Raw genomic sequence first — 70,664 nt, forward strand, 5'->3', positions numbered from 1 at the left:
TAAGTACATCAAGGTGGGGCAGGAGGGTTGTCATCTCCCATTTTCTTGATGGGGAAACGGTCTTAGAACAGAGGCACAACAGGAGAAATTTAGTAAGTGCAACTTTGCTCATCACTGTATCCCCTTCAGGGGGAAAACTGCCTCTGTCCCAAAAGCAGCTGTTAAAAAAAGCACAGGTTGGGGAAAGAGAGAGAGAAAGGGAGCAGTAACAGTTCTACACAGAGAGGAGAGTAAAGGCTGGAAGACCCGAGGCAGGTAGCCCAACTTTGGAGAAGAACAGCTCTGTCTCTTCCTGACCCCGGTAGATTCCACTAGTTAAACCCATTCCCTTCTCTTTCCACATTGATCTGCAATTTTCTAAAGGTCCTCAGAGAAAACACATTCACGTACATATTTTTGAAAGCATTTCCTCACAGAATAAGGCATGGGCAGAATTATTTTCTCTTAAAATGATTACTTTTAAATTTTTTATGCGTTTTGGTGGGATTTGGTATTTTCTTGAGGTGGCAGCCGGATTGCAAAAATCAGAAGTAATGACGCCCCTTTCCAAGGCATCAACTCAGGAGGTGCAGAGCTGGCCAGTTGCCATTGGAACTGACAAACAGCAAATGACTCTAGTGTCTGCGCCCTAAATCACATCCATTTCTGCTTCTAGTCTCTCTTGAGTTAGACCCTTGGCACCAAGGCTATCCTAATGTGTGAGGGAATAGGACTCTGAATACCAGTTGCTGAGAATCACAAGAGTGCAGTTGTGATCAGGTCCTGCTCTGGTTATCTCCCACTTGGGCTACTGCAATGCGCTCTACGCGGGGCTACCTTTGAAGGTGACCCAGAAACTACAATTAATCCAGAATGTGGCCGCTAGACTGGTGACTGGGAGTGACGGTCAAGACCTACATTGGCTCCCTCAATTTGACGTGTTGGTGCTGACCTTTAAAGCCCTAAATGGCCTCAGCCCAGTATACCTGAAGGAGCATCTCCATGCCCATCGTTCAGCCCAAACACTGAGCAGGGCTGTCTTACCCATAGGTGCTAGGGGTGCAGGGCATCTGGGCTCTGGGCTCTCAGGGGCGCCAGGCTGAGAGTATGGGGCCCGAGAGTTGTCTGGTCTTTATTACACATTTGTTCTGAATGTTCATGGAACTGTTATATGACAATGAACATTCACCCTGGGTTGCTTGTCAGTAGTTATACACCTTCCTGGGGGGGGAAATCATTTGTTCATCCCATATTTTTCTGTGTATTTTCCTAACCATGAAGAGTCTGTTGCTTTTAATTCAAAAAATAGATTCATTGCACTTAATGCTTTAATTCACTTTAACTGTGCAAACCTAAGTTTCATGTGCTAGAATTCCTCCTGTGAAAGTACTGAGGGGACCAGAGATTCCAAACCCATATTGATGAATGATAAGGGAATGATCTTTTGGATCCTTAATATCTCTACAAAATATCTTAGAGCTAGAATTTGTGACATCTTCGGGCTGGGAGAGATTTTCACCAGGGAGAAAGAAGCTGTGTTTTATAAAATGGCCCCCTTTATACCACTGTTAAGCTAGAGGAGAAGCCCGCCTTGCGCTATGTACTTTGAAGGAAACTCTACTCCCCCCCGGAAGGATCTACCTCACCCTCCCAGCTTCACGTTCTTCCACTGTGTAATCTAAACACAGTTTGTGAAACAGCATTTCGTCATCCTTGGTTATGTTTCCACCTCACACCAAGAAAGAGCTTAAGCTAACCTTCTTGAGGCTTGTGGACATCTTCGGCTTTCACAAGGCAGAAAAGGGACCCACCTTTACCAAAACAGCTTAGCTGGGGGGTTAATTTGATGGGTAAAAAGAAAGAAAACCAAACCACAGGAAGATGTGGAAATGTGGAGCAATTCACTTGGAAGAAGGAAAAATGGGAAAAAAACTGAAATCAACCGATTCACTAGACTCTAATGCAGAGCCACATTCTCCCCCTCCCCTTCCGCTCTCCTCCCAATAAAAAAAAATCTTTTAGCAGATGTTAGGAATTCCCCCCCCCCTTTTCTTTTCGTTGCCATTTTTACAAGGGAACTGGGCATGGTGTCAAGTGTGACATCGTTTGGGTGGCTGGAATCTCAGTTGGCATTATGTTATTATGTTTTGCAACACCCCCAGTGGCTCTGCTGGAAAAGAAAGTTAAGAAACAGTTCAAAAGCAGGCAGAGATCCTCATGGCATGGCAGCAAGTCTTCTGACATGCCGTCGTGCCCATGGGTGTCACATTAGGGACCGTTGCCCTAGATCAGGGATGTCCAACCAGTCCACTGCGATCAACAGGCCGATCCCCGGGTGATAGCGGGGTAGAAAGAGCACCTGGCCCTGCCCCCTCGCTCTGTCCTTCAATTGTGCACGGTTGCAAAAATGGAAGAGGGAGACATCGCTGCCGGGTTTAGTACCTGGGCAGCGTTTATGGCGTGTGTGTCCCCAAAAGCCCAACAACTTTGCCTTGCCCCCCCCTAAAAATAGCTCAACAACTTTGGGTCCCCCCAATGGGTAGATCACTGCTATTCCCCCCCCCCCGGAGTAGATCGTAGGTCTCTTGGGAGTTGGACGTCCCTGCCCTAGATCATCAACTTGAAGAAGGCAGCATCTCTTGAAGCCAAGTGTAGAACTAACCTTTTTAAAAACTGAATTCTGGAGAATGGATCATAGGCACACAGGAAGTGGTCTCATACAGAGTCAGACCATATCTAGCTCAGTATTGGCAATGGCTCTCTAGGGTTATGTGTAGCATTCACTACCAACCCAGATGGCTGTATAATCCTATGCCCTTCTAAAATGTGTGGTTTTTTGGGAGGGGACTGGGGCTATTGGGTTGTTGTTCTTGTTATTTATTTTGTGGTTTTATATCTTGATTTTATTCTGTGAATAAATTTATAAATTCAATAAATAAACGTAAAAATAAAAACCATCCTAGAAGGGCTGTGACTGTAAGGAGGATGACTGAGGGGGCATGGCTGTGAGGTGACATGGCTGCAAGTATCATGAAGGGACCCTAAACTTTATTAATTTAGCACTACACTCCTGTGCAAACACCCTTTTGACTGAGCCAGGCTTCCACCAGCCACATAGTTGGTGTCTTATAGGGCAAGTGGATGTATCTTGGATAAAATGGCCTGACAGGCGATATTGGGAGGCGTGGTGAGTCTAATTAGTGCTAGGGACTGGAGGCTGCCCACCCCTTCTCTAGAGACATTTGATTGTCTTCTGTGGGAAATGGATGGATATTAATCTGATCCAGCCAAGGAAAAGGGACCTTGGAGCTCCTCTGGTCCAACCCCTTGCTCAGCTCCTTATGTTCTTCTCAGTCTCTCTCTCTCTTTTTCCAGGTAGGGGAAGAAAGAAAACACGACTGCCGAGTCTCAGTTGGAGGGAATGGAGTACACAACTCTACCGCCAGTTTTCACTGTTCCCGACAATGCTTCTAATGCCTCGATTGTCCCCTCTCTGGGGAAGAAGGCCGATGGAGGGACCTATGACTTGTACAAGTGGATCAATATTATCACTATGATCATCTACAGCCTCGCCTTCCTGCTGGGAGTCATCGGTAACGGGCTGGTCATTTTCATCACCGGCTTCCGTATGAAGAAGACGGTCAACACAATTTGGTTCCTCAACTTGGCCATTACTGACTTCACCTTCACCTTCCCCCAGCCCTTGACTGTTGTCTATATTGCCCTGGATGCTCATTGGCCATTTGGCCTGGTGATGTGCAAGCTGATCAGCACTCTTGCTTTCTTCAACCTCTTTGCCAGTGTTTACCTCCTCATGGTCGTCAGTATCGACCGATGCATTTCTGTGTGGTGCCCTGTATGGTCTCGGAACCACCGGACCCCCCGGATGGCTTCCTTTGTGTCACTGGGTGTTTGGATCCTGGCTCTGGTGCTGTGTTCACCCTATTTACATTTCAGGGACACCGCCCCATCCCCCCAAAATCAGAATGTGATCAACTGCTTTAACAACTATGGCAAGACTATGGAGGAAGTGAATCTCAACCGACAAGCTCTCATCATCAGCCGGTTCATCTTTGCCTTTGCCATTCCCTTCAGCGCCATCCTTGTTTGCTACGGGGCCATTGTCCTGAAGCTGAGGAGGGACAGTTTGGCTCAATCGAGCAAGCCCTTCAAAGTCATCACAGCTGTGATTGTGGCCTTTTTCATCTGTTGGTTCCCTTATCACGTCTTCTCTTTCCTCGAGACAAAACTTCTCTTGCAGCCTGAGCTGTTGGGGGTTTTGCGTATTGGCTACCCCTTTGCCTCCAGCTTGACGTTCATCAACAGCTGCCTCAACCCAATCCTGTATGTCTTCATGGGACACGATTTCAAGGAGAAGCTGAAACACTCTCTCTTCTCTGCCTTTGAGAACGCCTTTTCTGAGGACAGCAGCCAGAGTACTTCCAGAACCAAGGACAAGTCCTCGATTGAGTTAGATGCCCAGCCATGAATACTGTTTTTTTCAATTGTTTTTATTAAAGATTTTCTTGAATTAAAAAAATACATACAGTGTCTGTGTTTTTCTAACTAAAGCATCCATGACAGATGGCTACCCAACCTTTGCTTAAAAACCTCTATCATGGGAATTGGGGTTGCTTGTGTGTAACCTCCACCTGCTCCAAACTGCGTGAGGCGGTTGCGTTTTCCCCGGCTGAGCAGCCCCCCTTGGGCATGACTGCTTCAGTCGCTGGCAGAATCCGTCAGTGGGCGTTTCCTAAACTTTTTCCAACATAAAAATTCCTTAACGGACAGCCTCCTTCTCGCCTCTCTGCACGGCAGCCTTCTGCGCAGAGTGGGCGTGCCTATCGATGGTCCTCCACTCTCCTCACTGACCTCACTTGAAGAGTCTCGGAGCCTCCCCTCCGAGGTGCTCTCCAACCCTCCTTTCTTCCTGGTGCCACCTGATTTTCCTTCCCCCGCGGGAGCCCTCTTTCCTCCTGTACTGGTTCCTTCTCCGGCATCATTGGAGAGCCTCACCTCTCTATCTTGCTCCGATGTCAGTTCCCTGACAACCTCCAATGGAGGAGAGTCCACAACCCTTGAAGAGAGACCCTTCCACTGTTGAGCAGCTCTTACTGACAGAAAGTTCTGGTGTTTAGTCAGACTCTCCTTTCTAGTCACTTGAAGCCATTGGTAACTGTGCTGTGCTAAAGGTGCTGAGATGTGTAAGGAGACCCCTATCTTCCTGCCGGAGCTTCAATTCCCAGAGCTCCCTGTGAAGAGGAATTGATTGTTAAATCAATCTGGCAACTGTAGCTTTGTGAAGGGAAGAGGTGTCTCCTATGAACTCTTATCACCCTTAAGAAACTACCACCCCCAGGATTTGTGTAAAAGATATACCTGCTGCGTATCTCTCTGTCATTCTTCTGTTAAAGAAATGTTAGGTGTCAATGTAGCCTCCCCTTCTAAGCTAGGTGTGCTTACCTTATAACCAAAATAAGGAATCCTTCTGCCTCTGTTTCCCTCCTGTAGGGTGGCATCTTGCAGGATTTTGCTAGAATATATGTCTCGCCAGAGTGGTGCATGCTCCGGTTATCTCCCACTTGGACTACTGCAATGTGCTCTACGTGGGGCAACCTTTGAAGGTGACCTGGAAACTGCAACTAATCCAGAATGTGGCAGCTAGACTGGTGACTGGGAGTGGCCACCGAGACCATATAACACTGGTCTTGAAAGACCTACATTGGCTCCCAGTACATTTCCGAGCACAATTCACAGTGTTGGTGCTGATTTTTAAAGCCCTAAATGGTCTCAGCCCAGTATACCTGAAGGAATGTCTCCACCCCCATCATTCAGCCCAGACACTGAGGTCCAGCTCTGAGGGCCTTCTGGTGGTTCTCTCCCTGCAAGAAGTAAGGTTACAGGGAATCAGGCAGAGGGCCTTCTCAGGTAGTGGCACCCACCCTGTGGAATGCCCTCCCATCAGATGTCAAGGAAATGAACAACTATCTGACTTTTAGAAGACATCTGAAGGCAACCCTATTTAGTAAAGGTAAATGTACCCCTGCCTGTACGGGCCAGTCGTGTCCGACTCTAGGGTTGTGCGCCCATCTCCCTTAAGAGGCCGGGGGCCAGCACTGTCCGGAGACACTTCCGGGTCACGTGGCCAGCGTGACGAAGCTGCTCTGGCGAGCCAGCACCAGCGCAGCGCACGGAAACGCCGTTTACCTTCCCGGTATAAAGCGGTACCTATTTATCTACTTGCACTTAGGGGTGCTTTCGAACTGCTAGGTGGGCAGGAGCTGGGACCAAAAGACGGGAGCTCACCCCGCCGCAGGGATTCGAACCGCCGACCATGTGATCGGCAAGTCCTAGGCACTGTGGTTTTACCCACAGCGCCACCCGCATCCGCCCTCCCATCAGATGTCAAGGAAATGAACAACTATCTGACTTTTAGAAGACATCTGAAGGCAATCCTATTTAGGGAAGTTTTTAATGTTTTATCATGTTTTTAATATTGTGTTGTGAGCTGCCCAGAGTGGCTGGGGAAACCCAGGCAGATGGGCAGGGTATAAATAATAAATTATTTTTATTTTTATATAATCTGAAAGGCATTTATATAAGCATAACTTTACAGGAAACAATGTGTGTAAGCTCATAAGAATTCTTAGAGGTATCAGTAAATACACTAAGGATTCTTAGAGCAAAAATAGATAAGTGGGATTGACGGAGAATCAGTTATCAAGAAGAATGACTACAACATACTAGTCATTCAGTTTCAGCTAAAGTACCTGGTGCCTTTGCAATCTTTGAATGTGTCAGAGAGTTCGAAAAGCCCCAACAATTTTGAGATGAGTGAGGTTGCTAGTGAGTAAGGGTGGACCACACAGATTGGGCACCAGAGGCAGCTAAGGTGTGCTTGGACACCTGGTCTCCTAGATCAGCGTTCTTCAACTTTGGGTCCCCAGATATTGTTGATGTCTATCCAGGCATCCCTGGCCAGCCTAGGTCAAGGATGGTGGGAGTTCTAGTCCAACAACATATGGGGACCTGCTTGTAGTGATTCTCTTCTCAACTATGGAAGATGTGGTCTTCAGATGGGTAATGGTGGAAGTTGAAGCATCGCTGATCCAGGTCAGGGTGGGGACCTGCGTCCCTTCAGGTGCTGCTCGACTACAATGTCCCTCTTCCCTGACAGGTGGCTAGGCTGACTTGTGTCAATGGGAGTTGGTGACTTTGGTAATCTTTGCACAGCTGCAGGCGCTCCACCTCTGATCTAGCGGGACTACTTGATAGAATGCTGGATAGGCAGAAGAAAGACCAAAGCCTGGTGCTAGAGCATCTTCATTGCAGGTGGGTAGTCCCATTGTGTGCCCCTGATTATCGCCTGGTGATAGAAAGTGGAAAGCAAGGGAGATGAGTGCATCTACAACAAGAGGGAATTCCACAATTGGGGGTGGGGAATGACCAAGAAGACCCTGCTACAGCTGTTACGGGGCTCTATCATCTATCTTTCATCTATATCTATCTATCTATCTATCTATCTATCTATCTATCATCTATCATCTATCATCATCTATCTATCATCTATCTATCTATCTATCTATCTATCTATCATCTATCTATCTATCTATCTATCTATCTATCTATCTATCTATCTATCTCTATCTATCTATCATCCATCTATCTATATCTATCTATCATCTATCTATCTATCTATATCTATCTATCTATCTATCTATCATCTATCTATCTATCATCTATCTATCTATCATCATCTATCTATCTATCATCTATCTATCTATCTATCTATCTATCTATCTATCTATCTATCTATCTATCTATCTATCTATCTATCTATCTAGCTATCTATCTATCTATCTATCTATATCATCTATCTATCTATCTATCTATCTATCTATCTATCTATCTATCTATCTATCTATCTATCTATCATCTATCTATCTCTATCATCTATCTATATCTATATCTATATCTATATCATCTAATCTATATCTATATCTATATCATCTATATCTATATCATCTATATCTATATCTATATCTATATATCTATCATCTATATATCTATCATCTAGCTATCTAGCTATCGTCCCAAGAAAATTTTGAGATATGGGCTAGCAATACTGGAAGAGGCATTTCTACATGAGCCATTGTGAACCAGGGTTGCCAGTGTTTCCTCCCAGGGTGGTGAAGTTTCAGCATGCTGGCCACAGATGCATACTCTCTAACATTTCTCCAATGAAAATAGGAATTGCTATTTAACAGCAGCAGCAGCAGCAGCAGCAGCAATAATAATAATAATATTTATACCACACCCATCTGACTGGGTTGCCCCAGGCACTCAAGTAGTAGTAGAAGAAGAAGAGTTTGGATTTGATATCCCGCTTTATCACTACCCGAAGGAGTCTCAAAGCGGCTAACATTCTCCTTTCCCTTCCTCCCCCACCACAAACACTCTGTGAGGTGAGTGGGGCTGAGAGACTTCAGAGAAGTGTGACTGGCCCAAGGTCACCCAGCAGCTGCATGTGGAGGAGCGGAGACGCGAACCCGGTTCACCAGATTACGAGTCCACCGCTCTTAACCACTACACCACACTGGCTCACATTCGAAGTCTGCTTCCAATGTATATAAAATCATAATAAAACATCAAACATTAAAAACCTTCCCTATATAGGGAATGTATAATTACTTACCGGTATTTCCTTGGTTTGGGTGGTTGTATAATTCCATACCAACTGATGAAAATAGGGACTGGACTTAACAGTCGGGGGTTCCTTTACCTTTACGTTTTTAAGGGAAAGCGGGACATTCTGGGATCAAATCAGAAACCTGAACGGCTTCTGTAAATCCGGGTTTGTCCCTGGAAAATAGGGACAGGGTCTGCAGATACCAAACCCTAACATTGGCCCTACTTCAATATCCTTAGATTAAATATGCTTCTGTCTCCTTCTCCTTTTCTTGTGCTTTTCGTAGTTGCACGTACAGCCAGAAATTCAGCAGGTGAGGCTTTTACCTATTACTGTCCACCACCTCTGTCCGAATGCCAAAGTCAGGATTCCATTGACCAAGAGACAGCATTAATCCATTTACTGTCACAAATATACAGCTCATCTGTAAGAGGGAGCTGGTGTCAGGGTGGCATTACTGCATAGGACCATCTTGTCACTGATTAACACTTTGCACTGCCCTCTAGTGAGTCGTAGTGGCACTGTGGGCCTATATTTATATCCCAGAGATGGTGCCATCACTCACCCGGGCTTTTTGTTCCATTCCAGATGGCCCTGGGCTCAGTAGCAGTCAAAGAAATGCACTGCACTGGCTTCCACTGCATCTGCCCCCCACATTCCAGTCCTCCGCCCCAGCTTCAGTGGCAAGTGGATGGAGAGACCTGCTATGGGAATAGCCCAAGAGGGACCCTTAAGGTGGCTTGTTGAGTCCAGGCAAATGATGGCATCAATTTCCTGTGCCAGAAACAGAATAGAATAGAATAGAATAGAATAGATTCTTTATTGTCATTACACAAGTGCAACATTGCACAAGTGCAACGAAATTGGATGCCATCCCTTAAAAACAACAAAAGCAAAACAACAACAACAACCAAACAAACCACATTCCAGCCACACCCACACCAACACCCATCAAACTCCCAGGTCACACTATCGAGTTACAGCATTCAAAAAGGCCACAGCTCTTGGATAGAAATTGTTTTTCAGTCTATTTGTCCTTGACTTGATGTTTCTATATCTCCTGCCAGAAGGCAGTAGTGCAAACAGACTGTGTCCCGGGTGAGATGAATCCTGCAGGATGTTGTTTGCTTTCCTAAGACAACGGGAACCGTACAGTTCTTCCAAAGATGGGAGAGGATGACCAATAATCCTTTGGGCTGTGGTTATGACCTTCTGGAGCACCTTCCTCTCCCTAGCTGTACAACTGGAGAACCAAGCACAAATACAGTATGTAAGAATGCTCTCTATGGAGCCTCGGTAGAAGGACACCAGCAGTCTCTCACTCAGATTGTTCTTCTTCAAAAGTCTGAGGAAATAAATTCTCTGCTGGGCCTTCTTCACCAGAGCAGTGGTATTTGCGCTCCAAGTCATGCCCTGATCGATAGTTACTCCCAAAAACCTGAATTCCGCCACCCTCTCCACCCGTTCCCCGTTGATATACAAGGGCTGAATGTCCGCCTTTTTTTTCCTGTAATCCACCACCAATTCCTTGGTCTTAGCCGTATTAAGAGCCAGATTGTTCTCTCCACACCAAACACAGAGCTTGGAATGGGATCACAATACCACCTGCTTTGGGACGGATCCTCTTGGGGCCTACAGAGTAAAAGTTCTTGCACAGCAAACCTACTTTTCCAAAAGATTGGGCTTCTAACATTAAAGCAGGCATGGCCAAACTTGGTCCTCCAGCTGTTCAATAGTTGAACAAGTTATCTTGGAGGGCGGCCGACTTTGAAGGTTTTTATACAGAGGTTGGATGGCTATCAGTCAGCAGGGCTGGCTCCAAAGGCACCTCAGCTGTTTTGGGACTACAACCCCCATCATCCCTAGCTAACAGGACCAGTGGTCAGGGATGATGGGTATTGTAGTCCCAAAACAGCTGGAGGGCCACGTTTGGCCATGCTTGCATTAAGGAAAAGGAGAGGGATATGCACTGGATAGGTTGGATGACAATGGTTTTGATGCAATGTCATCTATGGTTTCAGGATAGCTATAGAGTCACTCACAGGCGAGCACAGAGGTGCTGGCATACAGTTTAAAGTTCCTACTCAACCAAATTGCAATAGTCAAAACAAAAAAAAATTCCTTCCAGTAGCACCTTAAAGACCAACTAAGTTAGTTCTTGGTATGAGCTTTCGTGTGCATGCACACTTCTTCAGATACCAAGAACTAACTTAGTTGGTCTTTAAGGTGCTACTGGAAGGATTTTTTTTTGTTTTGACTATGGCAGACCAACACGGCTACCCATCTGCAAATTGCAATAGGTAAGTCCCCCAGAGCTGAACCTGAATCATTGCCTGCAGCATTTGGAAACCTCAAAGAGGCAAATATAGGTTGCTGCTCCAGACTGAAGGGAACCCAGGAATCGTTGCATTATTAACAATAAAAACAACAACAAAAACCATTTTATTATTTATTCCCTGCCCATCTGGCTGGGTTGCCCCAGCCACCTTGAGTGGCTTCCAGCACATATAAAAACATAAAAAAGCATCAAACATTATTTATTTATTTATTAGATTTATATACTGCCCTTCATCATAAGATGTCAGGGTGGTTCACAGAATAAAACACAGGATAAAAACAAATAAATAAGTAAGACAATACCAGCAAAACAATAACAATAGCATCAAAAGCTTCAATATACAGGGCTGCCTACAGATGTCTTCTAAAAGTTGTATAGTTATTTATCTCCTAGGTTTGGGGGTCAGTTCATTTACTATCTTGCCTGATGAAGAGTTCTGAAGAACTCTAAACCTTGCACACTATTTCATTTATTTTTTATTTTTTACATTTCAGTGGGCCTAATAAAGGTCCCACAATCCCTCTTGTGGGATTGGGGATTTTGTTAATGGGCCAACATGGCTAACTTTGTTTTTCCCGTATACATAGCTATCTCTTCCTGGATCAATAACTGGGGCTAATATCAAGGTAGAAGCAATTAATTCAGAATATGGGGGAAATGCAGAAGAGCAGATTTGGAGTGAATGTGCTGAACACAACAATACAGTGGTACCTCGGGTTAAGAACTTAATTCGTTCTGGAGGTCTGTTCTTAACCTGAAACTGTTCTTAACCTGAGGTACCACTTTAGCAAACGGCGCCTCCCGCTGCTGCTGCGCCATCGTTGTACAATTTCTGTTCTCATCCTGAAGCAAATTTCTTAACTCGAGGTACTATTTCTGGGATGGCAGGGTCTGTAACCTGAAGCGTCTGTAACCTGAAGCGTCTGTAACCCGAGGTACCACTGTATTTACTTACTGGAGCTTCAGTGAAGCTGATGATTTGATATTGGAGCTTCCTGTGTTCTGGGCACTGTCCTCAGCAAAGGCATTTTCAAATGAGGAGAAGAGTGAGTACCTCAGCTTCTACCTGAAATCATAACCCATGAAGGCAAACAAGATGGGGTTGAGGCAGCTGTTGATGAAAGCCAAGCAGTATGCCAAACGTTCACCAATAATAAAAAGCTCTGACTGCGATTCCAGGCTTCCTGGTTCTTTCTTGTAGAAAGAGAGGATATGAGAGGGTAGCCAGCAGACAAAAAAGGCCGCAGTCACTGCTGTGATGACCTTGATGGGTTTGTTTGATTGGCTCAACTGGTTCCTCCTCATTTTCAGAACAACTGCCCCATAGCAAACGACAATGACACTGAAGGGGATGACGAAGGCAAAGATGAATTGACTGGTGGTCATTGCTTTGTGAGTGAACTTCTTTTGTTCCTGAGTGTTGCCATAATCAGGGACACACCCCTTCTTGCCATTTGGAACCTCTCCACTGAAATAGAAGTGTGGTGAACATAGCACCAAAGCCAAGATCCAAACTCCGAAGGCTACAGTGGAAGCTCGCTGAGGGGTGCGGTGATTATGAGCCCACACCGGCCACAGTGTGGAAAGACATCGATCAAGGCAGATGACCATGAGGAGGTAAATGCTGGCATAAAGGTTGAGGTAGCTAAGGGTGCTTCCGATCTTGCACATCAGGTGGCCAAATGGCCACTCTTCCAGGACTAAATTGGTAATTATCAGGGGCAGGGAGAAGGTGAATGTGAAATCAGCAATGGCCAAGTTGAGGAACCAGACAGTGTTGACTGTCCTCTTCATACGGAAGCCGGTGATGAAAATGACCAGCCCATTCCCAGTGACCCCCAACAGGAAGATAAGGCTGTAGGCTACTATAGTGAAAATATTCATCCTGCTCTCAAGGTCATCATTTGAATTGCTATGAGCTGTTCGTTCAGTTACACTCATCATTCCGTTCTGTGTGAGAGTCTACTCTTCTCCTTCTTTTCCTTGCTGAAACAAAATAATAAGAAAATAAGAACTAATGTGCTGGTCCATCTTGCTCATCCTCCTGTTTATCACAGTAGCCCAGCCAGATGCATGTGGCAGCTCACAAGCAGGGCAGATAAGGAACGCGCCACGTTATTTGTCCCCAAGAATATGGAATGGAGAAATATCCTGCCTCTAAATATGAGGTCCCCATTTAGCTATTGCTAAAGATGAGCAAAGGGACACGGGTGGCGCTGTGGGTTAAAGCCTCAGCGCCTAGGACTTGCCAATCGAAAGGTCGGTGGTTCGAATCCCCGCAGCAGGGTGCGCTCCTGTCGTTCGGTCCCAGCGCCTGCCAACCTAGCAGTTCGAAAGCACCTTCGGGTGCAAGTAGATAAATAGGGACCGCTTACCAGCGGGAAGGTAAACGGCGTTCCGTGTGCTGCGCTGGCTCGCCAGATGCAGCTTGTCACGCTGGCCACGTGACCCGGAAGTGTCTGCGGACAGCGCTGGCCCCCGGCCTATAGAGTGAGATGAGCGCACAACCCTAGAGTCTGGCAAGACTGGCCCGTACGGGCAGGGGTACCTTTACCTTTACTTTTACCTTTAAAGATGAGCAAATCTCTCCATTTGGATTTTTTCAGTTTCTCATTTTTTCCCTAATCTTAAATTCAGTTCCCCACATTTCCAGATCAATTTGCAATTAAAAAAAAAACCCCTCATGAAAATACATCAACATTTCTGTACAAATGTATTATAATATATACACCTTTCTGCAAAGCAATTTCATTTTGTATGTTTCTCCCTACACGTTTTAATGTATACTGTGTTTCAGCATATGCATTTTTCAAAAGTATTTGGCTGAAGGAAATGGCAAAGGATAGCTGTGTTCCAGTTCTCTTGTTTCAGAATATTCAAATTATGAAATGAATTCAAATTATGAATGTTCAAATGAGAAATGAATACAATTTCTCCCCATTCTTAGCTGTTGTGCTTAATAACAACTCTCAGCCCCCTTAGCAAAGTGCAGTTCCCAATTCCCAGGACTCCTTGGGGGAAGCAGATTCAGCCACAAAGGCCTGTGCCTTTAACACATGCATTCCAGAGAGAAATCTAGCCCTTGTAGCTTTCCCAATTTAGAGATGCAATGTTTGTGAAGGATACACCTGATAGATATATCCTGGTCATTTACATGCTAAAGAAGTGAATCCAGTGTTAGGGAAAACTGGACACCCTCCTCTCAAGCTATGTGTGCTTACCTTTTAAGCCAGACGAGTTGTCCTTCAGTCTCTTTGATTTCTTCCTGCAGACTGTTGGAGGAGTTTTCTGGAAGATATTTATATAGGCTTTACTTTCAGAGAGTAACGCATGCAAGACATTTCAGCGTGTCTGCAAGAAGGAAATTGGATTGGCAGAGAATCCATTATCAGGAAAAAAAGAGTATTGTGTAAGAGTCATTTAGTTCCAACTAAAGTACTCTGTGCCCTTCTGGTCTTTCTCCACATCAGTTCGGTATGTTGAAGTTCAAATCAGAATGTTAAAAAACGAAACCTCTCCGCGACTGAACAATTTTTTGAGACAAAAGAAGTCACCTACTGAGTAGGGGTGGGCTACTCAGGCTGGGCAGCAGGGGTGGCTAGGGTGTGAAATCAATCTTTGAATGAGCCAGACCGTTCACAAAAAACCCCAACAATTTTAGACAAGTGGATTGAAGTTGCCTTGTGATTAGGGGTGAATCACACAAGTTGGGCACCAGTGGCAGCTAATATGTGTTTGAAGACCAGGTCTCCTAGATCAGCGTTCTTCAACTTTGGGTCCCCAGGTATTGAACTGTCACTCCCAGGGTCCTACACACACAGCCAATGATCAGGGATGGTGGGAGTTGTAGACTAACAATACCAGGGGGCACAAGATTGAAGCTACTCCCTTCACAACTATGGAAAGTGCAACCTTGAGATGGACAATGTTGGGAGGTGAAACAGCACTGAACTCAACCAGGGCAGGGGTTTGCCGGGCTACAGCTTCCATCATCTGGTACAGCTGGCTATGCTGGCTGAGGCTGATGGAAGTCGATTATTCCACAGGAATAAAGCATAGAAAAGGCTCAAATGGCCACCCATCTTTGCACATGTGTGGTGGATGGATTGAAAATGTTTTCAGCAGGTGCCAAAGAGATGTCAGTAAGGGGGATGAGTGCATACTCTCCAATGTTTCTCTGATGAAAATAGGGATGTCCTGTTCTGCAACAATATAAATAGTAATAATTTTACTATTTATACCCCCGCCCATCTGACTGGGTTGCCCTAGCCACTCCGAGCAGCTTCCAACATATATGAAAAATCATAAAACATTAAACCTTAAAAAACTTCCCATACATGGCTGCTTTCAGATGGCTCGGGGGTCAGATAACTCCATACCCTCCATCATTTCTCTGATGGAGAAGGAAAGGCAGGACATTTTGGGATCAAATCAGAAACCAGGATGGCTTCTGTAAATCTGGGAGTGTCCCTGGAAAATAGGGACACTTGGAGGGTCTTCGAGTGTATCTCCCATGGGAGGGAATTCCACAACCAGAGAAATGTGATGGTGGGCAGGACTATCAATAGAGCATCCTGAGCAGATTTTGAGGCATGGGCTGGCAATAAGGGGAGAGGCACTTCTCCCTGGTGAGTCAAGATTGCCAGAGTTCCCTCCAAGGATGCTGAGTTTTCAGCATGCTGGCTACAGATGTTAAACCCTGACATTAGCCCTGCCTGAGGAAACGTAGAATAGATTTGCGGACTTCTTTAATTGTAGGACTCTTGTACCTTTTACAGTTGCATGCGCAGGCAGGAATTAAGCAAGTGAGGCTCTTATCGATCACTGCCCAGCACTTTTGTCAGTTTGAGGGAGTCCACCATCCTGTTCTCTCAGTGCCCAGACAGATGTTTTTGGGAATCCTGCAACCAGGACCTGAGCACAGTAGCAGTGATCCCCACTTGTGATCCCTAAGAACTGGTACTCAGAGGCATACTGCCTCCAACATTGGAGTTAGAAAAGAGCCATCATGGCTAGCTAGCCACAGATTTCAAAATGATTTCACTTGCATAATTGTGCAAGTCATATTGAGTTAAACAGAACGTGCACAGGCAGATTATTCAGTGAAATAAGTCAGGGGGGGAATATGATATGGATTTCATAAACCCATTTCTTTTCTAATTAATTCAGTAGCATTCTCTCTTCCCAAAGGAAGAGAACACAATTGTTCAGTGTGTTCAAATTTGCCTCTTCTGCATTTTTATCATATTCTGACTGAATTTCCTCTACTTTGATTTCAAGTCTGGTTCTTGGTCCAGGAAGAGGGAGGTGTGTACATGAAAATCAAAGTTAGCCACGTTGGCCCATTATGAAAACCCTCCCAAATCCACATTAGAGTAAGAGGCCAACCCAAATGTCAGAAAATGATGTGCAAGATTTCTCCAGAACTCTTCATCAGGCTACACAGAGGTGGTGAGAGCAGGGGAAGAAGATGACCGATGTTGAAGCCATAGAAGTGGAATCATTGGGTCTTCAGATGCCATTCAAACCTACCTAACCTTAGCTCCTGCCATCTTGGAAAATGGTCAGGGTGGATGAAGAGAGCTGAAGTCCAGCAGCTTTTGGAGGTTCAGAAACTCAACATCCCTGCCACAGTCTCAATTTAATTGTGATCAAATTAAGTTCTCCTAGGCACAGTGCATATTTCAGTTTGCTCCCAGTGTTGGTTGTAGGGCTGTTGGGATAAAGAAGCATACAATAGTTGACCCCCCTAGATGGGCCTTTGCTCTGGTACAGTACAAAGTAGTATTCTCCATTAGCTTATGCTAGCTATCAATCAATGTTGTTGTGTAATCCCAAATCACAGCATCATCACAGGAAGGAAAAATATTCCTATGTTTCTGTTCTCTCCACAGCATCCAGCATGTTCTCCAACCCATCAAGTCATCATTCCAGAATGCAGGTTTGGTTTGGTTTGGTTCTACTTTGATTACAATGAGACAACTGTGTTCCCACACTAGGGCAGAACTACCTGTGGCTCTGGCAGACCCATTTCCCCCCAATATAGGTGCTTGTTGGCAAATCTTTAAAGGAGCTGGGAGGGACCTTTCTAGCAGAAAACTGATGGGAGAGCAATCCTGAACCTTTCTTCCTTTCCCCACCACCATTTCACCTTCAATCCGGAAGAATTTCCTTAAACATTAGGGAGAACTTTCTCTTGGTAAGAGCTGTTCAACAGTGGAATGGTCTCCCTCAGGTTATGGACTGTCCTCCATTGGAGGTTTTCAAGGAGAGGTTGGGTGGGCATCTGCTTTGTATGATTTTGTTGAGATTCCTGCATTGCAGGCGGTTGAACTAGATGACCCTCAGGGTCACTTTCAACACTATAGCTCTGTGATTCTGTGATTCTAGGTTTCCCTTTCAAAGAGGCAATGGAGGAATCCAGTGCCCCCTCCTCACTGCTTCTTTTCTGATGGAACTCACTGATGGAACTCACTGAGCCCACTTTCTAAGCATTTGGTTTACTCTTGTAGATTGGTATCTTAGAGGATTTCCTAGAAGATATGTTGACAAGATCAGCATAACACACAGGAAGTGAGACTGCAAAACACTTGGCAATCAAGACAAGAGCTCAGATGGCCTCAGTGGGTTTTGGAGAGATGCAATCGGGGTTGGGGAGCCTTTGGCCCTTCAGTTGTTGCTGAACTACAACTCCCATCAGCCCCATCAAGCGTAGGCAATGGCCAGAGATTATAGAGTTGTAGTTCAGCAACATCTGCAGGGCCAAAGGTTCCCCACACGTAATGGAACCAAAGTCTTGCTCGTATCATGTTTCATGTTATATGTAACATTCTGCAGAGTTTGCTACTCCAGCTGCATTTCAGACCCTCCAAGTGCCCCTATTGAAGTTGCCTAGTGATTAGGGGTGGATCATGCAGGTTGGACACCAGAGGCAGCTAATAATAATAATAATAATAATAATAATAATAATAATAATAATAATTTATTATTTATACCCCGCCCATCTGGCTGGGCCTCCCCAGCCACTCTGGGCGGCTTCCATAGAAACCAAAAATACACTAAAATATCACATGTTAAAAACTTCCCTGAACAGGGCTGCCTTAAGATGTCTTCTGAATGTCAGGTAGTTGTTTATCGCTTTGACATCTCGTGGGAGGGCGTTCCACAGGGCGGGCGCCACTACCGAGAAGGCCCTCTGCCTGGTTCCCTGTAGCTTTGCTTCTCGCAATGAGGGAACTGCCAGAAGGCCCTCGGCGCTGGACCTCAGCGTCCGGGCAGAATGATGGGGGTGGAGACGCTCCTTCAGGTATACTGGACCTGAGGTGTGTTCGCAGACCAGGTCTCCTAGATCAGTGTTCTTCAACTTTGGGTCCCCAGACATTGAACTGTCATTCCCAGGGTCCCCACCCAGCCAATGATCAGGGATGATTGGATTGCTTTTAGCATTAAGGAAAGGGACAGGGATATGCACTGGAAAGGTTGGATGACAATGGTTTTGATGCAATGTCATCTATGCTTTCAGGATAGCTATAGAGTCAATCACAAAGCAAGCATAGAGATGCTGGCACTTCTGCTGCAATCTGCCTCTGATCATTTAACTATAATGGCTAGGAACAATGGATAGATTTGCCCTCTAATTTGTCTTGACAGTTCTGAAGGCATCTCCCAGTTCTCCTTCATATTCTCCTACATCTACCATCATTCTTTCTTGCCACCAAGAAAGCAGTGCAAATGTGCACAATTAATCTGCCACACCAGATCTGGACTTTAGAAACTTATCTTCTGATTCATGGCTTCCTTGATGTATTTTCTCATTTCCTCTAGAGAGAGGGAAATGGCAGTGCAAAAATGGAACTTTCAAAGCTGCCTTATACCAAGATTTATTATTATTATTTCTAAAATATCTGTAATTTTCATTTATATACATAATCCCATCAATGTCTTAATCTGTTTACAGTTTGGTTTTAAATATTCAATAAACCACTTCCATTCCTTTCTAAAAAGTTTGTTGTCTTGATTTCTTCTTCTTCCGGTAAGTTGCCTTATACCAAGATTGGTCTGTCTTGCTCAGAATTGTCTACAAAGTCAATACTGAGACTAAGGAGGAGGAAGGTCAGAGCTACCCTCTGGACTTAGTTGTAGGGCAGAAGGCAGATAGGTGGGAAATGGATGAGGACGGGGTAGAAGCACATCAAACCCCCTAATACTTTGGTTCTCAAACTTTTTCCTCTGGGCTCCACTTCCAGAATAAAAACCTGTTCTCACCACGCCGAAATTTTTATTGATAAGAAATACATTGGAAAACAAAAAGGAACAACTGCTCGCAGTGCTTAATTTGTAACACAGAACACAACTACTTTATTACACGATCATGGGACATCTGGAAAGAATAAAACAATGCAGCCACATGTGGACGTGAATCATTCCCATAATATAATGATAAACAAGCCTCTTACACATGTACCTTAAGCAGGTCTATTTTTCTAGAAAAAGAAAGATGGCACTGCGTGCTTGACAAAATGGAGAATTGGGCATTGCCAGAGAGCCCTCCTATGGTTGTGGGTTTTCAGAATTCTGGCCACAGATGCTAAGTCCCAACATTACCCGAGGACACGTGGGATAATGTTGTAAAGTGCAATATACAAATGTGACACTAGATGGCAAAATTGAGCCATGACAAATTCAATTATTTTTCAAAACGTTTTTTTAAAAAAGCATTTTCACAGCGTTTTTTATATGTGTGTAGATTCTACCCTAGATTACATTTGCTGGCCTCTTCTTTTTGTTGGGTGCTTTGGACTTTAATATTTGCATTTACAGGCAGAAATTCAGCAGGAGAGGACTGTACCTATTACTGCCCACCACCTCTGTCAAATTGCAAGAGCTGGGATTCTGTTGACCAATGGGCAGCATGAATTGGTTTATTAGCACAAAAATACAGTTCTTCTTTAAGAGGGAGCTGGTATCACAGCAGCGTCGCTCTATGAGACAATCTTGCCACTGTTTAACTGCAGTTACTTTGCAGCATCCTCTACTGATTCATTGTGAAACTGCTGCCTGATATTTTATCCCCAGAGCTGGTTTATCACTCGCCCTGGCTTTTTATTCCTTCCTGGGTGGTTCCAGGCTCAGCAGCAACCAGAGAAATTCTGTGTGCTGGCGTAAGGAGAATGGCCTCCTCTGCTCCTGCTCCCTGTGCTCCAGGCCTGCAGCAAGTGGATGGAGAGACCCTCTTTGAAAACAGCACCTGAGAACCCCTCAGGTCCAGGAAAATGGTGCGACCAGCTTCCTGTGCTGGAAACAGAGCCTGGATCAATGGCCAGAACATCACCTGCCTTGGGATGAAAGATTTTGCAGCCTCAAAAAGTAAAGTTCCTACTCAACCAATTGCCAGAAGTAAGTCCCCCAGACCTGACCTTGAATTCCTATGCATTGTTGCCTGTAGCAGCTGAAAATCTCAGAGGCAAATGTAGGTTGCTACTCCTGACCAAGGATAGCCTGCTAGTCCGACTCTAGAGTCACGATACACTTATTGTTGTTGTTTAGTCGTTTAGTCGTTTAGTCGTGTCCGACTCTTCATGAGCCCATGGACCAGAGCACACCAGGCACTCCTGTCTTCCACTGCCTCCCGCAGTTTGGTCAGACTCATGTTGGTAGCTTCGAGAACACTGTCCAACCATCTCGTCCTCTGTTCATAGCTGTCAACTTTTCCCTTTTCTTGCGAGGAATCCTATTCGGAATAAGGGAATTTCCCTTAAAAAAAGGAAAACGTTGACAGCTATGCCTCTGTCATCCCCTTCTCCTTGTGCCCTCCATCTTTCCCAACATCAGGGTCTTTTTCAGGGAGTCTTCTCTTCTCGTGAGGTGGCCCAAGTATTGGAGCCTCAGATACACTTATTAGGCAGAGATAATGGGAGTTAAAGTCCAACAACGTATGAAGGTTCATCAGTTTGGGCTGAAACACAGGATGGGCTTGGACGAAAAAGCAGACACATTTTTCCCAGAACCCCTTGAGCTGGAGAGAAGGAATATCACTTATTTATTTCTTAGTGTTTTTAAACTGCTTCATATTTAAGAACCTCTAAGTGGTATACAAGGGACGCGGGTGGCGCTGTGGGTTAAACCACAGAGCCTAGGACTTGCCAATCAGAAGGTTGGCGGTTTGAATCCCCGCAACGGGGTGAGCTCCCGTTGCTCAGTCCCTGCTCCTGCCAACCTAGGAGTTCGAAAGCACGTCAAAGTGCAAGTAGATAAATAGGTACTGCTCCGGTGGGAAGGTAAACGGTGTTTCCGTACGCTGCTCTGGTTCGCCAGAAGCAGCTTAGTCATGCTGGCCACATGACCTGGAAGCTATATGCCAGCTCCCTCAGCCAGTAAAGTGAGATGAGCGCCGCAACCCCAGAGTCGGCCACGACTGGACCTAATGGTCAGGGCTCCCTTTACCTTTACCTTTAAGCGGTATACAAAGATAGGACACCAGCATGATAAATTACCACCATTAAAACAGAGATCCCCAATAACAGACAAAAGTCAGAATTCAGGAATAACAATAATAACAAAGAACAACAATAGTAACAATTATTATTATTATTATTATTATTATTATTATTATTATTATTATTATTATTATTGCGTTTTCGCAGACTTAATATACACACCTTACAATTTCTTTTGTTAAGTCTCGTATCAAAAGACCTCTGCCTCCACCTCTCCATGGTTCCTTATTTATTTTGTTTTTTTGCTTCGTATCCTTTTCATACCACCCAAATCATTCTGTACATTTACCACACTGCTCATATTTCTAACCTTACTTGGAAATTTATTTATTTGCACCTCTGGACAAATTATTTCTGTTTTGCATCACAGCAAATGGGGCTAAATTGCTACTCTTGGTCCCACCATGAATGCAAACCCTTCCATATACAACCAATATATTGAAAAGTGTTTACCACTCTTTAAACACTGTGTGTGTGATTGTGCATTTGTAGCGTTTTTGACATGGACTTCTAAGCTCTATTGTAAAGAGATGCCTTGGTTTTACTGCATGAAACCCTCTTCCTTTCAGTGTCTGAGTCCACTTAAGTGGATGTCCTCATTTCAAAATGCCTGTTTGACAACATAAGATGCTTGGCCTTTTGCTGTTCAAACCAGAAGAAGGCTCAATTCACAGAAGAGGGCAGAAGCAAGCAGCAAAGATGATGTTGCCTGGATCTTCTGTAGTTCTTTTGCTCAGTGGAGGCTGCAGCATCACGCACATGGCTGTGCACTCCTGGATGTCTTTGGCCCTTGCAAGGAAAGAGCAACAATATGTTGATTTCAAATGAAACACGAAGAACATGGATTATTAGCACTGCTATTCCATACACAGACATCAGCTGGATTTATTTATTTTAATACAAAAAAAGTTTGAAGTACTCTGGATGCGAGTTTGTGGTGTAGTGGATGTAATGGATAACATACAGTGAAGAAAAAAGATGTTTTTAATGTCTGAATCCTTCTTCCTAAAGTCGACAAAGACTGCAGTACTCAATTATCTTGTTTTGAAGTATTTCCTTGACATTATAACAAACCAGGCTGATTGTTCCTTGGACAGCTTTTAGGATTATAACTGGGATGAAAAACATTTGACCCTCTAAATCAGAGTTTCCCAAACAGGGGTCTCCAGCTGTTTTTGGACTACAGTTCCCATTATCCCTGACCACTGGTCCTGCTAGCTAGAGATGATGGGACCTGTAGTCCAAAAACGGTGGGAGACCCAAGTTTGGGAAACCCTGCTCTAGATGTTCCTCGACTGCAACCCCTATTGTTCTTGATCATTCACTATGCTGGTTTGGAGCCAGGAATGGAATCATTTGTCCAGTTCCATGTCTCACTTTGCCAGTCTTATGTTGAGTTGTCCAGTTCTTTTGGCATCAGTTGGCTTCTTCTTCTTCTTTTTTAAGTCCTTGAGAAAATTTGTCAGTAATTTAGAGTGCATTCCTCCTTTTGTGCGCCATGTGGCCTAATGCACATTTTGGCAAGGAGTCTCCTTTAATGCTTTCACATCCACATTCAGTTGGAGAACTGCATTGCAACATTTGGGGAAATAAGAATTTGAAGGACAGTTGCATTTCGATTTGCATATTGTTTAAGAAAGTGCGAAATTGGCAGTACTCAGTTTCTCTCCCATCCTTGCCTGGGGATCCTCCAGTGCTTGTTTCTTGCTGGCTTGGGCCAGCAGCTGTCACACTTTGCCATCTTCTCTCAATTCCTCCCAGGAGGCATGACTGCGATGTGCAGAGAGGCAGCCAGCCCAGGCCATGCAATCCCACCGCCTTTCTACATGCCAGATCAACTCAATTGATACATGCTGGTGGAATTCTTTTGAGTATGTAGCCAATAGATGGCAGGCAGAGCAGCAAGTGATGCTGGAGGAAAAGCTTCCATGCAGAGGAATATAGGAAATATTTTCCTGCATCATATTGTCTACACAGACTGGCAACTGCTCTGCAGTGAATCAGACAGGGAGCATTCCCAGCCCTATGATGAAATGCTGGGGACTGAACCTACTCTATGCTAAGCAGATGTTCTGCCATTGATCTAGGATTCTTCTCTGAAGTGTGTCCTATGCTCCTTAAGTTAGCCTGCTGCCTTCGAGTACAGTGGTACCTCTGGTTGCGAACGGGATCCGTTCTGGAGCCCCATTCGCAACCTGAAAGGAACGCAACCCACGTCTACGCACATGCGGGTCACGATTTGATGCTTCTGTGCATGTACATGATGTCATTTTGCGCATCTGTGCATGTGCGAGTGGCGAAACCCTTTCCAGCACTTCCGGGTCACCGTGGGACACAACCTGAAAAGACGTAACCTGAACCGAACGTAACAAGAGCTATGACTGTACTGGGGTAGTTGCTGTCCCATCCCCAGTGCTGAAGTAAGACCTGACTGCCAGTCAGGTCAGCTTCTGTTTGTGGAACAAGAGCATGGGGTGCTGGTGGGGAAGAAATCTTGCTCTTTTCTTCAGGCAGACAAATGTCTTGGGGCAGCCATGGATGGCAAGGTCAGAGGTTGTTTTGTTTTACTTGACCCTGTCTATCTTGAAGCCCATTTCCCTTTTTATGTTGTGTGCAGAAGCCCAATAAACAGCTTAATGCTGACAGGTTGTTGTTGTTGCCGCCTCAAAACTGTTACCATTTTCTCCTGTGTGAAAAGAATCAAAGAGGCAGAAGACAGGGAGAAGTCAGAAGTAGAACTAGGACTTTTATCCAGTTGGAGCCCAAAACACTGACCACATTTCCCCACTGTTACCTTGGCTAACTCCAAATGAATTGAACAATAATTCCAATTAACAGAAGAAGATCAAAACAATCATTTTTAAAAAGCTGAGAGCCAAGCTCTGTTTAAAAATCTAAAGAACATTCCAAAATCAATTTAAGTAGCAGAAAACCAGGATGTGGGGCACCATTGCTAGTGAAATACCACCTCCATGGAAGAAAATAATTTGCTACATCCCAGGTGCTAGGACAGAAAAGACCCTGTGGGACATTGCCCCCAAGTCACAAATTCATTCCATGCAGATTTTTGTAAATGATTTCCCATAACAATAGAAGGGGAAGGTGCCTGAGAATCTAATTCTGCTTACATCCTGTTTGACTAACCTATCTTCTGAGACTTCTGCTTTTCTGGTTCCTATTATCTAATTCCCTTCTAAATTTAGTGAAGTTCTCCCAGAGGTTCAGCACCACAGACAGAAAGGCAGAAGCAACAAGGAGGTTCCTCGCTCACTGCTTCAAGTTGAATCGGAGAGGTGAGGAGAGAAAAGGGAATTCTGAGTCTGTCTAGAGGTATGTCTGCTAAGCCAGAAACTGAACCTGAATCAAAGGCTGCATACACACCACACACTTAAAGCACCCCCAAAAGTATCCCAGGAAATGTCATTTTTTAAAGCTGCTCTCAATTGTAGCTCTGTGAGGGGTAAGCTATCATTCTGAGGATTCACAGTTCACAAGAAGAGGCTTAGTAAGCAGATGTTTGGGAGGTTCTTTTGAGGGTTGGTGAGCAGAGCCAACCCTACTATTGGGCAGAGTGAGGGAGCTGCTTCAGGCAGAAAGCCGATTTAAGGTGTTGTGTCAAAATAATTTGACTGGCCTTTAATACTATGCACCTTGTTTTTTTGTTTTTGTTTTTTTGGTGTATGTGTGTGTGTGCCAGTTCCTGCTCCACCTCAAATATCAAAATGTCTTGGGCTTGTCCTGGTGTTAAAGGCAGCTTTCTTTCTGTATCTCTTTTTCTCTCTCTCCCACTCTCAGAGAAAGGAGCAAAAGAGGCTGTTTTTCCCAAGGGTGACTATTGCAGAACAAAACTCAGGCAAGAATGGGAAGGTTCTGGGAGGGGTAGTTTTCTTGTTTCTTGCATTTATTCTGCAGGTGCAGCTACACACAGCAAGGGATTCATCCATGGTTTTTGTGCTGTGTTTCTAGGTACAGGCCTCCACTTTCAAGCTCCCTGCCGGAGCACTCCCCCTGGTTTCTCTCAGTGTCTCATTTCCCCAGTCTTTAGTTCTCCACATGTCCACATCAGTGAGGGCTCATCCTCCCCCACAAGCTGCTATTTGCCTCACAAGGGTGGCAAATAGCAACCTGAGATGAGAAATTTCACCTGTGGAAACAACATGGAACTATCAAAGGGAGGGGCGGCAATTGGGTCCTCCTTTCTCTTCAGTCTTCTCCTTCTTCTCCATTCATTGCTGCCCAACAAACACACACAAACAGATGCACTTGGCTCCTTAGCTCAGATTCCACAGTGGCCCTCTCACCAGGGTGTGAGCTTCCTTTGCATTCCTGTGTGATATATCTCAGGAACATGACTCTATGGGTGCCTGGGTGCCTGTGGAAAGCGACTGGCTCCACTCTCTCTCTCTCTCTCTGTGTGTGTGTGTGTGTGTGTGTGTGTGTGTGTACCAGTATGGAGACTCCCTCAGCTCTCCCACACTCCCTCATGGACAAGCTTCCTGGGCTCATATGCCAGCAGTGGACAAGATCAGAGTGGGTGGAGCAACTGACAAAATTCTTACCTTTGTACAGCAAAAAACCAGATGTTTCTATAGCCACTACCATTCCATGCACATTTCTCTTCAATCCAGGAAAGCAAAAGGGGGCACATTCCAGGCAAGCTAATTCTCAAGAAGGATGCGAAGTGAAAAGGTGTGTAGCCTAGTAAAAATTTCAAGGGCCAGATACAGAGGACTGGAGGGCCACATTTGGCCCCCTCCCCCCATGGCTTGAGGTGTCCAACCCCTTGGCTAATTTAACCCTGCATTATGAACAGGAAAAGTGAGGCTGCGGCTAGAGGCCCTTATGACCCTGGAGTCTGAATTCATGGTAGATGGTCGAATTGGAATGGGAGACTTTGTGGCGAACACTGCTTGCATATTTTTTATTCTTCCAGAATCTATGAGTTCCAAGCACCCTCCCTGCTTCAGCCTGCACTGCTCACTTAGTGCCTCATGCGCCTCTTCTCTTATTTCTTTCCCCCAGAGCTCCATCCTCAGAAACAAGCCTCCAGTTCAGAAAAGATGCCAAGAGGTAGAAACACCAGAGGACTCATGAGCTTCACCTGGGAGGTGAAGAACCCAGCCTCATCCATGGTGACAGTGATACTGTTGATTCTTGCCTTTCTCTGCAAAGGTAGATATGGTGACTGGGGAACCTGCAGCCACATATTATCCATCCCTGGTGTGCAGAAATGAGAAAATTTGCTCTTCTGAGTGCTGTGTCCCAAGAGGGAAAGGCCGTGGCTCAGTGGAGGAGAACTTCCTTTTGGAAACTGACAGTTTTTTTAATGAAAGGGATGGTGCTGTGCTGTTTTCATTGTAATTATATGTATGTTTCAAGTGTATGTGTGTAGTTTTGATTCTACCAATGTTTAATCGTTTTTTAGTGACTGTTTTCCCCTCAGCTGTTTATACGGTCATACCTCAGGTTACAGACGCTTCAGCTTGCGTTTTTTCGGGTTACAGACCCGCCAAAACCTGGAAGTACCAGAATGGGTTACTTCCGGGTTTCGGCTGTCGCACATGTGCAGAAGTGCTGAATTGCAACCTGCGTGTGCGCAGATGTGCCGCTGCAGGTTGTGAACATGCATCCCGCACGGATCACGTTCGCAACCCAAGCGTCCACTGTATTTTTATCTGTAAGCCACCTTGAGTACCTGTCAGGCAAAAAAGGCAGGGTATAAATAAACAGCAGCAACAACAACAACAACAAACAGCAACAACAACAATTTGCATGCAAAAAGATCCAGGTTCAACCCTCAGCATCTCCAGAAAGGGCTGGGGGAGGTTCCTATCTGGGATCCTGGAAAGCCACTACCCATCAGAGTAGATGGACCAGTGGATGGACTCAGCATAAGGCAGCTTCTGATCAGGTCCAGGTTTTGGGTGGTCCTTGAACAAGACACCCTCCACACATGCCCCTTCCTCACAGAGTCTCCCTCTCACTGCAGGAGCTCCAGAGGGTTCTTATCATTGAGTCCCTACTGGGATAAGGGCTCATGACAGACACCCAACCATGCCACCTCCTGAGGCCAGCCCTGCTTCCTATGCACCTCATAGGTTTTGCTCACTTCATGGTTTATTTTAAGAGTGAAGAATTTGAAAACTTGGAAATGATGAGTCCTGAGTACAAATGGAAGGAAGAGCTCCAGTGTGAGACCCAATGAGCACTGGAATATCCCTGGGTTCAGGATCCTTGGTCAGGGGGCTTGAGAGCACCTTCCTCCTTCTGACCGAGCGTGTGTGTGGCACCTGCTAGAAACTCACACCTGAATGTCCTCCTCCTTCTTGCCCAGGGAAACGCTTCCCCCTGAGGTCCTGCTACTGTGGTGGGTGGTTGGGAAGTCCTGGGACTGGAGGCCCATCACAATCCCCAGGTGCCGCTGCTCCAAACAACCCTTGATGTTTTGGTGTTGTTGACTGTGCAGAATGTTCTTCTCAAGGTGTACAGTATTCTGGCAAGAGGGTCAGCTGCAAAACTGGTCTTCGCTAAGCTTCAACCCACAAACCAGTGAACACCTTCCTTCTTTCCTTTGGCAGGTCTGCGGAGTCAGCTCCCGGGATATGATCTTAAAGCGCTAGAGGCTGTCACCGTGCAGAGAGGTCTCTGCGTTCACATTCCCTGCAACTTCACTTATCCCACTTCTCAGTACTCTGGGGAATTATACGTCTACTGGATTAAGAACGACCGTGCTAGGTCCACCCAGGTTCACTACACCCGGAATTACTTTGCTGGTATTATTGTTGCCAGTAATGACAAGGATCAAAGCATTGCCTCATTTGCTGGGAATCGTTTCCAGTTGACTGGAAATCCATCAGAAGGTGACTGTTCCTTTAGCATCAATGATGTTAAGTTTGAGGATGAAGGGCAGTACTATTTTCGAATTGAGAAAGGACAGATCTTAAGATTCAGCTATCGTTTTTCTCTTATTTTACCACATGTTTCTGTGACAGGTAAGAGGTTTCCTGTTTCTTTATTTGCTTCCTGGGAACATTGTTTTGTGCTCTTTCGTGCTGTAAAGGGGGGAAAGGCTCTGCCTACAAATATGCCTTGACCTCTGGACATTATGCTGATGCCAAAGGGACAGGAGGTACAAGTGCTCCATGCTTCCTGTTCCTCTTCATTATTGTAACATCAAAATTAGATCATTTGCATCTTCAAATGTCTGAATACTTTACACAGCTCACCAGAGGGAAGAACTCTCTGGTGGATTCTGTGCTGACAATTTGGAGAAACAGGAAACTGGAGGCATTTTCTCCTTCACTTCCAGCTGCATCCCATCACCTGCTTCTTCTCCTTCCCCCAGCATCTCTCCACAGCTTCCTCAATGGCAGGAGAAGCAGAGAGGTATTCTTTTGCCACCTTTGAAATCAGCCTCAGTGCAGATCTGAAACATTGTCCCAATCCACTGCACCCTGAATTCTAGGACCAGAGGGTGCTTTGAGTGGGGGACATTTCTTTCATCCATGGGCCTCATTCCAGGGGCCACATGCAAGTGGTGGGCAGGGCCAGAAGCACACATGGATGGAGCCTCAAGCAAACGTGGGCAGAGCAACAGGTGTGCCTCTTATCTTTGTCCAGGCCTCAAACCAGGTCACTTTCCCATAGCTGACTGGTTTTAAGGTGAGTGCACAGAGGGTTGAGGCATAGGGCTTAAATGAGGGGCACTTTGCTCCTCCGCTGTTTCTCCTACTGCTGTTCTGCACAGAGCCTTGATTTGGCTCAGCATGGAGGTGGAGAACCTTCCCCTTGCTGGTGTGGGGCAGGTGGTTTTACAGGAGATTAAGCCTCAGCTTAATGTCTGAGCCCCAAACAAACCATGAACAGTTAGCTAAAAAGCAAGCTATGCTACAGCTCATGGTTTCTTTTGGAGAGAAACAAATCTTGAACCTGAGTTTAGATCAGTGGTTACCAATTAGGAGTCCATTGACCCTTGGGGGTCTGCAGAATATACATAGGGCCTCCGTGGCCCCATCCCTTGCCTCCCCTCCCCAACTCATTTTTTGTCATTTTTGCATAGTATTTCACAAATTTTATGGTCTGTTTTAGTACTCCGCAATTTTTTTCAATATATTGCTTAAAATTGGTTTTGAAATCACACCACAATAACGATTTCGACCCAGCAATACGTAGCAGTATATCACTCCCCATACAAGGAAGAGCAGGGCAGCTGATTTCAAGGCACCACCCAAATCGCAGGATGATCTCAGCCGATCACGCTGCTGATCTGAGCTGCCTTCCCTCACACCGAGGGAGACCAGGGCAGCCGATTGCGAGGCGCTGCCTTCTCCTCATGCTGATGGAGAACAGGGCAGCTGACTGCTCTCACTTCGAGGAATTGTGGCACTACCTTCCCCTGGCACTGACTCGGAGCAGCTTTTCTTAGTCAGCAGGAAAGCAGCAGCAGCCACAGTGGATGTGCTTCTTCACTGGCTGCCCCCCTGGTTGTGGCTTGATGCACCCCCTCCCCCTCCCACTCAAACCATGCAGTGGGGGTGACTCCGCTTCCTCTCCTCCCCCTAGCCATCCAGGCTATGCGGCTGCTCCTTCCCTCATCCCCAGGCCCAATCTCCAATTTCAGACATCGTGATATATCAGAACATTGTGATGTTTAGCTGCTGATATATCACAATGTTGAATACCAGATATCTCTCAGCCCTAGTCTGTTTTTTTAGTATACCTAAAATCCTTTGCTTATTAGTGGCTACCCCACATTTTGTTCAAAAAATTGCTTTGCAGAGGTTAACTACCATAGAGCTATCAAAATGTTCAAAAGTAGGGGGACTGTGGCTTGGCTTTTGGAAAATAGGGGGTCCTTAGTAATTAGCTAATTGGGAACCACTGGTTTAGATTAACATTCTGTCAAACCATGGCTTAGCTCCTGGCAACATGGCAGGAGCAAAACACCTTTGATTTGGGTCCCCTACACCAACACAGTGTGCATTCACCTTCAAACAATAGTTCAGCTAGGGCTAAGGTGATATGAGAGCCAGGCTTGTGTCGGCTACATGGCATTCAGGGAAATGTCAACTGTTTCTACATGGTCATCCACCTCTTTCCATCCAGGCAATCTAGACTCATTATCACAGTTCAACAACCCATTCCTGGAAGAAGGTGTGCGCATGGAGGGGGTGGGGAGTGTGGACAGGGGAGTTCTGGATTTGTTCCATGTCTCCTAGGTGGAATCTACACACATATAAAAAAAGCTGAGGAATTTTTTTTTAACCCACTGAATTTGCCATGGCTCACCATCACCATCTAGTGTCACATTTGTATATTGCACTTTGCAACACACTTGAAACGTCTTATTTGCAACAGTATAGCTGAGTCCCTAGAAATTGCCCTCTCCAAGCTCCTCACCCCACAGCAAAAGATATGCAGGCCTGCTTCCTATTCCCCTGTATGCAAGTGAGCAGTTTGGGTGGGTGGCCATTTGCTTCAGAAAAAATAGTTCAAGGGTTAAGTGACCCCTCCCCCAGCCTGTGCTCCTCTTTTGATGAAAGACAGATCCCTCCTGTGGCTGCTGCATTCAAGGTGTCATTTCCCCCCTCTTTTCTTCCTGTGTCTCCCAAATCACATCTGGCTTTGTCCTCCAATTTCAGGATCGTGTTCAGCAGCATAGTGGCAGACATCAAGATTTCTCCCTCTCCAGGCTGAGTCCACAATGGGAGGAAACATTGACCAACATTGGTAGAGAAAGCAGACCATTGCATGGGGAATCAGTCTACTAAGGGAGAGACACAAAGTTATTGTTAAAGGACAAATGAAAGAATGGCAGGATTTGCCACAAAGTGGGGGGTAAAGTAGTGCTGGTGAACATCCATAATTCAGGACTCCTGTGTCCTGTTCCCTAGTTACTTTAGTCTGTGCATTTTCTTCTGATCCCATCCGGGGGACTTTTGTTTTCTCAGAGCTGACAGAGAAGCCAAAGATCCTGAACTCTTCGGAGGTGGTTTTGGGGAAGAGCGTCACCCTCATCTGCCAGGCGCCAGGGACCTGCCCATGGAAAGAACCATGGAGCCAGCCTCAGATCTCATGGAGTAATTTGCCAGGAACAACAACTGCACAGAACCATCAGCACAGCAATGGGAGCTGGACCTTTGCTTCTGGCTTCACCTTCACACCTACTTTGCAGGACCAAGGCAGAGCCCTCACTTGCCGTGTCAGATACCCTGCAGTTGGGAGAACAGTTGAGAATACAATCTCTCTTGAAGTGATGTGTGAGTAGCTCCCATAGCTCAGTACTGTTTCCCCCTCCCATGAACAGCCAACAGTTCTTTCTACCCCATGCAAGCTAATTTACTCTTTTCATGCTCCCCTCACTGTTTTCTTATGTTTCAGACCCACCTCAGGACATCAGAATCACAAGGCCTGGACACCCTGGTGAGATACAAAACTCTTAAGACTTTTTGCACATCCCCATCCTCACTGAGCTCCGCTGGGCAGCCAATAGCTGCTTAGGGATCTCAGAGTGGGAATTGTGCAGGAGGAAGGGTTTTAGAGATGGCTGGGAGTTGGGGCAGAGCCCAGGATGGTGGTTTGGGGGGGGGGAGTTGAAGACAAACTGGATGGTAACAGGGAGGGGCTGGGCTCAGTGGGTCTTTCCAGCAGCCATGCCATGCCATGCACGCATCCTTGCACCCGAACCAAAATTCACTCCCCACCGTAGCACCCTTCAGGCTCTTGACCTGAGTCTCCTCTTTTAATTGCCATGGGGTTTCTATTTAATGGGACTGTTCTATTGCATATTTCAATTATGGGTGTTTATATTTTAATGTTTGTGTAACTGGTTTTTGTACTTTGTAAGCCATTTAGAATCCTATGTTGGCAGTAAGTGGTGTATTAAAGTGGAATGAGAAGGAAAAGAAATGGGCCCAAGTCTTCCCAGTGGAAGGCAAAACAGTGGATATTATTATTATTATTATTATTATTATTATTATTCTCTTGCCAGTTGAACTTGCAGAGAAATGAGGGAATCATCTCTCTTTTTGCAAAACTATGGCCCAAAGCTGTCTTGAACCAATTACCATATTTTTCGCTCTATAACACGCACCTGACCATAACACGCACATCGTTTTTAGAGGAGGAAAACAAGGGGGAAAACATTCTGAATGAAACAGTGGATGTATCATATTTGTGCTTCATGCTGTGGCCACAGACATGTGATCTGATGGTGAATTTGGGGTGACCCAATGCAAAGATCCTGAGGATCCATGTGGAGCCATGCTTTTTAACCACGTTTTTGCACCATTGCAGCCCCAGGCAACAGTGGGTGCATGATTTTTGGGGGGCAGGCTGTAGCCATGGACATGCTATGTGATCTGATGGTGAATTTGGGGTGACCCAATGCAAAGATCCTGAGGATCCATGTGGATCTATGCTTTGTAACCACGTTTTTGCACCATTGCAGCCCCAGGCAACAGTGGGTGCGTGATTTTGGGGGGGCAGGCTGTAGCCATGGACATGCTATGTGATCTGATGGTGAATTTGGGGTGACCCAATGCAAAGATCCTGAGGATCCATGTGGATCTATGCTTTGTAACCACGTTTTTGCACCATTGCAGCCCCAGGCAACAGTGGGTATGTGATTTTGGGGGGGCAGGCTGTAGCCATGGACATGCTATGTGATCTGATGCTGAATTTGGGGTGACCCAATGCAAAGATCCTGAGGATCCATGTGGATCCATGCTTTTTAACCACGTTTTTACACCATTGCAGCCCCAGGCAACAGTGGGTGTGTGATTTTTGGGGGGCAGGCTGTAGCCATGGACATGCTATATGATCTGATGGTGAATTTGGGGTGACCCAATGCAAAGATCCTGAGGATCCATGTGGATCTATGCTTTGTAACCACATTTTAAGTGGGGAGGGAAGGAAAAACAAAGAAGGGAAAAGGAGCATGAGAGGGGTGTGCAGAGAAGCAGCTGGCTGAGAATGCAGGAGAGGGGTATAACGGGAGGGAGGAAAGGAAGGCAAAAGTTTTCCCTCACCTACCCACCCAAGCCAGCCAGCTCACGCGTGCTCTCTCTCTCGCTCTCTCTCTCCCTCCTGCATGTTTTCACAGAGAGGAATTAGAATGAAGGACGATCCTTTCCTTTCCTCTCTGCTTGCCTGGAGGGGAGGGGCTTTCCCTGCTCTTTGTTCCGTTTGAGCAAACACAGCAACGAAACAGAGGAGGGTGGGCAGTAAGACACTGAGGCAGAATGCAGGAAAGCAGCCACTTCCTCTTTTCAGGTTTCCCTTCTCCGTGACTCGCGATTTGATTTTTGTCTGATTTTTTTGGCTCCAGGGACCACACATTCGCTCCATAACACGCACAGACATTTCCCCTTCCTTTTTAGGAGAAAAAAATCTGCGTGTTATAGAGGGAAAAATACGGTATAATTAATAATCATTGTAAAGATTTGAATCCCCACTTCTGCAGACCTGGTGTCAACCATCCTTTTTCAAAATACACAGGAACATCTCAGCACAGAATGAGGATTCCTTAGCATCAGGCATCCCAGGACCAATTGTGATCTAATTGCATTTCTCTTACAGATATCTCCGTGCAGGAAGAAAAGCTGGTGGTCCGAGAAGGGGACACCGTCAGCCTGCTTTGTGAAGCTCAGGGCAAACCTATTCCCTCCGTGACATGGCTCAAGAACAACAAGCCCCTAAACAACAATATGCAGGGCAGTAAAGATACCCTTCGACTGTCCAACATTAAATCAGAGGATGCTGGGATGTATCAGTGTCAGGCAGAGAATCTACATGGCTCAATGAGGAAGAATATTTCAGTGATTGTGCAATGTAAGAGATGGGGAGCGGGAAGTTCCTTGGGGGCATTAACCTGGGAAACTCCATTGTATGCTAAGTGGCTTGACCTGCAACTAATACCAGCATGCTTCCACTATGGGGACCTCTGCAAATGTACACTGCTGTGGCTGCATTGTACAGTGTGTCAGCCTAGTAGTGTAAGATGCCGCATTTGACAGCTTCATCACAAGTTCAGGAGCCCCATGATGAGCTTACATATTTGCAGAAGCTTTCTAAGAAGTTAGTTTCAGGATGCATAAATGCAGCCCCAGGGGCAAAACCACAAATTCAAGTCACTGAACATAACCCTTGTCTGAAATCTGCGGTAGTATCCTCATTCACCAGGAGAGGGCATATTTATTCAACCTCTCATCAGAATGACAGCTCTCTAATATTAAATAAAAAGGCCAAACTTAGAAGTTTTTTGTTCACATATCTGTCTTACCCATAAAGCAGGATGTGCAGGACATGGCTTTGATGTTTTGTAAGAAAAGGTCTGCATGGACAATGGAGGAGATTGGCTGGATGTCCCTCTCCCACTGCCCATCTTCTGTTGCTTCAAGACCTTTTCATCTAATGAGCATCTCATGAAGGAATATCCCCAGGTGGCAATGCTCTCACTGTTTGCTACCTGGAGATGCAGAACACAGTTCCTTTGCTTATCCAATGAAAAGGCTCCCATAAGGATGCTGCTTGTGGGGACCTAAGTCATTTTGCAAAGTAATTTCTCTTCCCCCTCTTAGGTACTATGTGATAGCCTCATAGGTGGGCCTTGTGTTTAGCTGTTGGGGTGTTGCACAGTCCAATACTCTGATATTCATTTGGCATAGCGAGAATCTGCATTGTCTTTTTCTCTTTAGAGAGTAGCTGCCTAGAGTACAGTGGTACCTCAGGTTACATATGCTTCAGGTTACATACGTTTCAGGTTACAGACTCCACTAACCCTGAAATAGTACCTCAGGTTAAGAACTTTGCTTCAGGATGAGAACAGAAATCGTGCAGCGGCAGCAGGAGGCCCCATTAGCTAAAGTGGTGCTTCAGGGTAAGAACAGTTTCAGGTTAAGAACAGACCTCCAGAACGAATTAAGTTCTTAACCCGAGGTACCACTGTACTGTGACTATTTAGGGAGGCCAACTCCCTTTTTCATTAAGGGGTTTCTGAGCCTCTAATAGCAGCATGGACAGAAGAAACCCATTCAGTGCCTCTTTTACTATTGTTGCTGCCCCATGACTGGAAAAGCCCAGGCAGCATTGTTTGTGATGGACTCTCCTTCCTTGGAGGCAGGGTGGCCATCTGTCATGGATGCTTTAGTTGAGATTCTTGGCGTCCCTGCCAACTCTAAGATTCTATGAGACACAGCTCTTAAGTTCTTGTAAACCATTCCTGTAAATTCTGCTTTTATTTTCAAACTGGCCACAAGGGGGAAAGAAACTCCTTGCCTTCTGAACCCAAGCCGAAGCAGGATTTTACCTTATGCAACAGAGTAGGGAATTAGGGTGGCAGCAGTGTCTGCTCCCGGGTGCCTCTAGTGGATGAATTGTGGTATTGCAGCTGGTGCAGTCATTAGCTAGATCGGAATGTGTTCTTTACCTTGGCTACTTGGTTCTCTGCAGATGCCCCCAAGCTCAGCAAAAAACCTGAGAAAAACACTGCCTGTGGGCGTAAGGACAATGACATCCTCTGCAACTGTTCCCTGCACTCCAAGCCTCCACCTCAAATCCATTGGCAACTGGACGGGAAGACTGTAGCTGAGAACACCAGCACAGCAGACCTGAAAGTCTCTTCCTCAGTCCAGAAGAATGAGGTCACCAGCTCCCTAATTTGGACAGGTAGCCCAGATGGCGACCTCAGCATCATCTGCCTTGGGAACAATTCTCTGGGAGTCTACACCATGCAATTCCACATTAGTTCCTTGAAAACAGGTAAGACTCCACCAGACTGAGAAATCCTGACTTTTGCAGCCCTGCTGATATTAGAAAATCCCCATAAGGCCTCATTAGCTAAAGTGGTACCTCAGGTTAAGAACAGTTTCAGGTTAAGAACAGACCTCCAGAAGGAATTAAGTTCTTAACCCAAGGTAACAATGTATAAGGATCTGGTGACTTCTGTTTCAGTGTATCTGAAGAAGTGTGCATGCACACGAAATCTCATACCAATAACAAACTCAGTTGGTCTCTAAGGTGCTACTGGAAGGGATTTTTTTATTTCTCCCAATATTGTTGGACTCCAACTCTCAACAGTCCCTGCCAGCATGGCTCAATGGTCAGGAAAGATGGGAGATAGAGTCCAGCAGCATCTGGAGGTTAACAGATCAGCCATCCCTGTGTGAAATAATCTTGTCTCCTGTTTTCCGTCTCTTGCTTTATTGTGAGCTGGTTCTGCTTTGTTCACATTGACTTTTATTTTTGATGCTTTTCAGCTTCTTTTGAGTTGATTGTTCCCTTGGTGGTAGGCCTCATCCTGATGAAGTAAGTAATCTTCCTTCTTCTGGTTTTTGTATCTGCCCTGGGAGCCAGATTTGGCTGAAATGTGGGGGTCACCTGTCTGAAGTGACGATAGCAACAAGCCCACCCAAATCCCCTTTAGCCTTTGTTGATCTTGATCCTAGGGTGTTCCCTCGTCCCCTCTTTTGGCTAATGGCTCTCTTATGTCACCATCTGCTTTTAGGGTCTTGTTTTCTTTCGTGTTCTTTTTCTTGGCCTTTTGGTATTCGAACTGGAGGAAGGCTCCATTGACCCAAGAGGGCAGAAGGAAGCAAAAAGAATGATGGTGACTGGATCTCCTGATGTTCCTTTGCTCAGTGGAAAGACGGCATCACACACATCGCTGTGCACTCCCAGGCAGTGAAAGAGCACAAATGAATGTTTATTTCAAATGAAAGAGGAAGAACATGGATTATTAGCACTGCTATTTCATACACAGACATAAGATGGATGATTTCTTCTTCTTCTAAGAAAAGTGTTTACAATATTCTGGTTGTGCATTTGTGGTGCAGTGAATGTAGCGGGCACCATATTGTGTTTTATCTTTATTTTGATAGATTTCATTAATTTATTGCAACATATTACCAAGATCATTCACACATAAAATAAAATATCCCACCCTAGCCTGGGCAATGGAGTTCAGGCAATACATCAAAAATAGCAACCAAATAACATAGTATCTTCCAGTCGCAGACAAGCATATGTATGGAAGGCGGTGTACAGTTAATGCTAACCAAAAAGTTTTATTATGTGACGGCAATCCTGTTTTCATTTTTAGACATGTAGACAATAAAGCTGTACCAATCTTGCAAAAGAGTATTTACGCTTCAAACTTCTTGCCAATTTTATTTGTCCATTTTTCCATAATTGCTATTTGCCACACTTTATTGTATAGCTGTTGGTCTAAGGCAGATATAGGATTACATGCTAGCTGAGACTGAAGACCCCCCCCCCCCCAATTCTTTCTTTTTGGGCAGAGTCCAAGAATAATTAAAATGGGATAAGGTCCCTTAATGCCTACATGTCAGCTTCCTATGTTACTAATTCTTTTTTCTTTTTTTAATTTTTATTGGAATTTTATTTACAACATAACATAAACCCCCACCCCCACAATACACAAATCTACCCTCATTAAAGGTGAACATAACATACAGTGAGCATAACATACAACAATACAAACAACCAAATAAAAGTTCTTTCTAATCTTTAGTCGGAATCTCCTTTCTTGTAACTTGAAGCCAGTGGTTCGAGTATTGTTTTGTTTGTTGCTGATAGGCATCTTTGTGTTTTTATACTGTTAGCCGACCTGTGATCCTTGGATGAAGGGCAGTATAGAAATGTAATAAATAAAATAAAATGATTGGCAGGTGGGTTGCCTCTCCCACCTATCAAAGTAAGCTTGCAGGTATGGGGTCAGATAAGGAGCTGGCCCCAAAGAGGCCAGAAAGTTTCTCCACCCCTGTTTGAAAAAGAAGTTATCCCTTTTACCTGAAAAAAACTTACTGGACTGTTATCTTTAAAAGATAAAAGACCTCTGCAATAAACCAAGATGCAAAGATTTGGTCATCCGTAAAAACGACCTGATGAAGTGGGGAGCACCGTCTCTGCCTCATGAGCCCACTAGGGGAGGGGACCCACCAAAGGTCATTTGACACAGCCCCTCACCCCATTCTGAAGAAACCACCTTCCTCTCTACATGTGGTCCAAAGCAGATGCTTCAGGGATATGTTAGATTGCTCACCTAAATCACTTTCAGGTTTTGGGTACTTTCCCCATATATAAGAAGCTGCCTTACTGCTGAACTGTTAGTCAGAGTCTACATTGCTGGGCAATGGCTCTTTAAGGATCCAGACAAAAGTATGGTATCTCACAGCGCAAGCTGGAGAGGCTAGGGACTGAAGCTTTGATACTTTTGCATGCAACATTTGTGATATACAATCAAGCTACAGTCTTTCTCTATAGGAAGCTGCCCTATGGAAAGTTATTCCATGAAGTCCAGTGCATGGTCTGGCAGTGGACCGCCAAGATTTCTAACACTGGTCTCTCACAGATTTACCTGGTGATGCTGGGGTTTGAACATGGGACTCTCTGCCTGCAAAACAGATGTTTTTCCCATTGAGCTCTCTGAATGGTTCTGGTCAGCCCTCTTGCCAGTGTGGATATTGTCCTCTAGACTGGTGGGATCGTCCACAAAAGCTTTACTAAACGCCGTAAAAATTGATGTCTTGAAGACCTCCTGGAATTTCTCCCCAACAAACAGGTACAGAATCGGGGTGAAACAGATATTGAAACAAACTCCGGTGGCTGCAGTATCCCATAGAACCTGTGTTGTTGCTTTGGGTACTTCCTTAAACAGCTGTGAAGCATGGTAGAGATGGTAGGGGAACCAGCCAATGAAGAATGATGCTACGGCAGCCACCAGGACTTTGGAAATCTTCCCTGTCCTCAGTAAACTTTTTTTCGTCATTTCAAAACCAATCCGACAGTAGCATGTCATGATGATGAGGAATGGAAGCAGGAAGGCCAGCAGAAAACGAACCAAGAAGAAAGCCAGATGAACGTGGAAATCATCTTGATATGGGGAGAAAATAAAAGAATAGCTGCACTTCATCTTCCCCTCCTCTTCTTGAGTCTCCAGAAAAGCCAGGTTTGGAGTGCTCAGAGCTAGGGAAGCAAGCCAGACTCCTGCAATTACCTTCCGTGCCAAAGGTATTCTGCGGTTACGCTGGGACCAGACAGGATAGCAGGTGAAGAGGTAGCGGTCCAGGCTGATGGTGGTGAGTAGAAAGACTGTACTGAACATCCCCAGAGAGAAGGAGAAGAGTAAGATCTTGCACATGATTGGGCCAAAGATCCAGTCAAAATTGAGGAGGACAAAGACAGCAAAGAAAGGCATGAGTGAGCTGGAGACTAAGTAGGTGAGGATCAGGTGGAGGAACCACATCGTATTCACAGTTCTCTTCATCTTCATCCCCAGCACCCAGAGGAAGAGCCCATTCACAGTTATCCCCACCAAGAAGGATGTGAAGATAAGGATGGCAACAACCAGATTTGTGTCTGCTGGAAGGTGGCTTACATCCATCTCTGTGTTGCTGGAATTCTGCAAGCTGATAGTTGTGTTATTTTTCTCCATAGTGCCCTGGAAGAAGAAGGAAGAGATTTGAGATGCAGGCAGGTGAAAGTTAGAGGGAACACGGGGAGGTTGGGGGAGAGATCAGAACACAGGAAATGAGAAAATGTGTCTATCCAGTCAGGCTTATGCACTCTGAGTAAGCAAATTTCAAAACTAAGCAACTTAGCACTCTAAGCTTCAAAGAAACAACATCAGCAACCACATGCATTCATATGGTTTCACTAGGACAGATATCAGGCTTGGAGTTCAAAACTAATTCATAGCTTCCCTGCTCTCAAACCCATTTCCCATTAACAGCTGGAAACGAAGATTGCTGAATCTCATTCAGTTTACAACTCTGACCCAAGTCCTCATGAAGGTCCTGTGGATTTCCAGATGTTGCTCAACTTTAGCTTCCATCCATCAGTCTCAGCCAGCAAAACCAATGAACAGAGATTATGGGAACTATAGATCACCAACATCTGGAGAGCCTTGTGTTGCCAATCCCTTGTGTTCCAACACCACCCTTTTCCATCTGAAGACTTCATCTTCCATAACTACAAAGACAACCAATTTTAAAGATTTTAAACTTTCCTTCTCTTCCCCACCCACCCTGCCACCCAGTCTTCAGAGCATGTCCACTCACTTGATCTGCTTGTCTAGAATAGTTGTCCCCAACGCGTTCCACTGTTCATTTCAGCATTCAGAACTGAAGAAGTCCTCCAAGGGCATAGCATATTTATGAGAACTGAAAGACTTGTGAGTCACACAAATTATTTCTGCAAGTGGGTTCGCTGTATAACCCATTTCCTTCTTCTCAGTTTTTGGGAACAGAGTGCCCATGAATTATATATTGTTAGCGAGTTCCGTTGGCAACGCTGCCTGTTTTAGAGTAACACCGTCAGCATGTTTACTCAGAAGTAAATATCACTGTCTGCAACAAGGTTTACTACCATTTTTTGTTTCATTGTTGCTTTAGTTTTTGGCTTTGTTTGCTTGCTTTCGGCTTTCTGAAGAATTGCAGCCTCAAGTCCCTGTAGCTGAAATATCATTTGCATTCACTGCTCCAGTGGGCAAATGAAGTGGGTGGTTTCACTTCAGTTTTAAAAAAAGGATGTGGGGTGGTTTCTATTTCAAATTTTTTGGGGAAAAAATGGGATGGTTTTAGGGCCAGATAATATCTCACCCCACGTTGAACTCTCATTATCATGCCTTTGTGACATTGACTATATTTGGAAATATACAAGCAGGGGATAATGAAGGAAAGCAAATAATGAAGTATCAGGCAGCAAATGCACCGCATCACTTCTCTTGCATCAGAGTCCCATGAAGCAGCTTTTCCAACACCTTCCTAGCTTCTCTGCCAATTTCTGGCTATAAAGAGGTGGTACGGAAGCCAGGAGATCAAGAATGATGCCACAGAAGTGACAAGGAATCTGATAGTTTCCCAGCCCTCACCAACTTTTCCTCTTCATTTTCTGACCTACCTGATAAGAGCAGCCCATGATTATTATGAAAGGAACCAGGAAAGCCAGGAGAAACCAAATGAGAGCCAAATAAACATGATACCTTAGGCCTTTGTCTATATATCATCCTAGTCCCAAAGAAAGCATAAGTCTTTTCTTTCTTTTTTTAAAATACTTTTATTTTGCTTTAAACAAATACAGATAAATATAGACAACCAAAATTACAAAAGAAAATTCCTTGATAATAATAATGATGAAAAAAGCTAAAAAAAACTACAAAAAAATATCAAAGTACATGGCATAGAACATAAACCATTATGGGAAAGAAAAAAGAAAAAGGAAAGAAGGAGGAGGGGGGAGGGGAAAAGGGGGGGAGGAAAAAAAGAAAAAAAGAGGAAGATGAGCCAAAACACAAGAAGACTCATCTATTGTACATGTCTGTCAAGGTCACAACAGATCATTATTCTTATCAATTCTCTCTATCTGCATTCCATAGAATCCCTCATCTTGGTATCAGGGAACATTTCCCTATGTGGTATCATTCTAAACATAACCAGGTCTTTCTTGATGAACCTTTATCCCCTAGATAATTATTTAGACATTCCCATTCTTCTTTCTCCATCTTTTTAGGTTTATCTCTTATTGCATCTGTCAGCTTCGCGAGCTCCAAGTACTCGCGCAATTTGACTACCCATTCCTCTTTAGTGGTTGTATTTTTATCTTTCCAGTGTTTTGCCACTATAACCCTTGCTGCTGACGTCGCATACATAAATAACCTGGTTTTATTTTGGGGAATGTTATCTGAAACCATTCCTAGTAAAAATTCTTCCGGTTTCTTGCTAAATGTAGTTTTTATCAATCTCTTTATCTCTTCATAAATCATATTCCAAAATCTTTGTATTTCTAGACAGGACCACCACATATGGTAGTATGTTCCTATCTGTTCCTTACATCTCCAGCACTTGTTATTATATGATTTATTTGTTTTTGCTAGTTTTACAGGGGTCAAGTACCATCTATAGTACATTTTCATAAGATTTTCCCTTCTAAGGAAGCAAGCCATGAATTTTATATTTTTAGTCCATAATTCATTCCAAATATTGGGTTTGATTGTATGTCCCAGGTCCCTCTCCCATTTTACTGTAATTTCTTTGATATCCTCCTCCTTTCTTTGCCAATTCAAAAATAGTTTGTACATTTCTGAAAGTGTATTTTGATTATTATGTAATATATCCTTCTCCAGATAGGATTGTTTTTGTCAAATCCTTTAGTTCTTTTATCCTTTTCAATGGTGACTTTTAGTTGATAATACTCCTACCAGGTTATTCCCTTCTGTTTCAGTTCTCTTAGGTCCTTTATTTTCGGATCACTACTTATTTCCTCTACTAAATCCTTGTATGTTAACCAATCGCTCTTCACATTTTTCCTATGAACCGTCATAGATTCCATCGGTGACAGCCACCATGGTGTTTTGGTCACTACTGATTTTTTGCTTCTCTCCCATACTTCATATAATGCCCTTTGACTCAAGAAAACCACCATTTTATATTTCAAATTGGGGGAAATAAATACAATAAATGGACAAAAGTACAAAGATTCACAAAATGTTTAGGGGTATGCGTACCCCTGTGTTCCCCCAGAAAAAAAGCACTGGATATACCAAAGGCAGCTGCACTTCCTTCAATCTTCCAGTGGCCAATAACCATGGGAAGGAAGGGATATCACCCTTTGCTCATGGTCACTTCCATTTTTCAGGGGACTTGGAACAAGTGGACTGTTCCCTCACCATCAAGAATGCCAAGAAAAGTGATGAAAGAAGATACTTTTTCAGAATATAGAAAGGTTTTAAAGGCTTAAAATATAGTTACCCAACAGAGCCACATCTTTTTTTTTTAATAATAATATTTATTATAGTTTTACAGTAATACAAAAGAAAGAAAAAAGAAAAAAGAAAAAATAATATACAAAAAACAGAAAAAATAGAATAACATTTAAAAACAAATCAGTATTTCCATATCTTAACTTTCGTTCACTTGTTTCCCAGACCTCCTCACACCTCCCTTTTTTGCATCCCAAATCAATTAATTAATTCAGCAAATCCTTTCCTTCTTTGTTCTTATCCTAATCCTTTTTCTTAGTATATTTTTACTTCAAAATCCCATCTATTAACAATCCATTTTTACATAAACCTTAATAACATTACTGCTAAAACCACTTAACTTCATTCCAACATCATTCTAACATTCATTAATTTTGCAATATTTCTTTAAATAGTATTTAAATTTCTTCCAATCTTCTTCCACCGACTCTTCTCCCTGGTCTCGGATTCTGCCAGTCATCTCCGCCAGTTCCATATAGTCCCAACAGAACCACATCTGAGACTGCAAAGATGCCTGGCTCTCTGCTGAAGCCTCTGTCTGCCTCTGAGCCTTTGGGATAGGGTGGCCGTATCAACCTCCTTCCTCCTCACTTCTCTTTCCCCTAAGTTTAAGTTCTAGCCTTTTTCTGTCACTTTCACTATTCTCTTCTCATAGCGAAACCCTAGAATGCCCTTCTCATCAGTTGTAGGTCTCACTGAGCACAATAGTGTTCTCTCCAAAGTACAGCTGGGAGGGGCAGCCCCCGCAAATATTTTATTGGGGGACTGAAGTCCCCACAGCCCCTAGGAGTTGGCTCCTATGCTTGGAAGTACTACTGAATTCAACAGTTCTTGCTCTCAGGTAAGTGCTTAGGAGTCCTGTTCATAAGCCCCTGGTGACAAGTTTCCAGAAGCTGCAGTCAGCTAAGTAGAACTGGTTGTATAATACTTTATCATTCCCTGTTCTATACCTCTCTAAGTTTCTGAACTTCTACCTTACCTAAATCCGTTAAGCATTTATCAGCAACAGTTAAGATAACAATTCAATCCAATAATTCCTTCCATAACTTAGAAGATGTCAAAGTAGTCCCCACACTAGTAGGAGCCATCAAATGTTACACACAAACACAGACCATTCAGAACTTAAAATATTGAATTCTTTAGTTTCGAATGATATGAATGCAGGAAGAGAGTGGAGTGGGGATGGGAGAGAAATACAATCCAGTCTGCATTTAAAGGCAAATTTACCTAATTCTCACTTTCTGAAACAATATGTGAACTGAAGCACAGCTATCCTGCAAAATTCACACGTCTCACCATTTTACAATGCATTCCTCTGACCAAGCTATGTGTCCAAAAACTACATATAACAGGGTAGAATGTGCATAAGATTTAATATACCGTATTAGTGAAAATAACATACAAAATGTATTATATTAGGGAGCATCGCTTGGCAAAAATGTGAATTGCACACAAATGTGTGCCTTAGGAGGCATTCAGAGTAACAACAACAACCCACAATCTGATGTTGAAAAGTGGATAACTGATTGTCAGATTGGGAAAGTGAGAACCTGAAATTTCCCCATCATTACACTGTCATCACCAAAGGCTGGCAGCAGCAGGAAGAAGAAGAAGAAGAGTTTGGATTTGATATCCCACCTTTCACTCCAATTCAGGAGTCTCAAAGCGGCTAACAATCTCCTTTCCCTTCCTCCCCCACAACAAACACTCTGTGAGGTGAGTGGGGCTGAGAGACTTCAAAGAAGTGTGTCTGGCCCAAGGTCACCCAGCAGCTGCATGTGGAGGAGCGGAGACGCGAACCCGGTTCCCCAGATTATGAGTCTATCGCTCTTAACCACTACACCACACTGGCTGATCACATCAGATATATTTATATGATCATATACGACCAGTGTAAAAAAACAGCTGGGGTAATAGACTCCATAGAACACAGAATGCTGCATGCAATATATAGACAGGCAAGTCCTGTAATATTTTCCATCTGTGCAACTGTCACTGAGGCCACATGAGCTCTTGTCTTGATTGTGGCATGTTTTACAGATGTCATTTCCTGTAAGTTATGCTTATATCTTTCCTACTTATATTCATATATTCTAGCGATGTCCTGTGAAATCCCAATCTATGAGAAGAAGCCAAAAAGACAGAGGGACTCATTGTCCTGTTTATATGGTAAGTACACCTAGATTTAACAACAACAACAACAACAACAACAACAACAACAACAACAACAAATTTATTATTCACATGCTGCCCAGCTGACTGTGTTGCCCCAGCCGCTCTGCGTGGCTTCCAACAAATTAAAACAAAGTAAGACATCAAACATTAAAAACTTCCCTAAACAGGGCTGCCTTCAGATGTCTTCTAAAAGTCAGAAAGGTGTTTATTTTCCTTGACATTTGATGGAAGGGCGTTCAGCAGGGCAGACACAACTCCTGAGCTTTAGGGTGAAGGCCACCTTTCCTCCTAATAATGGATCTATTCCTTTAGCATATGAATGACAAAGAGATATTGATCAAGTGCATCTTTCACAAATACTGCATCTCCATGCTGGAAAAGATGCATCTGTTAGATTCCTGGCTGACATGCATGTGTTAAAGAAACCTTGTTCAGGGACAATGGGGAGTTAGTTGGTAGTATTATTATTATTAATATTATTTTTATTATTTAAAATTGTATATCGCCCTTCATCTGAAGATCACAGAGCGGTAATGCTACATGAAGAGAGAAGGCAAGGACTGGGAATGCAATGGCACTGGTAACAAGAAGCATAGGTGCCAACTCCCTGGGGCCCTGTGTGCCCCAGCACCCACAAAACTCCCCATGAAAGGGATGGGCACCCACAAATTTCATTTTTGAATTTGAATTTTTATTGGAATTTTATTTACAACATAACACAACACCCCCACCCAATACACAAATCCGCCCTCATTAAACATGAACATAACATACAGTGAGCATAACATACAACAATACAAACAACCAAATAAAAGACTTCCTTTATCCTGTATCTGGCCTCCTTATTTACTTCTTATAAACTGTTTTCTTTATGAATAATTATTAAGATTGTTCTAATTTTAACGTAAATATCCACAAAGTCTCCTGCAGACATTAATCGAAACAAGTCCAGGTATGTATTATAGGGCACTGTTTTGTGAAGTATTCTCTGCATTTCCCCCATGCTTTTTGAAACTCTTCTCTAGTGTGATCTCTGATTGCCTCTGTTAATCTAGCCAGTTCAATATACTCTAACAGTTTATCTTGCCATTCCTTTTTTTTTTTTTTGGCACAGTTTCTTTTTTCCAGTTTTTAGCAGTTAGGATCCTTGCCGCTCCTGTGACATAGAGGAATATTTTCAGATCTTCTCTTGCTATACCTGTGTCCGTTATCCATAGTAGAAAAGCTTCTGTATTTTTCATAAAGTTATACTTAAACATTTTTTTAAGCTCGTCATACACTGTGTTCCAGAAGCTTTTGATTTTTTTACAGGTACACGGGCGCCCACAAATTTCAGTGCCTGCTCAAGCAAGGAATCCTTGGCAGGGAGGTCGGTACACCAGAAGGAATCCTGTACTGCCCCTATTGCCCAACTTCCAGAACATGCACTCAGAGAACTGGGTCTTCCCAATAGGACGCCCAGTGTAAACTAGTGACTTCCTAAAAATCACGGCAACACACACACACACACACCCCGGCCCCCCTTATGACCTGGGTTGCTGTGCGTACAAGAAACCTGGTGGACAAGCAGGCACATTAACAGTATCCAGCCTGTTTAACAAATCCCAGAAGCACAAAAACAACACTGAAGTTCACTATCATGTATGTGTTTATTTCTGTATGTAATTTCTATCCTGCTCTTCCTTCAAAAGAGCCCAGGGTGGCAAACCCCAAAGTAATAAAATAATACGATCTTTAAAATGTTTAAAAAAATATTTAAAGCAATGAAAACATTAACAGCCCTTTTATCTAACAGTTTATAATTTCAAAGATGGCAGGAAGGCACAGTATGTTTCAGACATCAAATGCATGGCTGAACAGGAACATTTTAAAATTCCTCCTGAAAATTAATAATGAGAGAGACAGATGCGTTTTACTGCGGGGAGAGCATCCCATAATTTTTAACTTGATTTTTTTTTTTTGAAATTTAACAAAAAGAAGGAACGGGGGGGGGGGGGGAGAGAAAGGGGAAGAATAAAATTAAATGAAAACTAGAAAAAAAATAATACACAAATAATGCTAATAATGATAGTAATCCACAATCAGTGCATGGATCCTAAATTAAAGGAAAAACTTAATATAAGCCATCCAAATGTTCAAACAGGGGTCCAGATGAAACTGATGCTGATATGAAATATGTTTGAGTATAGCCAAATGTCATGGACTGGTTGGCCGCAAAGGAATGGTGGAAGGAATCAGCTGGGGAACTCCCAAGGGAAGAAGGCTCAGAGTCCAGGGATAGGTAGTGGGACAACAATGAGCAGTCACAGGGAGAAGAGAAGAGGGGAAAGACTTGGAAGTGTCTGTACAGCCCCGAGGTTACTTCCTCAGGAATCTGGGCAGATTACTGTCTTAAGTCACCGTCAGCACCAAGCTGTTCCTGTCAACGGTTTCCTTCCCCACCCCTTCTGTCAAATTTATATTGTAGGCAGATGTGATGGGTTCATCTAGAAAAGCTTTCTGAGCTAGAGCAAGAATCGATGTCTTAAAGACCTGCTGGAATTTCTCCCCAACGAAGATGTAGAGGATGGGTGTGAAACAAAAATTGAAACAGACTCCAGTGATGAAGATTGGCTTCAGTACATTTCCCACCATTTCAGATCCCTCAAGGAGCACTGAAGCCTGGTAGAGGTGATAAGGAAGCCAGGAGATGAAGAATGATGCCACAGAAGCCACAAGGATTCGGAAAGGTTTCTTAGTTCTCCTCACCAACCTTTTCTTCTTCATTTCCTGGCCTATACAATAAGAGCAGCCCATGATGATCATGAAGGGAACCAGGAAGGCCAGGAGAAACCGAGTCACAAAGAAAGCAAAATGAACACGATACCTTAGGGCTTTCGTCTTCTCATCATCCCAGTCATTTGAAAAAGCATAGTTATTGTCACACACAAGCCTGCCATTCTCTACCTCTCGTGTTTCCCTGAAAGCTAAGTAAGGGGCACTCAGGGCTAAGGACACAAGCCAAACTCCTATGACCAGTCTCTGTGCTCGAGAGATTGTGCGGTTATGCTGGGACCAGATGGGGTGGCAGGTGAGGAGGTAGCGGTCCAGATTGACAATGGTGAGAAGAAAGACAGTGTTGAACATCCCCAGAGAACCCAACGAGTTCATGACCTTGCAGGTAACTGTGCCAAAGGCCCAGTGGAAACCAAGAAGAATGTAGGCAACATAGAATGGCATGTTCCAAGAGGAGATTAAGTGGGTGAGAATCAGGTGGAGGAACCAGAGGGTGTTCACTGATCTCTTCATCTTCACACCCAGCACCCAGAGAAAGAGCCCGTTCACAGCTGTCCCCACCAGGAAAGACAAAGAGATAAAGCAGGCAATGGTTAAGTTCATGGGCCTTATGGCTACCAAGGAATGGTTGGCATTTGTTCGTACTGTTGATGCATTCTCCAAGATGAAGGCCACTGTGGTTGTTTCCATGAAGCCCTGGAGGAAGATAGAAAACAGTAGACTGAGTTAATAGCAGAGGAGGGGAACAAGAAGAAACATCCTTAAGAGTTTTTTGTTGATATGGAAATTGAAAACATTATGCCCTAGGATTACGATGTTGGACATAACTTGTAGACAGCTGGAAATTAAATTAACTAGTCAGGTGGGTAATTTTTTGGAGTGGAAACAGGCAGCCCACAAAAAGAGAAATATAAAGACATTAGTCCCCATGTGTTCCAACTCATTTTCTCCAATTGTTGCATAGCTTTTAAAAATTGAATCGAGAACCACAAGGTCTCCCAGGAGGAGCTGAAAACAGAAATGTTGATGATGACAAGCAATGTTACATTTGGAGGAATAGGGATAGGAGAAAAATTTGATTGAGACCATCTTGGCTATGAGTTCTGAAAGATCTGCTGCCTGCTTTATCATAGAATCCTATATTTTAAAGTTGGAATGAACCCCAAGGGTCATCTAGTCCAACCCCCTGAAATGCAGGGATATCAACTAAAGCACCCAAGACAAACGACCATCCAACCTCTGCTTAAAAGCCTCCAGTGAAGGAGAGTTCACAACCTCCCAAGGGAGACCGATCCACAATCAAACAGCACTTGCTGCCATAAAGTTCTCCTGATGTTTAGTCAGAATCTCCTTTCTTTTAACTTGAAGCCATTGGTTTGGATCCTACACTCCAGAGCAGGAGAAAATAAGCTTTCTCCAGCTTCCATATGACGGCCCTTTAGATACTTGAAGATGCCTATCATCTTTCCTCTCTGCCTCCTCTTTTCCAAGCTAAACATACCCGGCTCCCTAAGTCATTCTCCGTAAGGCTTGGCTTCTAGACCTTTGATCATCTTGGTCACCCTCCTCTGCACACGTTGCAGCTTTTCAATTTCCTTCTTAAATTGTGATGCACAGAGCTGGACACAATACTCCAGATGTGGTATGACCAAGGCAGAATAGAGTGATACTGTTACTTCCCTTTATCTGGACATTATAGTTCTGATCAAGGGGGGAAATGCTTAAAATGTACATTAGACAAAACTGTATTCAGAGATGAATTTATCGGGAGAAATTCACACTAAAATACTGATCAATTTTCATGAAGAATGTTTTTAAAAGTATTTGCAATAACAATTGCAAACTGATGCAGAAATGTAAAGCATTAAGACTGGAAAAATGAGAAAATGAGATAAACAGAAACTGAAAGATTCACCCGCCTTGGTTATTGCATGCCTTAAGTTTAAGAATGCGTGTTGTTACCCACAAGTGAGGGTGTTAGTATGTCAGTTTCATTTTTTCTCATTTTTGCAATCCTAAATTCAGTTCCCCACATTACCATATTAGTCTGCAACTCAAAAAAGAAAGAAAGCCTTTATGAAAAATCATCTTCATTTTATACAAATTTCACCTAACATACCAATTTTTGCATGCAGTTTCCCCTAATATACGAATTGTTGCAAACCATTGTTCCCCGTTATAATGCTTGTTATTTCCCTGATTCAGGCATTTGCATGCACATTTCACACTGGACTGTGGATTTTTATTCACATTTCTTGGCTCCAGAACGGCATCACAAAATTCAGAGCAGTGGAAATTTCAAAGGATGGCTGAATTTCAGTTCACGTATCTTTTTGGAAAGTGCAAATTACTTTTGTTTGTTTTTTCTTTAAATGGGAAATGAATAAAATTTCTTCTCAATAATCTTTATTGGTTTAGATTAAAAGCATAAATACATAACAACGTTTAGTACAGAAACAATGGTCAATTTTCCATGCTTCCTCCCCCACCCCACAACACAATATCCTTGCTCAACAACAAATTACAGCAATGCAGTCTAGTGTCCACCACAACAGAGCTGCGGATTCAGTAGCCCAGATGTTGTGGAACTCCAACTCCCATCAGCCCCAGCCACCATGGTCAATGATCAGGGGTGATGGGAGTTGTGATTCAGCCATACCTGGTGCTTGCATTGCCTAATGTAGCCTCTAAAACCCAGGACTGCTGAATCTCCAATCATCCAGAGCTCATCCAAGTAGTAGAAATGCCATGGCCCAGAATTTTGGCATTCTGATTCCCACCTCAGGCTGAACTGGGTGTTATTGGTATCCAACTATTCCTTCTCCATTGCACCTAGCCTGAGAGCTCCACTCACTTGATACCTTCGATCTTTTCTAGAAGTGGTTGTCATTTGAACTGTCAGGACCAATCTGGGGGGGGGGGGATGCTTAGAGAATACGAGGTATTTCAGTGTGGGTGCAAATTAAACCACTTCATGAAATAGATTTTCCGTAAAACCCACTTCCTGATTCTCATTTCCTTTTAGCAAATTAACCAGAATCTGTCATGCCTGCTCCACTTCCCTGAGTGATAGGTAAAGGTAAAGCGACCCCTGACTATTAGGTCCAGTTGTGGCCGACTCTGGGGTTAAGGCACTCATCTCGCTTTTTTGGCCGAGGGAGCCGGCATACAGCTTCCGGGTCATGTGACCAGCATGACTAAGCCACTTGAGGCGAACCAGAGCAGCGCACAGAAACGCCTTTTACCTTCCTGCCAGAGCGGTACCTATTTATCTACTTGCACTTTGACGTGCTTTCGAACTGCTAGGTGGGCAGGAGCAGGGACCGAGCAACGGGAGCTCATCCCATCACGGGGATTCAAACCACCGACCTTCTGATCAGCAAGTCCTAGGCTCTGTGGTTTAACCCACAGCTCCACCCACGTCCCTGAGTGATAAGAGATTGCATAAAAACACAACAATTCTTGTGAGGACTGGGGGGGGGGTGTGATGCTGGAAGAACTCTCTTCTGAGAGGTCCAATCACTTTGCCACCCCTGACATGGATCCTTGCCATCCCTCTTTTCTCCACCATGAGACCTTACCTGTCTACAGTGATGAATAGAACCTTAGCCAGTTGGCTTCTGACCAGCTCTTCTCTTTCTCCCACCTCCCCACAGCAAGTCCTTGAGGAACATCCCACTCACTTAGTGCCTTTGATCCTCTTTGATCCTCTAGAAAAGGCTGTCCTCCAAGTGTTCTATGATTTGCTTCTGTTTTCCAGACTCATGTGGATAACTATAAACAAATGCGAAGAAATAGAGTGTGATGTATTTTTAGTATAGGTTGAGGGTTGGGTGGTGGGAACGCAAGGCCTGAACTTCCCATGAATTCTCCGTGCAAATAGACTCTTTGCAAACTGCACTTCCGTGTTTTCAGTTCCTTATAGCAGACTTCTAAAGATTTGCTACACATGCTTGAGGGCACCAGTCCCAAAATAGCTGCTATGGGGCGTAGGCACAAGCACACATAAATATACTGATGCTGTTGCTGTCTAATAACAACAGGGAGCATTCCTCAGTACCAGGAAAAATATACAAGGTGGTCAAACCGTGTGGTGGTGTAGTGGTTAGGAGTGGTGGACTCATAATCTGGTGAACCAGGTTCGATTCCCTCCTCCTCCTTGGGCCAGTCACACTTCATTGAAGTCTCTCAGCCTCACTCACCTCACAGAGTGTTTGTTGTGGGGGAGGAAGGGAAAGGAGATTGTTAGCCACTTTGAGACTCCTTCGGGTACATAGCTGTCAAGCGTCCCTTATTTGGAGGGACAGTCCCTTATCCCAGCGCCATGTCCCGCTGCTGTCCCTTATTGATGGATGTCCCTTAAATTTCTCGGGTTTCAAAGGAAGCAGCTCCCCTCCCTGCCGGCCAGGGAGGAGGGAGGCTCCAACTGTATTGCTTGGCTGCCCGGCCCGCCCCCCTCCGGCCTCCTCTCACCAGCCTCAGCCCCTGGGAGCCCCTACCCGCCAGGACCTGTTCCAAGGGCTAACCATAGAGGGGGAAAGCAGAGGAAGGACCGCAAGCACTTCTCCCATAGATTTGTAGTGGTAGACTAGCACAGATGGTCTGATCTGCGGGTTTACTTCGGGTGCTATCCCCCCCCTTCCTCCCGCCCCACCTGATGGAACTGAGAGCTGCAGATGGAGCGTGAGAGAAAAATACAGAACTGCAGCAGCATCTTCGTAGCTTGGACTTCGTTTTACACAAAAAGTGGTTGCTGCTTGTAGTTATTTAATTGCAGTGTTTCATCGGCTGGTGTCTTGAGCAGCAACCTCTGGAAACCAAGGGCTAAAAACTGGCGCTGCTCTCCAAAATTATCTGGTCGCTTTTAACTTCGTATTTTAGCTGGTTGACTAAAATCCCTTATTTTGGCTGCTGGTCCCTTATTTTCAAATCTGTAAGTTGACAGCTATGTTCGGGTAGTGATAAAGCAGGATATCAAATCTGAACTCCTCCTCCTCCTCCTCCTCCTCCTCCTCCTCCTCTTCTTCTTCTTCTTCTTCTTCCTCTGAACTCACAGAGGTCGCTTAGAAGTTAGCTGCACATTTTGTCTCATAACTTCCCTTCTAGGAAAGCTAAATACTTACATTACAAAAAAGAAAGAAAATGAATGCTCAGAGTGTGGCGCACCAGTGGTCTACACTGACTGCCAGTGTCTTAGACAAGGAGACAGTCCCAATCCTACTAGGAGGTGCTGAGGATAGAACCTTCTACCTGCAAAGCAGATGCTTGAACACTGAGCAACAGTCCTTCAGTTTAGTCATGTACCCACAATCATGTCTCCCTCCCCAAGTCTCTAAATTGTAAAAAAAAACAACAACAAAAAAAGGAAATGGATAAGCACTGCCTTCACTTCTTTCTTCTTCTTTTTTGTATAAAATAATATTTTATTTAGAGTTCAACAATAACAAGGGGGGGACCCACAATAACTATCACATCAATTTATTACAATTGACCAACTTTAATAATAAATAAACAATAGTTGAAGAATTACAAAACACCACTTTTAACCTACTCGAGTTTTCATATTTAAGTTTTATCTCTTTATTTCTTTTTAGCAGGTCAAAGAAGAAAAGACCAAAGAAAGAGGTACAAAAAAGAGAAGAGAGAGAGAAGAAAGCAAAATATAATAAACACATCTGACTTCCGATTAGATGCATTGTGTTATTATTTCTTCTAATTTTTCAAGCACAGTTCCAAATTATTGTATTGCTTTCTTTGTTTTCCTCAGATACCCAAAAAATTATATTTGTAGTTTTACAAGGATCATTCTATTTCTTCCAGGAGATATTTATTATTATAATACTTTTCCAGGTACTCTTTAACATTTTCCCATTCTTTCTATACTGCCTTCACTTCTACCATGAGCCTTCACTTCTTCACTTGAGCCCAGAAGGGCGCAGAATATGATACATGAACTCCTTTGGGACCTTTCCCCCTTTGCAATCTTACGATTACAGTTCAATAATAGTCATACTCAGAATAGACTCATTTACATTAATGGACATGATCGGAATAGACCTACTGAAGTTAATGGGCATGATTAAGTTCAATGAGTCTACTCTGAGTAAAACTTAGTTGGATGCCACGCAATGGATTTATTTTAAAATACGAAACAGAACAAAAAATAGTTTTCTTAGCCAAGACAGGTTGTAATCACCAGATGTGATACTTACTCTCCCAGAGAGGTACTGAGTCCTTCTTTCAGGCTGATTCAGAGAAGATGAGCCAGAGGAGCAATTCTCTAAGCCTTTTTTATGATCTCAGACCACAATAACTAATTTCACACCTTTGGACATAAACACATTTTGTACTAAACTAAAGCTTGTGTTTCACGCCTGACTTTACCAATCTCTATAAATATCAACTTGTCTTGAGCAGGGCATTCAATGTTCCCTGGTGATGGGTTCAAATTCTTCATTCTTCATATTAATGGGGGTTTTAATTGTATTTTGCTTATTTCCTTCCTTTTTTCAGATTTTGAGATCAGTAAGTTAAATGTACTGAAGGCTGCGGCTTGCTATGTTGGTTCTGCATTTCCTTCCTCAGCAGCAGCACCTGCGTAAGAAATACCCGTTCATGTCTGTGGTGTGAAAACCACGTGATCTCTGCAGAAAAAAATCGTGCAAATTGCTATTCTAACTCCATGAAAACAGCTGCTCCTCTCTACTTGGACTACCTCCTAATTTCCCTTAAAGAATGGTCAGGGTGACTAACTTGTTTTGTGTCCCCACAGCAAAGAAGGGAACCAAGTCTTCCTCCCTGCTCTCAGGGCCTTGGGTCTGTGAACGAGAAATGTCTGTTGTCACCTCACCTGTTCAGCATTTAGCATGACATGCACGTTCCACCTATAGGGCACCCCAAATAACGCACAAAGCAAATGTGGGGTAGGGTGACAAACAGTGTTGTTACCCTGTAAAGCCACAAGAATCTCCCCACAAGATCTAGCTCAGACTAGAAGACAGATTAAACCAAATGAAAATGCCACTCCGAACATAATACTCCCTACAACATGAGGGTGGTCATCTGTCATGGATGCTTTCACTGAGATTCCTGCATTGTGGGGGGTTGGACTAGATGACCCTTGGGGTCCCTTCCAGCTCTACAATTCTATGATTCCATGAGGAAGGCAAAAATGAAGAGTCCCAAGCCAATTCCTACACAACCCCTTTAAAAGGTAAAGGTAAGGTAAAGGACCCCTGACAGTTGAGTCCATTCGCGAACGACTCTGGGGTTGTGGTGCTCATCTCGCTCTATAGGCTGAGGGAGCCAGTGTTTGTCCGCAGACAGCTTTCAGGTCATGTGGCCAGCATGACTAAGCCGCTTCTGGCAAACCAGAGCAGCACACGGAAACACCATTTATCTTCCCGCCGGAGCGGTACCTATTTATCTACTTTGACATACTTTCGAACTGCTAGGTTGGCAGGAGCTGGGACTGGGCAATGGGAGCTCACCCCGTCACGGGGATTCAAACTGCCAACCTTCTGATCAGCAAGCCCAAGGCTCAGTGGTTTACACCACAGTGCCACCGCGTCCTAATAGAGCCCATACTGTTGAAGGATGGAGGGAGGGCACCAAAGGACAAAGGGGGGAAAGGTTGGGGAGGAGCAGGCTTATAAACAAAGCCATCCCCCTTGACAATTGGCCAAGGCTTTACCCATGCCACCCTTAGCTCCTCCCCAGGACAAACCACTTGAGTCATCTTTTGGGGGGATTTCGGATATGGCTAACTCATCCCTACCATAGAGTGGAAGTAGAATTTCCTCCTCATCCCCTCTTGTGTTGTGAATGTTAAGCCTGTCGATTAGGACTGCCTTAAAAAATAATAATTGTATAGCACTGAAAAACTATACCTGCTTTATAAACTCTTGTTCTTAGCAATAATGAATGCAGGTGCTACAAAGTTTAACAATGAATGAATGTGCAAAACTCTTAAGTATAGAGATTTGATTTACTGAAATTGGGATTGCTTAAATGCGTTACTGTGCATTTAATTCTGAAATGTTCCCAAGTAACTCTTGTGTATTTGGTTAACTTTAGTCACATGGGAGGTACCTTATTACATTCTCCGTTTTGTTTTGTGTGTAAGTGACTTGTAATGGTTGCATCTCCAGGAACACCAAAGAAGAGACAGTGTTAGATAACTCTCTTTCTAAATGCAATAGAGCCGAGTGCTAATTTTTCCCTGTGAAGTCCAGAAGTCCAGTCAGGAGAAGTCTGCTGGGAGAAAAAAGCGGAAACCTCTCATAAGGAACTACATCGGCTGTGGTCTGTCTCGCCAGAGTGGTGCATGCTCTCCCGCTTGGACTACTGCAATGTGCTCTACGTGGGGCTACCTTTGAAGGTGACCCGGAAACTACAACTAATCCAGAATGCAGCAGCTAGACTGGTGACTGGGGGCGCCCCCCGAGACCACATAACACCAGTCTTGAAAGACCTACATTGGCTCCCAGTACGTTTCCGAGCACAATTCCGAGCACAAGTGTTGGTCTTGACCTTTAAAGCCCTAAATGGCCTCGGCCCAGTATACCTGAAGAAGCGTCTCCACCCCCATTGTTTTGTCCAGACACTGATGTCCAGCACTGAGGGCCTTCTGGCAGTTCCCTCACTGCGAGAAGCAAAGCTACAGGGAACCAGGCAGAGGGCCTTCTCAGTAGTGGTGCCTGCCCTGTGGAACACCCTCCCATCAGATGTCAAAGAGATAAACAACTACCTGACGTTTAGAAGACATCTGAAGGCAGCCCTGTTCTGGGAAGTTTTTAATGTGTGGCATTTTAATGTATTTTTAATATTTGTTGGAAGCCGCCCAGAGTGGCTAGAGAAACCCAGCCAGATGGGTGGGGTACAAATAATAAGTTGTTGTTGTTGTTGTTGTTGTTGTTGTTGTTGTTACATGGCCGAGCTGGGTAACATATCCAGAAGACTGAGTGCAAGTACAGTTGTACCTTTGGTTAAGAACCTAATTCGTTCTGGAAGTCCGTTCTTAACCTGAAACTGTTCTTAACCTGAAGCACCACTTTAGCTAATGGGGCCTCCCACTGCTGCCACGCCACCACTGCACGATTTCTGTTCTCATCCTGAAGCAAAGTTCTTAACCCAAGGTACTATTTCTAGGTTAGCAGAGCCTGTAACCTGAAGCGTCTGTAACCTGAAGTGCCTGTAACCTGAAGCGCCTGTAAACCGAGGTACCACTGTACTGGAAAGGGGGGGCGGGGGGCGCTTAGCACCCTGCTCCCCAAGTCTGTGCCAGCACTCTGCTCCAAATATAAGTCACACTTTAACTTTTCACAGTCAGAATTGGGGGGGGGGGGGGAGAGAGAGTGTGGTTTATATTCGGGCCAATACGGTAAATGTAAATACTTTGCAGATATTCTTATTTAGCTATATGTTCTCCAAGTAAAAGCTTTTGAATATTTTGACGAGTGTTTGGACATTACTTTAATTTCAAGAAAACAGTCAGTCCTGCACGGGATTGGGCTTCCTAGCTGCAAATTAGCTGCTCTGCCAACAAAATCTACATATGTGTAAAGCAGGAATACCCCAGTGTAACAACTAGAGCTTGTTTACCTTTATTGAATAAATGGGAAAGCAAAGCACAGGCGTTTTCTGAGTCGACACCCACATCTTTAATATACAGTCAACGTCTGTAACCTCAAGATGTCGCTGCTCTGCAGTGCCCTTCAGCCTTAGCCTGTATGGGCAATAGTGTGTATTGACAACCACATCTTTTATCGGCAGCCAACATGGTGCATCCAAGTTGCTATTGCTGAGTTCCAGCTCCTTTCAGTCCTTCAGCCCAATAATATCTAGAGGGAGGGCACCTCACTGCTACTCCTAATCGATTGTAATTAATGAGGCGGGTGTATAACTGTTCATAGAAACGGTTGCTTTTCTCCCTATGGCAGCTTCTTCAAGGAGATGCTAGATTATTCCATTGAACTGGCATCATCTGCATGCTGCTGCCATCATTCATGTGGCCGGACTCTTCGCCAGCATTTGTATCCTCTATCGGCATGATGAAACCTTTCTTTAGCAAAACAACAGTGGATGTCCTGAAAACTTGCTTGAATTTCTCCCCAACGAAGAGATAGAGAATTGGGGTGAGGCAGATATTCAAACAGAGGCTAATGCTGAAAATGATCTGCAGGACTTCTACTGTTCTCTGGTCTTTATGAAACAGCGAGAGAGCATAATAGAGGTAGAAGGGAAGCCTGAAGATGAAGAAGCATGCCACAGAAACCACAAGGACTTGGAAAGGCTTCCCAGCCCTCCTCGCCAGTTTTTTCTTCTTTATTTCCTGACACATCCAATGATAGCAGCCCACAATGATGAAGAAGGGGAACAAGAAGGTGAACAGAAGCCGAACCACAAAGACTGCCAAATCAATTTTGTAGTGCAGAGCCTCTGCTTTGTCCTTATCCTCGATGATAAAGAAAGCAAAATTTTTCATGCAAACCTCTTTTTTGTCACCTTGAATCACATAGGAAACCAGATAGGGAATGGACATGACCACGGAAAGGGTCCATACTCCTGCAAGAACTCTCCTTGCTCGGGGTTTTGTGCGGTTCCGTCGGGACCAAACCAGATGGCAGGTTATCAAGTAGCGGTCCAGGCTGATGATGGTGAGCAAAAAGACTGGGGTGAGCATACCTACAGCGATGCAGAAGTTGACCGCCCTGCACAAGAATGGGCCAAAGACCCAGCGGAAATTGAGGACATCCTGGACAACAAAAAAAGGCAGACAGGAACAAGAAACCAAGTAGGACAGAGTGAGGTGGAGGAACCAGATGGTATTCACTGTCCTCTTCATCTTCACACAAAGTAACCAGAAGATGTGCCCATTCATGGCTGCGCCCACCAGGAAGGATACCAAGATGATGCTAGCAAGGCCCCAACTCAGGGGAGGTTCATCTGTTGGGTCAGCTTGGCTGAGGTTCATTTCTGTTGGTCTGGCCATGTTGCCTTTTCCCATGAGATCCTGGAAGAAGATGGGGAAGAGAGGCAGATGAAGGGAAGAAGAAATGCAAGAAAGAAAAGAATATAGGATGCAAAGAGGCTGAGAACTTCTGGGGTGTCAGCGAAGCTCAGATGCTGACAGGGAGAGAACAGTTAGCAGCGGAAAGCAGAGAGGAGGGGGAGAGCAGCTGTAATCTCTGAGCAAAGGGGAGGGGGAAAACAGGGCCAGAGGGACAGACAGCTGTGTGAGAGCTCTGATAGTGAGCCAGATGTTGGAATACAGAAAACATTCTCTCCCAAATCTCGTAAGATCTCAAAAGTGGCTGAGACTCGTGAAAGATACTGGAAGAGAAGGTGGGGGCTTCTATGCTGGGGAAGGGGGAGGAGCTCAGTCTGGGCTCTGTCCTAGTTTGTTGTTTTAACAATAAATCTGAAATAATTAACAGCCAGAGTCGTCTCACATTTGTGGGAGAGACCAAGCCATAACATGGAGATATCTGGAGAAACAATTGGTTCCACTGCACTTCTAAGCTAATGGACTTCACATTCTAAGCTCAAAATAAGATAGTAATTTTGATGCTCTTTAGAACCAACCAATCATCTCAAGACACCTTAAACCAGAGGCGTGGGAATCTTTTCAGCCTCAGGACTGCATTCCCTTCTGGGCAACTTTCCAAGACCCATGTGAGTGGTGGCCAGGGCCAAAGGCACAAGTGCGTGGAAAGACAGGTGCTAATTATACTTTTGTGCAGTAAGCACACACACTCACGCACCTTTCACTATGCTCCTTACAGGCAGGCAAGAGGTCTTATATCCTGCCCTTCCATCCAAAGGAGACCAAAGGGTGGCAAAGTTCAAGGACACATTCCAGCCAGGCAAAAATACCTAGGTGTAAAGTAGGACCAGTGAGGGGTGGCCTGGGGAGAGTTCCAAGGGCCTGATAGAGATGCCTGGAGGTCCACAAGGGGCCTGAAGAGCCCTGCTCCTACATATATAGGGGAGCTTTCCTAGCAACTCTCAGCAACCTTAAGCAAACATTTCTCAGGATGCTTTGAGGGGAGCCATGGCTATTTAAAGCAGTATGATATCGCACTGGTCATGCTGGTTGGGCCTGATGGGGGGATCTCACAACATCCCACAACATCTGGAGGGCCATGGGTTTCCCATCCCTGTAGCAAAGTTTCTCCCCCCCCCCTCCAAGGGATGAAATCCTAGAATGCTAAATCACCTGCAATTCAGATCTCTAGCCAACAGACCCTCATATTACCTGCAACACTGATGTCCTCTCTTCCACTTTTCTGCATCTCAAGTTGGGAACAGAGTCTAGGAGAGCTGCCTGGAAGCAGATTTATTGCACCGCAGAAGCGTGCTGGACAGGCAGAAAAGTTCACACAAACACTCCACAAACTGTCCTATCTGCTGAGTATGCCTCACTCACCTGACGCATCAATCCGCTGTTCTAAAAAGGCTGGTCCTCAAAGCTTTCTGCTGTCCTGTTCTGCTTTCAAAGATGAAATGATAAAGGCATTGTAGGGTGCAATGTCTTTAAGTTGTGAAATATGAAGCACCGATTTATCTTAAAAATGAATTCTCTGTAACTACTAGCATTGCGTCATGCTTAGTTTCCGGAATGAACTCCTTCACTCCTCTGACTTCAAGGAACAGCCATGTGCTTTCTTCTGATAATATTCTTCGAAAACAGAGACACTGTCAGCCCATTTGGATTGTGGGGGGAAACCCACCAACCACTGGGAGGTGAACTGCAAAGAGGGAACATAATGTGATTCTGCATGGATTGCAATATGGGGCAATTCTAGTTACTGGAGGAAACATTATGATTGAGACACAATCCTGCCCATCACTGAAATATGGAAGGCCAGATAGGAGGAGCACTGTGAATGGGCAAGCCTGTAAATTGTGAGGAATGCAATTCCTCTCCATCTGGTGTGTTTTTCTGTTAAATTATATGAAAACTCCCTGCAGGCTTGGGCAAAATGGTTGATGAGTAGGGCTTCTTTGGAGTGCGCTGTCAAGTCTGCATCATCTGCAAACATCTCTTGGATAAGAACCCGCCACACTTTTCAACTTGATATTCAACTACATTATGCTTAATTTCATTCATAACGGGGGCTGTAGAATGACACAACAATGAACATCATCAGACATGTCCCCATTCCCCCCTCCATTTCTAGGCATTTGCACTTCATAAGTAAATTATAAATAAGTAAATTATAAATAAGTAAATGATCTAGCTCTGCCTACACTGACATTCCAGGCGTTCAGAGAGGGGTCCCTCCCTTCTCTACTTGGAGATGGTGGAAAGTGAACTTGGTGCATTCTGCACTCAGAGCCTGTGCTCTTTCACTGGGTTATGGCTTTCACTGTGACTATCTGAATGCCACATTAAAGGACAAGTGTGAGGACTCAGTGAATAGTTTGGTTATGGAACTCACTGTCGGGATCTCTGCTCGGCCAAGCTGATAAAGCTCATTTTCTTCCCCTGAGTCCTTCGGAATCGCCTCCCGACGTGTTTAACGACCTGAGCCTTTGATGAGGCTCCAAGGCACGTTCCATTCAGCAGAGTTTCCAGCACAGGTAGGAGACGAGAGGTTTGGGCTACATTGCAAAGAGTTTTATTATTCTAACTACGCAGACAAAAAACACATCCTCTCTCTATGAAAGCAGAGGGCAACTGGAACAAAGGAACAAAGGAAACAGGAAACCAGTAACGTCACATCCGTCTCTAGTCTCCCGTGAGACTTCCAATAGCCTGGACTGTCTCTGGAATGTAAACAGAGTCCTGTAACTCCAAGCAGCTGCTCAGTGGCAAAACAGAAATTAACACTCACCCCCATAGAAGGCAGTACTGGCCGTCATATTTTGGATGACTATAAAACCAAATTAGACAAATCCATGGAGGAGAGGGCTACTAGCCATGATGGCTATCCTCTCCCTCCACAGTTGGAGGCAGTAATGCATCTGAATCCCAGTAGCTGGGAACCACAGCAGGATTGGATGTTCTTGTGCTCAAATCCTGCTTGCAGGTTTCCCACAAGCATCCATTTGAAGAAGAAGATTTGATATCCCGCTTTATCACTACCCAAAGGAGTCTCAATGCGGCTAACATTCTCCTTTCCCTTCCTCCCCCACAACAAACACTCTGTGAGGTGAGTGGGGCTGAGAGACTTCAGAGAAGTGTGACTAGCCCAAGGTCACCCAGCAGCTGCATGTGGAGGAGCGGGGAATCAAACCCGGTTCACCAGATTATGAGTCCACCGCTCTTAACCACTACACCACACTGGCTCTCACTGTGAGATTTGCCCACTGTGAGAACAGGATGCGGGACTAGATGGGCCATCAGCCTGCTCCAGCAGGCCCATCTTATGTTCTTAGGACTCTCTGGTGGGCCCCGGAAGTATATGTCAGCTGGAAACTGGGACTGAACGAGCCAAGAACCACCAACGGGCTTTACAAAGCTCTTTGCAGTTTTTGCTGCAAGCCTGCCACAGGCTAACATGGTGGCCTTTGCACAAGTTCTGTGGATTAAGGTTGGGAAATACCATGGGGCTGTAAACATGCAGGATGGCCACCGCCCAAAGGCAAGTGGTTTGTTGATGGAGATTAGCAAACAGGGGAGGAAGGGTGGGAGAAGTAAGTACTGATAGTGAAGAATCAGAGGTCCATCTAAAAAGACATATAAACAACGACTACACACAGCACTAATAATGGTTTTCGTCTAAAATAAACCTAGATTGAATAAAAATACCTTAATATGGGCAGAGCGTATACTGAAATGCTGATCATAACAAGTATACTAAATTGCTGGAAAGTGAACTTCTATGTTGTGATAATTTTTTATTGTGCCTGCTTGTTTTTAGGTCTGGTTCCCCCTCCCTGTGGTATTTTCTTATTAATGTTATATGGAAACTACTTTTTTATTTAAACCCGATACAATTCTTGCTCAATAAATAAAGTCATCCAATGATATGGCCCTGTAGGAGATCGTAAGGGAAAAAGTTTGCATAAGCTGTAGGAAATATATTGCGTGCGCTCTCTCTCTCTCTCTCTCTCTCTCTGTGTGTGTGTGTGTGTGTGTGTGTGTGTGTGTTACAGATAGGTAGCTGTGTTGGAGGGGTATTACTCTCTCCCCACCTTCTCACTATATAGAAGGATCTGGCAACTTCTGTTTCAGTGTATCTGAAGAAGTGTGCATGCACACGAAAGCTCATACCAAGAACTAACTTAGTTGGTCTTTAAGGTGCTACTGGAAGGATTTTGTTTTGTGTGTGTGTGTGTGTGTGTGTGTGTGTGTGTGTGTGTTATTTATTTGGTTTTTCAGATCAAATTTTTACAATCACATATCCAACATACAACATAAAAACAAGATTCCAAAGAATCTCCTGGACTTCCCTCCTCCCCTTTGTGGGTCCTATTGTTCATCATTTCCTCCTGCATCTTATATGACAATCCAAACCTTTTACATCTCCATTGTGTCCAAAATCCACCATTAAGCTACACGTGTTATTCCAATTTTACTAATGATTTTAGCTGTTTACAATGGTTTTTAAGATAAATTATAATTCCCCCCCCCCATTCCTCATTAAAATTTTGGTCTTGCTGATTTCTGATTCTTTCGGTCATTTTACATATTGCTGTATATATACAGCCCAGGATAGATTCTACATCCAAAATGGAGCACCTGTGGAACTCCAGATGTTGTTGGATTACACCCCGGTAATCCATGACAACTGGCCATGATGGCTGGAGCTGATGGAAGTTGGAATCCAACAACACTTGGAAGGCCACAGATTCCCCCTTTGCTGTTCTACAGAGAGATGGCAGATCACCTTCAATTGCATCTGCTCTTGCTGTTGCTCGTTCTCACCAGTGCTGTTGCATAGGCGCCGACTCCATGGGGCCTGAGGGGGCCCGAGCCCCCTCAAAAATTCGTTTGGGGGGGCTCTGCCCCCCCAATAATTTAAGAAAATTATTAGGCACCTTGCCAAAAACCGCACAGGGGACTCCGGCGCGCGCCTCCCAAAGTGACCGGGAGCTCCTGAGAAGGGGTGGGCAGGTCGGTCAGTCAGAGGAAGACCCCCAGCGGCGGGACTTTAGAAAGGAATGGAGCCGCGGGGCCGAGGAACGGCGTATTCGTCACCGGCGAGGGACCGGGGTGAGGGGAGAATGGGGGGGACGGGAGTTCCCGCCGCCGGAACGGGGCTTTTTTTCTGGGTTCGGCTAAGGTGACGTTGGTAGGAGGGGGTGGCCGCCTCCCGGCGCGAAGCCTGGGGAGGGCAGGCCGGTCCTTGCATGCAAAAGCACCACTGCCATCCTGCCGCCAGTATGGACCCCGGTATGGCCCCCCCCCCAAATATTTTTTATAAGTCGGCGCCCCTGTGCTGTTGTTATCTCCATGTATCTTGGGATCTTCCACAAAATCTTCCCTCAGCAGATCAATAATAGACGTCATGAAGACCCGCTGGAAAATCCTCCCCAGCAAAGAGATAGAGAATGAGGGGCAAAACAGATGTTGCAACAAACTCCAAGGGCAGTAATTAGTCAAAAAAACCACTTTCACAACTTCAGGCACCCCCTTGAGCAACTTGGAAACTTCATAGCGATGGCAAGGGAGATAACAGATGTAGAAACGACACCACAGCAACTACCAGGACTCTGTAAGGATTTCCATTCCTCAGTAACTTTTTCTTTTTCATGTCCCAACCCATCCAGAAATAGAAGCCCATTATGATGAAGAAGGGAAGTGGGAAAGCCAGCAGGAACCAAAGTAGAAAGAAAGCTCATGGAGATCCACCAGAGGAAATACAAATGATCCAATGTCCTTCTCCGCCTTTTGAGTTTCCCAGAAATCCTATGCTCAGGTTGTATATATGTGAATATAGAAACTGTATATCCTAAAGCAGGCATAGGCAAACTTGGCCCTCCAGATGTTTTGGGACTACAACTCCCATCATCCCTAGCTAACAGGACCAATGGTCAGGGATGATGGGCGTTGTAGTCCCAAAACATCTGGAGGGCCAAGTTTGCCTATGCCTGTCCTAAGGGTACCACAATCTCTGCTGACCTTCATTCCAAGGAAACCAAACCCTGAAGAAGCACTTAGAACCCCCAGAATCTCTCACTGCTTGGAGATTGGAATGGCATGTAACAATAGTAATTGGACAAAACTCTTGTCTATTATACAGTCATACCTCATGTTGTGTCCGCTTCAGGTTACATGTTTTTGTGTTATGTCCCACAGCAACATGGAAGTACCGGAATGGGATACTTCCGGGTTTCACTGCTTGTGCATGCGCAGAAGAGCTAAATTGCGCCACATGTGTGTGCAGACGCGGCACTTCAGCTTGCATCAGTTCCGTGTTACAGACGGGCCTCCGGAACGGATCCTGTCCGTAACACGAGGTTCCACTGTATGGGTTAGAGCAAAGTTCTTCAACATTAGGTCCCCAGAAGTTGTAGGACTCCATTTCCCATAATCCCCAGCCACTGGTTGGGAAGATGATGGGAGTCAGAGTCCCAAAACATCTGAGGACAGAAAGCTCCCTGGACCTACCTGTTTAGATTGATTCGTACCTGATCCAACCTGATTTGGACACAGAATCCAAACTGAAATCCAGAAACCCACATCTTTTGTAATTCCATTCATTTGCACTGCCACATCCATTTGCCTTTTTTTTCTTACCTGGATACATAAAATTTGGATATATGGTAGCCCTCAAGAAGGGTTTAAGCCTGCCAAATGTCATACAGATCAGTCCAGAGGTTTTTCTGCTAGACATCTTTAAAGGTTGCTTTTTTTCCAAAATGTAAAAGAGAGGGACAAAGAGACCGTGCAGTTGCTTGAGTGCTAAATCCTGCCAGTTCTTGCGCACCTGTCTGGTCTGTTCCATGAAGATTTTAAAAAAACAAATCCAAGCTTTATGGTTTAGGTGTTTGTATGGTGATCGTTCGCTGGCTTTTCCTGTGCATAATCTAATGGGCTGTGTGAGTTTGTGCAAGACTTCCTGATGCAGTTACACACACATGACAAAGCACTAACAAAGGCAAGACACGTAAGTCAGAATAGAATTGTAAATAAAATGCATAACTAAATAATAATAATAATCTAAGGCCAAAAAAAAGGGATGCGTGTGGCGCTGTGGGTAAAACCTCAGCGCCTAGGACTTGCCGATCGTATGGTCGGCGGTTCGAATCCCCGCGGCGGGGTGAGCTCCCGTCTTTCGGTCCCAGCTCCTGCCCACCTAGCAGTTCGAAAGCACCCCTAAGTGCAAGTAGATAAATAGGTACCGCTTTCTAGCGGGAAGGTAAACGGCGTTTCCGTGTGCTGAACTGGTGCTGGCTCGCCAGAGCAGCTTCGTCACGCTGGCCACGTGACCCAGAAGTGTCGCCGGACAGCGCTGGCTCCCGGCCTCTTAAGTGAGATGGGCGCACAACCCTAGAGTCAGACACGACTGGCCCATACGGGCAGGGGTACCTTTACCTTTAAGGCCAAAATGCAGCAGGCAGGGGGCAGGGAGAGATCAGGGGAATGACATTGCTAACAAGATTGACTGGGAAATGGTTGGGAAGCTATCACGTGGGTACTGCTGTAAAGGATAAACAAACGAAAAACTAAGTAAATGTCACCAAACTCTTTCTAATATTGAGAGAGCCATAAGTCCAGTTTTCCTTCTCCCACTTCCCACCTGGTCTCTCTCCTTTTATGGTGGTGTTTTGCAAATCAGCAACCCTTTGCCGGCTACCTGGCTTTCTTAGAGAGTGTTTTGAGCTCAGGATTGGACGGGAACCCTCCAAATTGAATCCAGTAAGGTTCAGAATTTGGGGATTCAACCAGATTGGTTGCACAGCATTTGATCCTAACATAGACTTGTAGTATAAACAAGGAGGTATCTGATATTTGGCCAGGACTTAGCAGGAATTGGCAGTGTTAATTTATTTGTTGAAACACATCATTGCAGACTCATGGGCAGGATGAGAAGTTTTTCTGCGGTAAATCCTGACGCATCTTCAAAAGACAACAAGCAGTGTTGACCAACAAGTTGGATATCTTTAGACACCCAGTATGTCTCAAGTATGTAGTATTAGAGAAAGCAATTGATAGCTACGCCTCATGCTGACTACATTCTACATCCGTTTTCAGCCTCTGAATATCTGGGAGTCACAAGTGGGGGAAATGCTGTTGCAGTCGGGTCCTCCTTGGCCACTGTAAGAAGGGAGTGCTGGACTAGATGGGCCATTGGCCTGATCCAGCAGCTCTCTTCATAAGCTCTGATGATTTGATGACGCTATACATGCAATATTTTCTGCTTTAATGCATTAGGTAAAGGGTAAAGGGACCCCTGACTCATTAGGTCCAGTCGTGGCCAACTCTGGGGTTGCGGCGCTCATCTCGCTTTATTGGCCGAGGGAGCCGGCATACAGCTTCCGGGTCATGTGGCCAGCATGACTAAGCCACTTCTGGCAAACCAGAGTAGCACACGGAAACGCTGTTTACCTTCCCGCTGGAGCGGTACCTATTTATCTACTTGCATTTTTTGGCATGCTTTTGAACTGCTAGGTTGACAGGAGCTGGGACAGAGTAATGGAAGTTCACCCCATCGTGGGGATTTGAACCGCCGACCTTCTGATCGGCAAGCCCTAGGCTCTGTGGTTTAACCCACAGCGCCACCCACGTCCCTTTAATGCATTACTGAGCCTATAAAGAAGCAAGCAGAAAACCACACAAATAAATAAATATATAAATAAATAACTCACAGCTTTTTATGGTGGAGATGAAAAGGCAGTGATGAGGAAAGAGTCACTGGCTGAATTTCAAGAAGACACACACACACACTGCATTTTTCTTTTGAAAAAAGGTTTAGGGGTACTCTCATTTTCCTACTTATATTGAAATACTGCCCCTCAGTGAAGCCAAATTAGATTCACAAAATGTTTAGGGGTATGCATAACCCTGCATCCTCCTAGAAAAACACACAGTGTGTGTGTGTGTGTGTGTGTGTGTGTGTGTGTGTGTGTGTGTGTGAAAGGTAAAGGACCCCTGGACAGTTAAGTCCAGTCAAAGGCGACTATGGGGTTGCTGTGCTCATCTCACTTTCAGGCCGAGGGAGCCAGCATTTGTCCACAGACAGCTTTCTGGGTCACGTGGCTAGCATGACTAAACCACTTCTGGCACAATGGGACACTGTAATGGAAACCAGAGTGCACGAAAACGCCGTTTACCTTACCCTCACAGCGGTACCTATTTATCTACTTGCACTGGCGTGCTTTCAAACTGCTAGGTTGGCAGGGGCTGGGAGCTTACCCCGTCGCGGGGATTCGAACCACTGACCTTCTCATCGGCAAGCCCAAGTGGCTCAGTGGTTTAGACCACAGCGCCACCTGCGTTCACTCTATATGGCTGCTTGAAATGGTGTGTGGGTGTGTACACATACATACACACACACACACACACACACACACACCGTGGTCTTCCACTTGGCCTTTCTCCACCCCGCATTTTAGAGAAGCTGTGTTTTTTTCCCCTTCTCTTTCCCTTTTCTCACTTCTGCTTATATTTATTGTGCCTGAACAAAACTGGTCTTGTTCCAGCAGAGTCCTGCCAGATCGTAGCTACAGTCAGAAGCTGAAGATCCGAGGGAGCTGATCCACTTGCTACAAGGTAAGGGGCTTTGTGGTTTCCTTTTGTGATTTTGTGTGTGTGTGTGTGTGTATTGGGCTTATTTTAACTGTGTAACAGGCCTTGGAACTATTTGGGGAAGGGTGGGCTTTCAATGGACCCCAGTGGGGGGAGGATCCCATTGTAGTTGTTGGGACAGGGCAGTTGCAGGATCAGAAGGCAGTACTACAAGATCAGTGGAGTGCGATTACACCTGTGGAACCAATATAGGTCTCCTGCGTATAGAATATTAAGGTGATTAAAAGAAACAAAGCAATACAGAAAAAAAGAGGGAATGAAGGGGAAGCAATATACAATATTCTGATATATTCTAATATAAATTGGTATAATGTTAATGTCCCAATGTTTATGTAAATGTTAATAGCCTACTACATCTTGTATAAACTCATTCCAAATGTTATCGTATTTATCCATACAGAGTCTGCGCCTGTAAGCAGCCAGTTCATAAATTGTGTGTGATGTCGTATAATCAGTCCATTGATTGAAGGGCATCATGACTTTATTTTTCCAATTCCTCAATATCAATCTCTTGGCCACCATTAGGGCACAGAAACTCCATTTCCATTGTCCCGTTGATAATTTCCACACTGCAGGAATATTGTTCAATAAAATTTTCTCCGCTGAAATATTTAACTTTTTCCTGTACAGTCATAGTTGCACAGTCCGTCCAGCACTTTCTCCCAGAACTTGTTAAGTACAGAACATTGTACAAACATAGCGTGTTCTCCTTCATGGAGAGCACGTGTTGCGGTGGGGTCTGCTGAGCCACCCCTCTGTTACCAGGCAGGGTCTCTAAAGATGGCCTGGGGCAGTGATTGGTTCACTGGGTTGCTGGGGTAAAAGTTATGTTGCAATTTTGGTGGGAGGGGTAAAATGTTTAAATACTCTGCACGCAGCCTGGAGCTTTCTCTTTGCTGTGTGCAACGGATCACCCGCCCACCCGCCCTTGAGTAAGGGGTTGTTGCATTGACCTTGCTATGCCTGTCATGGGGTCGTCTGCCGTTGGGGCAGGGGCCTGGTAGGAATTTTGTCCATCTGGCTGATTGGCTGGGCCATTTGGTTTTTGCCTACTGCGTAGCAAATCGTCACAACTTGTAAGGTTGCGGTTAGGCATTGGTTATAAATTGGTGGAGGAGGGGTTAGGATAGGCTGGGCCTGCCCCTCCATGGTTGCTGAGGAAAGGGAATTCCGTTAAAAGAATCCTGGGGCTTGCCATCTTTTCGTCCAATCCCTGGAATGGGACTAGGGCCGGCAAGCCTTCGGGGAGCATGCGGATGAGAATTGAGGGTCTGTGACTCAGCTCCATTTCTCCCCGACTTACTTTCCCCCGCACTGTCTTTCGGTGGTGCCCGGAAGTCAGTTCTGTCCCCAGGCAGGGGGACAGATAGTCTTAACCAATGCCTAAACAACCAACTCATGGTTTTGTATTTAAATAAAGTTGTGGCCAAAATTATGCCAAAAACCTTAAACAAAAATTAAGTGTGCGTTGTGAGTTATTTGGGGGGTGGCTTGGGGACCTCGACACGCAAACAGTAGATTCCGGTGTATAAGACGACTTTTTAACCCCAGAAAAGAGGTTAAAATGTCGGGGGTCATCTTATACGCCGGGTATGGGCAGCGCGGAGCGGAGCCCGCCCGCTGTTGCTACTGCAGCAGCTCCGAAGCAGCAATAGCGGGCGGCAGGCTCCGCTCCGCACCGGGCGGCTTTCTCCTGGTGCGGAGCTGCCCAGCGTATTAGGCGACTGGGC

The 70,664-nt window shown here is 44.7% G+C and overlaps 7 protein-coding genes across 7 annotated transcripts in view; 3 read left to right on the plus strand and 4 right to left on the minus strand.

The window, feature by feature from the left end:
• Positions 1–4,521, plus strand: part of LOC114602324 (chemerin-like receptor 1) — a 4,650-nt gene extending 129 nt beyond the window's left edge. The window contains exon 2 of the mRNA XM_028740403.2: positions 3,355–4,521. Coding sequence (XP_028596236.2) covers positions 3,401–4,468 — 1,068 coding nt within the window. The 5' untranslated portion in view covers positions 3,355–3,400 and the 3' untranslated portion in view covers positions 4,469–4,521. The remainder of the gene's footprint in view (positions 1–3,354) is intronic.
• A 7,458-nt stretch (positions 4,522–11,979) lies between these two features.
• LOC114603485 (formyl peptide receptor 2-like) lies at positions 11,980–12,890 on the minus strand. The gene has a single exon (XM_077932613.1). The coding sequence runs from the start codon at positions 12,888–12,890 to the stop codon at positions 12,069–12,071; it is 822 nt and encodes a 273-aa protein (XP_077788739.1). The 3' UTR covers positions 11,980–12,068.
• A 14,649-nt stretch (positions 12,891–27,539) lies between these two features.
• On the plus strand, positions 27,540–29,157 carry LOC144324905 (sialic acid-binding Ig-like lectin 14). Its single transcript, XM_077932497.1, has 2 exons — positions 27,540–27,693; positions 28,081–29,157. The coding sequence occupies exons 1-2, from the start codon at positions 27,540–27,542 to the stop codon at positions 28,593–28,595; spliced, it is 669 nt and encodes a 222-aa protein (XP_077788623.1). The 3' UTR covers positions 28,596–29,157.
• Positions 29,158–31,631: 2,474 nt separating this feature from the next.
• On the plus strand, positions 31,632–38,268 carry LOC114603486 (sialic acid-binding Ig-like lectin 5). The gene is made up of 6 exons (XM_077932151.1): positions 31,632–31,761; positions 31,883–31,924; positions 34,082–34,333; positions 35,954–36,262; positions 36,760–36,808; positions 37,008–38,268. Exons 1-6 carry the CDS (start codon positions 31,758–31,760, stop codon positions 37,105–37,107), a joined length of 756 nt encoding a protein of 251 aa, XP_077788277.1. The 5' UTR covers positions 31,632–31,757; the 3' UTR covers positions 37,108–38,268.
• A 489-nt stretch (positions 38,269–38,757) lies between these two features.
• LOC114602317 (putative G-protein coupled receptor 33) lies at positions 38,758–39,956 on the minus strand. The gene has a single exon (XM_028740393.2). It carries the CDS (start codon positions 39,954–39,956, stop codon positions 38,868–38,870), a length of 1,089 nt encoding a protein of 362 aa, XP_028596226.2. The 3' UTR covers positions 38,758–38,867.
• A 7,156-nt stretch (positions 39,957–47,112) lies between these two features.
• Positions 47,113–49,089, minus strand: LOC114602309 (putative G-protein coupled receptor 33). The gene has a single exon (XM_028740371.2). The coding sequence runs from the start codon at positions 48,918–48,920 to the stop codon at positions 47,847–47,849; it is 1,074 nt and encodes a 357-aa protein (XP_028596204.2). The 5' UTR covers positions 48,921–49,089; the 3' UTR covers positions 47,113–47,846.
• Positions 49,090–57,812: 8,723 nt separating this feature from the next.
• LOC144328486 (putative G-protein coupled receptor 33) lies at positions 57,813–62,015 on the minus strand. The gene is made up of 2 exons (XM_077932152.1): positions 60,661–62,015; positions 57,813–59,244 (listed from the first exon to the last, which is right to left on the minus strand). Exons 1-2 carry the CDS (start codon positions 60,667–60,669, stop codon positions 58,177–58,179), a joined length of 1,077 nt encoding a protein of 358 aa, XP_077788278.1. The 5' UTR covers positions 60,670–62,015; the 3' UTR covers positions 57,813–58,176.
• Between the last annotated feature and the right edge of the window lie 8,649 nt (positions 62,016–70,664).

Source organism: Podarcis muralis, chromosome 7, assembly GCF_964188315.1.
Source record: "Podarcis muralis chromosome 7, rPodMur119.hap1.1, whole genome shotgun sequence".
Classification (NCBI taxonomy): domain Eukaryota; kingdom Metazoa; phylum Chordata; class Lepidosauria; order Squamata; family Lacertidae; genus Podarcis; species Podarcis muralis.

Excerpts from the sequence above, each read along its gene's own strand:
- LOC114603485 (XM_077932613.1), bottom strand. The coding sequence starts at position 12,890 with ATGAATATTTTCACTATAGTAGCCTACAGCCTTATCTTCCTGTTGGGG.
- LOC144324905 (XM_077932497.1), top strand. The coding sequence starts at position 27,540 with ATGACAGACACCCAACCATGCCACCTCCTGAGGCCAGCCCTGCTTCCT. Across the intron at positions 27,694-28,080 it reads ATGGAAGGAAGAGCTCCAGT|GTCTGCGGAGTCAGCTCCCG; the intron begins GTGAGACCCAAT and ends TTCCTTTGGCAG.
- LOC114603486 (XM_077932151.1), top strand. Across the intron at positions 34,334-35,953 it reads TATTTCAGTGATTGTGCAAT|ATGCCCCCAAGCTCAGCAAA; the intron begins GTAAGAGATGGG and ends GGTTCTCTGCAG. Across the intron at positions 36,809-37,007 it reads GTAGGCCTCATCCTGATGAA|GGTCTTGTTTTCTTTCGTGT; the intron begins GTAAGTAATCTT and ends ATCTGCTTTTAG.
- LOC114602317 (XM_028740393.2), bottom strand. The coding sequence starts at position 39,956 with ATGGAGAAAAATAACACAACTATCAGCTTGCAGAATTCCAGCAACACA.
- LOC114602309 (XM_028740371.2), bottom strand. The coding sequence starts at position 48,920 with ATGGAAACAACCACAGTGGCCTTCATCTTGGAGAATGCATCAACAGTA.